Source organism: Sabethes cyaneus, chromosome 1, assembly GCF_943734655.1.
Source record: "Sabethes cyaneus chromosome 1, idSabCyanKW18_F2, whole genome shotgun sequence".
Lineage (NCBI taxonomy): Eukaryota > Metazoa > Arthropoda > Insecta > Diptera > Culicidae > Sabethes > Sabethes cyaneus.
In genome coordinates this window covers 93,136,080-93,202,409 of record NC_071353.1, presented here as the reverse complement: position 1 = coordinate 93,202,409, position 66,330 = coordinate 93,136,080, and the positions used below count along the sequence as shown (strand labels likewise).

The 66,330-nt window shown below is 37.7% G+C and overlaps 1 protein-coding gene across 1 annotated transcript; it reads left to right on the top strand.

Annotated features, from left to right (window-relative positions):
- Positions 1 to 25,728: 25,728 nt before the first annotated feature.
- Positions 25,729 to 31,064, top strand: LOC128745955 (uncharacterized). The gene is made up of 4 exons (XM_053843011.1): positions 25,729 to 25,852; positions 26,435 to 27,882; positions 27,984 to 28,085; positions 28,161 to 31,064. The coding sequence occupies exons 1-4, from the start codon at positions 25,729 to 25,731 to the stop codon at positions 31,062 to 31,064; spliced, it is 4,578 nt and encodes a 1,525-aa protein (XP_053698986.1).
- Positions 31,065 to 66,330: the final 35,266 nt, after the last annotated feature.

Sequence of the window (66,330 nt, the reverse complement as noted above, 5' to 3'; positions counted from 1 at the left end):
ACAAAATTCTGAACTATTTTCCATACCATATTGAAGGGGACAATCACTTGTATAAACTTCTCGAAGACCACTACCACAGAGAACAGATTAACAGGCTCGAAGGAAGTAAGATTTTTTGTGTGTAAAATCTGTCGGTAGCGCCCTCCAGAAATAGTTTGCCAAACGCATAAAAAAAATATTCATGTACCTTTATCAATATTTCTTTGTGCTGGAGTTACATAGCAGCGATGGCAGCGACATCAAGATTTAGTTTACCACTTACTGCTCGAGGGGTGCTCTATTGAAGGATTACTTGTAGATTACATAAAAAACTTTTACACTCTTTTTGTCAATTACCTGGTAGTCTGTTCTCTGTGCCACTACTTTCTTGGTAATCAGTAGCGTAAGTTACAGCGTATACTGTAATATTACATATACGGTAGCGCCACATAGTGAGGCAATTCTGCGCTATTTTCTATATCATCTGCAAGGCTGCTATTACTCAAACAACTTTCCCTAAGAAAGTAATACCTTAGGTTACATGGATTATAAGCTATAGCAAATAAAACGATGTTGCATATACACTAGCGCTGCACGTTGAGAATATTCTGGACTATTTTCAGTGTCATTTCCGAGATAACAGTCGTTTGAACAACCTTCCCGAAGACTGCAACTTTTTAAATAGTCAGTAGCGTAAGATACAGCCTATACAAGAATATTACATATGCACTACTGCTGCCTGCCCGCTAACCTACCTTTCAATGAAGACGATTGTAATATGATTCCAAGATATGCACTTACACCCTTTTCACTCCAAGTAGTAATTCCCTATAATCGCTTGGAATGAAAGGGGTACAAGTGCATAACTGAGAAGGAAAGGGGTGTAAGCGCAAATAACATTTTCAAAACTATCTTATAAATCCCGAAAATCAAACTGATTTTCCAAGATTTCAATGGAATTTGATAAAGTAAAGCTAACACAACCATAGTGCGTCATTAGTTTTGTATTATATAATCTGACGAATTTTCTTGACGATGTTAACTTTGGATCTGATTTTCTCGAAATTTACTTTTTGTCACTTACACCCCTTTCCTTCTGACCCAGTTAATTGTAATCGCTGCATATATGATTGTGGCTGTGACCTTATTGTGGTATTGTGACATTTATACTAGGGTGACGGATCCATATTTCGCCACTTTTATCCAAAAAATGTACATGAAACGAAACAGAACAAGGTTCTATAAGTTCAGATATTTGATAACATGAAAATGTTATACTTCGGACATGTTTTTTACTGATTCAATCATCATATTCATACTAAATTGTGTATTTTTCTCGTTATATTGATTATTTAAATGTGTATTCTGGGCCCAAATTTCGCCACCCAGTTGCCAAATTTCGCCAGCCTCTGGACCCAAATTTCGTCACTTTAGAAAAACCCGATTCAAATAGATTTTAATGTCAAATTTATAAATGAATTCTCTATATTCCTAATAAATCCAGTTGTTAAATAGATTTTGCTTCGTTTTCAAGTGATTGTTCATGAAACGTTTTTGAAAATCAATAAAATACCAATAAAACCACAAATAAATCAATGAAAAGCAACAAAATAGGAGAAATATTTTTACATATTGAATAAAATTCACTCATAAAACAACTTAATTTTCTCTGTCTTCAGTAAATATATGCGAATCGAAGGCCTTAGGAAATTCTAAGTGAAGCGACGGCATTTTATTCAAGCAATTGAAAAGAATTCAAAATATTTTCTTCTGTATTCACCTCTCTAAGGTCTACATCATTTACAGCATCGCAAAACCCACTAAAAAGGTCATAACTTTTATATCTTTCAATATTTTTTCACCAAATTTGGGGGATTTCCCGAATATCTATAGATAATGGCCATATAACTTATGACCCCGGCGTTAGTCCGGAGTTCCCTGGGGTGCCGTGACATGGGTTTTTTTAGATGCAGATGCCAAATATTTGAAATTTGTTTGAAATCTGTTTGAAAATATTTGAAATTTTTGTAGCCATATCATCGACTGTGGACATATCAGTTACTTTGCCGTAGCACTATGGGGCAGAACCCGAAAAAGCTCGGACAAAACCTCAAAATTTTTATTTGAGATATTCTATCAAACTTAATATTCTACGTATAGTAGACACATAATCTATAAGAAATATACATAAATTGTTTTAATAAGTAGTTTTTCAATAGGCATTAAAGAAGGTGAAACACAGTGTAAAAAAATTTTGGAAAATGCAAAAATAAATATCATTTAATCTTTTAGTATCTGGCTACCATGCTGCTTAAAATTCTATACTTTTAAAGGACAATTCACATTAAAGGGATTATAAACTAATAGTTTAGGTGATATTAAGACAGATTTTTTACTAGTAGGCTTTGTTCTGACGAAGTGTTTTAGAACAAAATATTTGTTATTTTTATCAATTTTCAATAGCGTGTAGAAAAAGATTTCCACAGATTTCCGCTCTGTCACTACCATAAAATCAACATTCAGGGTGTTAACTAGTAACAAGCAAAAAATTAGCTGCTACTAGTTGCGATGTTCGGAGATATTCAAGTTTTTCGAATGCATGTTTTCCGGCATTTTAGGCTACAAATTAGTAAATGCGCGCGCCAGTACGAAGTTCATTCCTGCTGTACGTTAAATAGTCATGCTTGTATATGTAAGACATAGCATTATTATCGTTATGAGATACATCGGAGTCGATAAGGGGAATTCAGGACATTGTAAAGGCGACTACTTAACAGCTTTTTCCCAATTAGCTCTGTTTCAAGTCAAGTTGGCAGTAGAATATGTTCGATTGGACTTTCAGCTCGATTCAACTAGCCTCCATTTTGTTTATTTAGAGTCGAACATGTTGATACGTGTTTGCAGGATAAACAGATTGCTATACTCTGTCAGTTACTCGTTATTTTTTGTGCCTTCTGCCAGGATTTGGCTGAGACCGATGACAGCCTATCTCGCCACTCATATCCTTTTGCTGCGTATGGCCAAACTAATGAATTAAAAAAATTACATGAATGCACTAAAGCAGATAGTAGGGTAAGTTAACCTATATAGTAAACCCTCTACCTGTAATGGACACTCGGATAAAATTTCGGTATTTATTAGCTTATACTTCTTATTTCTGAGGATATATAACATGAAACAGACCGTACTAAACATAACACACATTTGAGTTGATAAAATTTTAGCTGCATTTCATTATTAATGCTTTAAAATTGACGTTTTCAACAAGTGGGTCCATTATATACAATGCAAAAAATGTCGCCATTACCGGACTCTCTCCATGCAAAATACACTAAAATTCCTATAATGGACCCGGTCGTTATTCTATTGTAAACCGCAAGGGTCCATGAAAGGAAAATAGACATTCCAATCTGTTTTAAAAAATCTGTAAAATATAGATTTGCATCAGAAATTGATATATTTAGGCTTATTCGAAAGTTACTAATATTGTAAGTGCCATTGGTTGGGTGTTTAGCGTAACGAGTTCAAAATAATGTATAGAAAGGTCCACAAATGGTTGATTTACCCTATACCAGAATAATAATACTAAATTACTCTTGATATACAGATTGTGATAATTTGTATAGGAGGTCGTCAGACTACCAATTTCGACTACTTAAAAAATGTGTTTGAGTATTTAAAATATTTATAACTTGATTCCCGTAAGTCCTACAATTTTGGTATGTTCAGTAACTTTACGTAACTTTACAAGACAAACAACTTTTCTGAAGACACAATATTTCTAAAGTCATTATTTAATAAGTTAGATCTCAACGCCATCTATAGGAATAAAAATAGAACTACTTAAAATTTACAGAAAGATGCGCAATTTTATTACAAACAATGTTGCTGAAGACAATAAAGCTTTACGAAGCATATGAAAGAAGTTATGAGGTTTTGTCCGAGCGCGGGACCAATCTGCCCCACTGTGCGTAGTTACGAGTAAAAGAACATTTCAGCGTCAGTAATATATGTCGTGTCGCATATCAAAAAACGTCACAAAATTTGACAAAATAGCTGGCGACCATCTCATGTCTCAGAAGCCATGTGACCGGTTCCGGCCCCGGGAGGGTTTCTTTTCTGATTCAAGCACGGAACGGATTTCGAAGGAACTTGTCCAAGACCTGGCTTCTGAGAGACATGAGTTGATTGGCAATCGCTATTTTGTCAAGTGGTGATGTTTTTGACGTAGGACTACGTCTTTGTTTACTATACTGGGACTGGCCCAGTAAACCATTTGGTTTGTATATCTCGATTGCAACTGACAGTGTTGGGCACCGCTAATTCGCTAATTCGCTAACCGATAGAATTTGCTCGATAATCGTGGAAATTTCGCTAATCACTAATCGCAAACTGCAAATTAACAGTTACTGTTTATTTTTGAACATATCGCAATAACTTGCATTGCAATCTATCGCTGTACAAATTATTTGTAATTTACATTTATTACATGGCTTTTCTTAATTTACCTAAGATCAAAACCTATTATAATGGATAAAATGCTTTACAGTTTATTAATTTTAAAATAAACAGCGGCATTTTATTTGGAATCATGGCCCAGTAACAATTCGGCTAGTCTGAGTATAAATTATAAAGTATAACTAGCGTTTCTCGATTGGTCGGTTAGCGAATTAGCGGTGCCCAACACTGGCAACTGAGATGTACGAAATCATATCTGAACGAAAAAGTTATATTTCACGCCATATAAGAACATATATGTACCAAAGTGGAGGCGATATACGTGCGAAAATTTTGACAACTATTTGTAATTCTATTTTGCGTAGTTTTTATAACACGCAACTAAATACTCCTGAATATATGATTAAGATATAATCAAATATTGCAATTGTCTATACTGCTTTATAATTCACAGTCATGAATTGTATATGAGGACACGCACGACTGCAAAACAACTTAATGTTCACTTCGATTTGACATACTCTAATCATTATACAATTCCAATGTGAAATTGACATGAAAACGATTTAATGTAAACTTTCTATTACGATTTTGTGTTATCTGGGGGGTAGCACTTTGTCTAAACGAAAATAGAATTGTAATGTTTGAATGAAAGATTTCAAATGCTAATAACTACTAGACTACTGAACGAAACTGAACAATTTATGTGTCGTTGGATAGCTAAAATGACCACCAATTTTATAGGGGAGTGAGAGAGCAATTTTAAGGGGGGCGTAAGAGGAGGGGCTCCTATACAAATTAAACACAAATTTCCTCAATACTTGAAAACTAATCAAGCAAATGGAACCAAATTTGGCATGTGGGGGTTTCAGAAGACACGATTTTTTTTTCTACGGTGTATTGAGACCTCTTCTCCTTCTAAGAGGGGGAGGCTCCTGTACAACTGAAATACAAATTTCCTCAAAACTAGAACTAATCAAGCAAATGCAACCAAATTTGGAATGGGGTTTCAGAAGGCAAGATTTTTTTCTATACCGAATTGAGACCCCTCCCCTCTTTCGGAGGGGGGGGGCTCCCATACAAATGATATACAAATTTCCTCATAACACGAGAACTAACCAAGCAAAAGGAATCAAAATTTGCATGTGGGGGTTTTTGGAGGTAAGATGTACTGAGACCCCTTCTTCTTCTAAGAAGGAGGGCTCCCATACAAATGAAATTCAAATTTTTTCATAATTCGAGAACTAAACAAGCAATTGGCTCCAAATCTGGCGTGTGGGGATTTTTGGAGGCATGAATTTATTTTGAATTTGTTTATTTTATGATAGTTTGAGACTCCTTACCCCTGTGGTAGGAGGATAAGGACTCTCATACAAATAAAACAGAAATTGGTCATTCATTACCATTTCAACCTTTATGATGCACACAAGTGATTTTTAAAAGAAATTTCTATGTCTCGAAGGTCGCAGGCGTTGTATTTATGAACCCCTGTCCACGTATTTTCAAAGCCACTATTGCATTAAATCAGTGGTGGCCAGGCAAAGGCATGGTGCGTGGCAAACGAGATCGCCCCATGATGTCGCGGGCCGCAAATTCCTCTGGCCATTCCTTTGCATTACAAAATGCAAAATATTCGGCAATAAAAACCATTTGTTGGGAATTACCACAAGATTTAAAACGGAAAGCATTTGGACTATGAAATGCACGAGGCATTACTACTGATTTGAATGACTGTGTCATCAAAAAAGTTATTCATAAGTCCACCATCACTAAAGTCAGTCCGCACTGTCCGCAGTCCGCGGGCCGCACAAAATATTTTGCAGGGCCGCAGTTTGGCCATCACTGCATTAAATGAAGAATTGGATCTGAATATTTCGCTCTTCTCTTTTAAACATTCACTTAAACAATGGGATTCACAGATTCTTATAAACATACATATGCCAGAAATGTAGTTTACATTAGTCTTTGATCTGATGATCTGATATAGTCCTACGTCACCCTTTCGTACAACCCTTAGGGCTGCATACCTTGTAGTTTTTGATATGCGACACGACATATGTTACTGATGCTGAAGAAACTCCGGAATAATTCCGGGGCCATAAAACATATCAACATTATCTATAGATATTATGAAAATAGAAAAGATTTTCGGGACATCCCCCAAATTTGGCGAAAAAATATTGAAAGATATAAAAGTTTTTAAAAAAACCAATTTAGTGAATTTTGCGATGCTAAAAATGATGTAGACCTTAAGTGGAAATGTGTTTATTTTTCACATTCGCGGTAAATATTAGCGCTAGAGGCTCACTAGGTAAGAGAAAATTATAGAAAAGTGATATCAGTAAGTTGAAAGGTATCTGAAGCAGTATAGGCAAGGTTGCCAATCATTCTAATCTGTTCTAAAGCGTGATAAGAAAAAAAAGTAGAATCTTCCGTTATATTTTACTAGTTTAATATTCCGACAGATATTCATTTCTCCTGCGAGTTATTCTATTTTCAGATACCAAGACAAGATTTTGATGGAAACGAAGGAGGTAAAAGTAGGTAGGTAAAAACCCGTAAGTCTTGCGCTGAGTTTAGCTCCAAGCCAAGCGGAAAAAGAGGTAAATCTTGCGCTGAGTTTAGCTCCAAGCCAAGTGAAAACCCGTAAGCCTTGCGCTGAGTTTAGCTCCAAGCCAAGCGGAAAAAAGGTAAATCTTGCGCTGAGTTTAGCTCTAAGCCAAGTGAAAAAAAAACGTAAGTCTGCCCTGAGTTTAGCTCCAAGCCAAGTGAAAGAAAAGCCATAAGTCTTGCGCTGAGTTTAGCTCCAAGCCAAGCGGGAAAGACCTGTAAATCTTGCGCTGAGTTTAGCTCCAAGCCAAGTGAAAACCATAAGTCTTGCGCTGAGTTAAGCTGCAAGCCAAGCGGGAAAAGCTGTAAATCTTGCGCTGAGTTTAGTTCCAAGCCAAGTGAAAAAAAAGGAAAAAGAAAACGTAAATCTTGCGCTGAGTTTAGCTCCAGGTCAAGTAAAACAAGTAATGAGGATACTTGCGCTGAGTATGGGCCCAAGCCAGGAAAGGTGAGGCATATAAAGAAGAATTTATCATGTGTTGATTTGGGCTTTTAGCCGCTAAATAGATGAGACTGTTGGGAGATTTGTAACCATGTAACCATGAAAGAATATTTCATTTGGGGTTGTACGGTGGCATTCAGGAAAAGTCACAATGTATGGTGCAACAGAGTAAAAGGATTAGGCAACTAAGTTTGGGGAACTGGTTGGTCTAATTCAGGTATCAACGGAGGCGGGAGACCTGGTGAGTGCCGTGAGCGAAATGATAGCATGACCATCGTCTCGCTATATTGATGGATATTTGCAGGCCATCCACTAGTTTTTGAGTTGCCAGCTGTTCACGATTGTGATGTTTGGCATCCTTAAATGTAGTCTGAGTAAATAAAGTTTTGAAAAAGATTGAAGGGTGCAAAGGACGGAGGCAGTTTGCACAGGTTTTCATTTGCATTGACATGGTGAGTTCAAGAAATGTACAAAAGATGGTACCACTTTACAAACGCGAATCAGCAACAAATACTTAACATTCAGGGGTTCGTCGGTGTGCGCCGAGGGGGCCGAGGGAGAGGGCAACAGTCATGAATGGCCAAGGGGTTTCCAGTAAGGCGTAAAAGTGCGTAGTAATCAGAGATTACTTTTGGAATCATTTACGAATTAATTACGTTATCAATGATAATCAGTAGAATAATCAATGATAATCTTAAGTAATCATTGGTAATCATGATTAATTTATAGTAATCACAAGAGATTGATTACTGGTAATCAGAGGTAATCAGTAAAGTAATCAAAAGTAAGTTTTTTTCAAAGGTGCGTAGTAATCATTGTTGTTGGAAACCCCTTGTGAATGGCGTTCAAGGGGCCGAGGCATACGATGCAGGGTTGTGAGTGGGCCATGTTGGACGATTGACGGAAAATGTTGACAATAAATATCGATATTTATTATATCTGTTATCAATAAATAACAGTAGATTATTGATACACATACAAGCAAAAATAAATTGGAAAGTACAAAACTGAATAATATCATGTTAATGTTTTCCTGTAAGCTCAATTAATATCGGCAACTAATGTTTAGTCAAAGGGATATAATCGATGATAGGGACAAAGACGTGATATTTATTTTTCATACATTATCTGCGTATCATAAATTATCTTCGTATTACAATTCGAAACCGAATCTACCAAAATAAAAAAAAATAAAAGACGTTTGGCCACAGAGAACAGACATCCATTCAAGAACAAATTTTTCGGGAATTCTTGGATAAAATTTCAAATTAAAATCACCTAATATGCTAACGACACTACCACTATAGTTTCCCAACTAAATGATTCTTTTGATTTGCACACTGACAACCTTTGGCTCTTCTGGCGCTAGTATATATGGACTATATGCGTTATGCTAGCGCCAGAAGCTAGCTGTTGTGAGTTTAGTGTAGAATTTTATGCGCCTTTAGCGACACCATCACTATAGTTTTCCAACTAATTTGACATAAGTTTTATTCAAGTGGGGACCTTTCGCTTGGATGTCTGTTCTCTGTGGTTTGGCATCATTTCACTCACTCTTCGGAAATATTTCTGAGTGTGAGACCAGAGGTAACAATATCCATTTGTTTATATTTGTACAAACATTGCAAAATAAACAAACATTGCACATTGTTGTTTTGTTTTCAATGTCGTGGTGCGTATAAACTGGCATTTTTAACTTGTAGAAGCATCAAGCATCATTTCTAAAGCGCAGAAAGCAGTTAGATCGAAATTAAGAAAAAATGTTTCCAATACCTCCAATACCTCATCTAAACTATTGCATTGTTTGGAAACATGGGGTTCTAGAACGCAGTCCTTTTCGTCTTTGCGATTTGGTTTCGTAGAAGAAAATGATTTGCTATAGTGAATGATACCGGCACGGATAAAGTTGCGATCGGAACGCTGAAATGCTTTAGGTGGTTTGAGGCGACGTGTCCAACCGGAGTTTCGATATTCACCGCAGTTACCGATGTTGATCCCGGTAGTCTGTGTAGTTCGTAGTTAGCCGGAGTGGGACACGGAGTGGCGCCGCTGGCACGTTCGACTGTAGGTCATCTCGGGTAAAGGTATTGAAGGTTTACGCCTAACATCGTGCATACCCAAAGGGATTGAGTAATGGTAAACAGAGGAATTTGTGTCAGGGGGCTGGATAGTTATGCATTGAGCTATAAAACTGATTGTCAATTACTGTGGGATTTAGGGTTGCGAACTTGAATCATGAGGATCATCTTTTGTTTTGTTGAGTGATAGAACTCAACGAACCCTCAGATAGGGGGAACCAGAACAGTTATCGAAAACTTAGTGGTGTTCAAAATCGGGAATAGCAACGAGGCTCTATGAACGTTTGTTTTCGAAGCATGTAGGATCATGCCCATTCATTGCCGGGAGGTTCACACTAGAAATGATACGTGTACCCTATAAAAGATTTATCATGCAGCGTTTTCTATTTTGGAATGCCTCATGACAAAATGGAGAGCAGCCTGAGAATGAGCCAACTTCAATACGATTAACAAAAATGGTTGGAGCGCCGCATCAATACTTATATAATGTAGGCAATCTATGTTCGGTTTGGAACAATATCTCATATTGAACTATTTATTTTACGCAAGGGGAGGATGTGGTATTGTGACATTTATACTATATTGAGGGGTTTGCCCGAACTGTGTAATAAGATGTTTACACTAGATTGGTAGAGTCGTGAGTAGCGTGTATCGATGGACAGCGAGGGATGTCAAGGCAAGCGGCCCGTGTAGTCAGTCAGTGTAAGCACCCCAGGACCGGCAACATGGGATATCACACTTATTACAGCCTATAAGTACCTATAGATAGTAGAGTAAACAGGACCTTGTGGGATGTAGGAATGTTCCGGCGGGCGATCGTGATACGACCGGAAGGATTGTTACAATTGAATTTTGCTGACGAAAATTGAGTGAGTACTGTACCTTTCATGTGAATCAAACCATCAACGATATTACATAAGAATAGCCACCGTTAGCTCGCACGATTACTCACCACGCATACATGAGACGAACGATCGAATAATCGCAGTAGAATTGCCGAACTTTATCGCTCTATCGCATGCCGATCGCTCTCTCGCTCAGCCGAGGAGACACCAAACCAGCTAGATATGAGTAAAACTAGAAGTATCTCAACCGCTGGTCGAGACGGTCGCATCCGTCGATCAAAGAAGCGAATTTTTACAAGTGCCACCAGTTCGTTCTGCCGAGTGCAGACAGAAATTTTCACAGCTGCTATTGAAACGCCATTTGTTAAATTACCATCAGAAGTGTGACCGATTCGGATGCTTGTAGGCTATCCCTCTGTGTCCTGAGATTTTGACTGTGCATACCACGTGATCATTACTCGAGTCGAACAAAGCCCACTATTGCCGATACGCTGTGTGGGGACAAATCCATACGTGAGCAAGAAAAGGCCTTCGAAAGAGGGCCTTTTTTCTTTATTTCTTCATAGCGATCGGCAAGAGCGCACACCCGTAGGAAGGACATCAGTGCGTGCGGCTGTGAGATTCTTCTACGGCTGGGAAGGTCAGCGCACACATGCGTTCTTCGCGATTAAATTGATCCAGTGGTACTCAGCGGTGACGTAACGCAACTCGGACTGACGATATATCATCTTTAAAGACCCCTTCCACCAAATATATTATATTAACAATATAGTTTACTCTTCTACAATCCTGAAGACACGACTACTAGCGCCATAGCGGCATAAAAGGTTACCAATGTACACCGTAAATTCGACACGTCTATCGGAAACAACTCAACTTTCAGTACAGAGTTTAGCCAATTCTAGATAGAAATTACAAAAGGGCGAAAGCCGGAAATGTAAACAAAACGGGAGAGGGACCAGCTTAAAAAAACCAGCTCTCGCTCGGTTTGTTCGCGCTTGCGACATTCGCCGTTTTGTTGGTTCTATTTTCAATTCACGATTAAGAAGCTCTATCGCTTTTGCATTCATGAAATAGACCAAATCATGCCGTCAATTGACAGAAACCGACGTGACGCCTTTGTTTACATTTTGGACTATTTTCTTTTCCATTTATATCGAATGTAGCGTGTGTGTTGCACGTTTTACAGATATTACGGCTTTTCTAATTCAGTTATGCTGCTGTTTAAACAACAAACATGCCGTTTAAACACCTGAATCTTTGCTGGATTCTGTCATTCGTTATGTAAACAAAGGAACCAGCATGGTATGGATAGTAACACAATTAATTTTTATACCTAAGTACAATCTACAAGAATGACGTCATAGCGTTAGAAATAGCATATTCTGTCTACCGCAGCTTTTCTTATGTATTGGTTGCACGCTTAAAAATTTTTATTACAAAAAGCTTTTAGTCACCTTTTTGTCCACAAGAGGGTGTTACTTTTGCGTCTTTTCAGATATATATGGGATTTTGCGAAGTGAACCATATTGTTAATATAATATATTTGCTTCCACGGAGCTGGACGAAAGGATGCGCCAAAATTGGCATGGACAAGTTTCCGTTTTATAAGCGTCCGTGCCATCTCGAGATTGCATAGCGGCTATGAGGACGTCTCCCAGCTCGTGTACGAAACCTTGCGCCGCGGTCTACTGTTTTACCTGACTCACTGCGAATATGCGTGTTATTGAAATAAAACGTCACCATGCGTTTTATTCGTTTATAACGCATATGCAGCTAATATCGATAACAACCGATTTTTTATAAGTTGTGCTTTTGTTATTGCATTTAACTTGTAAAAAGTTGCATAAATAACAATTCAGTTTCACAATACAATTATTGCGTACTACTAGTACTTGCAATATAACGTTTAAATACGTTATTTTTAGTGATCAAAATCAACGATATTTTCGATACAAGGGCGATATTTTTCGAAACCTTTCGAACCAACACGATACCGCGAATACAACGCTATGCGCAGTGAGTCAGGTAACACAGTAGTAATGCCCGCTGGTAGTGATAGTTAATTAGGAACTAGTGGTGATGAAGTAAATTTGTACGCAAAAGCGCTTAAATAAACTTAAAATGTAACATGGCGCCCAACCTAAAGCCCACTACCGCGTGCAAAATAATTCGTGAAATTTTCGTGAATATCAAGTGAACTTTGAAGGAACAGTCGGTGATATAAATAAAACTTACTATGGATCTAGAACATCTTTTTCCCGACGAGTTAGACTTTTAGTTAGATTAACATAACATCAGCAACAATTAGAGCAATAACTCGAAGGTCAATCACAGCAGCTATGCGAATGTTGCACAATCGAACTATTCAAGGTGCGCAATTAGACCAGGAACAACAGACACAGCAAATGCAATATATTGTCCATGGAACAATGCGACGGTAGCAGTCAAAAAGAAAAACGGCTCCATGAGCCTATGTTTGGACGCAAGAAAATTAAATTCTGTGTTAGTGCAAGAGGCATACCCCATCCCACATATAGCTTCGATTATGAACGATTTGAGTGGATCGAAATTCCTATCTTCCATCGACTTGAAATCAGCATTCTGGTAAATACCACTTGAAAACGAGTCCAAGCAGAAAACCGCCTTCACGATCCCGCAGAGAGGCCACTTCAAGGGGTCGGGCACTCAGCACATAGTGCCCCGGCACTGCAGAGATATCAAACGGCACACCTCTAAAGCCTTATAAAAATAACATTTATAGGGCTTTACACACCTCCGGTTCAATTTTACATATGAAATGGGAGCACGGCCAGTTGTCAAAATCATCTCGCACGGTTGCCAGAACTATCAGATTTTAACGAGTTTAACAAATCTTGCAGTTCGGCACTTTCGGTACAGCATCGGCACAGTTCGCCTCGTTTCAAGTCGCCTAACATAAAAACGGCTATGCCGAGTGACCGACCCCTTGGGCCACTTTCAATTCACCGTAGTTCCCTTTGGTCTATCAACGGCCAGTCAGACACTTTCACGCATTATGAGTCAGTTCATCGATCTCGAACCGAGAGTTTTCATATACCTGGATGACTTGGTACTACTGTTTTACCTGACTCACTGCGAATATGCGTGTTATTGAAATAAAACGTCACCATGCGTTTTATTCGTTTATAACGCATATGCAGCTAATATCGATAACAACCGATTTTTTATAAGTTGTGCTTTTGTTATTGCATTTAACTTGTAAAAAGTTGCATAAATAACAATTCAGTTTCACAATACAATTATTGCGTACTACTAGTACTTGCAATATAACGTTTAAGTACGTTATTTTTAGTGATCAAAATCAACGATATTTTCGATACAAGGGCGATATTTTTCGAAACCTTTCGAACCAACACGATACCGCGAATACAACGCTATGCGCAGTGAGTCAGGTAACACAGTAGCAACCCCAAATTATGAAAAACCGTTTACAGTTGCTTGTGACGCAAGCGATGTCGCAATAGAAGGTGTGCTCACGCAGGATAACGAAGGCGATGAAAAACTACAAGATATACAGCCCTAAGGGTTGTACGAAAGGGTGACGTAGGACTATATCAGATTATTAAAGACTACTGTTTTACCTGACTCACTGCGAATATGCGTGTTATTGAAATAAAACGTCACCATGCGTTTTATTCGTTTATAACGCATATGCAGCTAATATCGATAACAACCGATTTTTTATAAGTTGTGCTTTTGTTATTGCATTTAACTTGTAAAAAGTTGCATAAATAACAATTCAGTTTCACAATACAATTATTGCATACTACTAGTACTTGCAATATAACGTTTAAGTACGTTATTTCTAGTGATCAAAATCAACGATATTTTCGATACAAGGGCGATATTTTTCGAAACCTTTCGAACCAACACGATACCGCGAATACAACGCTATGCGCAGTGAGTCAGGTAACACAGTAATGCAAAATGCATTTCTGGCATATGTATGTTTATAAGAATCTGTGAGGGCCATTGTTTAAGAATGTTGAAAAGAAAAGAGCGAAATATTTAGATTCAATTTTTCATTGAATGCAATGGTGGCTTTGAAAATACGAGGATGGGAGTTTCATAAGTACAACGCCTTCAACCATTGAGACATAGAGATTTCTTTTAAAAATTACTTGTGTGCATCATAATGGTTGAAATAGTAATGAATGACCTGCCCACAGATTATTGTTTTAAATAAGATTATGCGTAGCTTGACATGTTTCAATAATCTTACTTTAACTCGCTTGTGGCCTTTAAAAGGGCCATTGGTTGCAAATAACATTAAAGCCCAAGCACGTTCATCGCAAATCTGACGTGCCATTCGAATGTCCTTCTCTTTTGACATGAATGGCAATAGGCACGTAAGTAAGCGGTGTCGATTCACTGTCTCTTACTCCGAGAAGGTTTTACTAGTTTACTTTCACAGCTTACCGCTTGTTACATAGCAGAAAATATGACAGATACGCAAAAATCTCTGTTTTATTTGGATGAGAGTCCTTATCCACAGGGGTGAGGGGTTTCAAACCATTATAAAATAAATTTCAGACAAACAAATTTCGCAATTCATCTTCAATTATTTTTGTTTTTTGACCGAATAACAATAAAAGAAAACTGTAACCGTGCAAAGTTGTACGACACACGAATTAAACGATTAAAACTATGTTATTGTTAAAAACACTTGCACGACGGTAAACTGAAATTTATTTAGAGTGCGCGCAGCAGCGATTTGAAAACGCGACCGTCCGGTGTGACTTCAAGGCGAGATAATGATAATTATGAATTAAATGTATATGAATATATTTATTAAACTACCAATTACTGTCAACAAATTCAACACCGAATGTTTCTTTGTCTTGTTCAGGAAAAATGTAGGTAGGATGCTGAACACAGTTTATAAAATTGATTTCGTTATAGCATTTGATGAAGCTGTGGATTTTAACTTTTTTAGATGTTTTTTGAGTAATCTGCTGTAAGTGCTCGTCTTTCTCAATTTCTTTAGGCGTTCCTTCATAACCGAGTCCGCTAACATTATTTCCTTTAAAAATAATAACACAACTAAACGTAAACACACGACTCAATATGTACCGTCATCCGGGGACCAACACTTTTGAACTTTGACTTTGTATAACTTTCGAAGTATACCGTTTAGGTCCAAGTGTAAGTAGCCAAAACTTGTATAGTGGTGAGTACTTTTGATTTATGATTATGAGAAAAAATATAAACTAAATGAATCTGTAGAATGAACCGAAAATAGAGGTGTTGCAAGTTACCCAGTAAACGGGGTTACTTGCAACACTTTTCTGATTTTGCGTTTCTTATAATTTTATATCTGATTTCAAACCCCGAATGACTATTTTGAGATATTTCGAATGTATTTGTAGTAAAACAAGAGATACTGGAGGCGTTTTTTGTTTCCCAATTTTGGGAATCGCTTTTTTAAAGATATTCGGTGAAAATGCAGCATGTCGGCGAACTCCAAATTGCCGTTTCAAGGCACGTGGAATTTTTCACAATTTTAATTTTTCTGGAGATGGTGGTAGACAAAACAACATCGTACAGATTCAAACTTACTTTGTACATACTGTCTATTACGATAATTTTGGTTTTTACAAGTGCTGCAAGCCGCGCCATATTGGAAGTAACAACACGAATTCATCGTTTCTTCTCCAAGTATTCACGCAGAAAAATGGTGATAGTTTGAAACAACAATCCCCTGTTGTTGAATTCAACTTGTATCATATTTTTGAATCAAAAAAACATTGTTTAAACTGAATTCGTACTTCTTTTACTTCTACTAGATTGTTTATAAACCCAAAAGTACTTATTTTTGATTCTACAATTTTTTTTGATAGAAACTAGCAATTATTTGAAATAACAAACCTTATTGTTGAACTAAAAAGTCAAACAGTTAGAATCAAAAAAATATCTGGGTTAGCCTTCAGTCAACAATATTTTTTGTTAAATTTATACAGATTTTTTTTGCATTTACAATTTTTTTTTCTGCGTGTTGCATACCTATGTTGTTCACTTCGCTCGCGGATTTTGCGTGCGTAACGAGGCGGACTATTCGCGACAGATTAGCGCAGCCCTTAGGTCGGGAAGGCCAAGGGGGCGCAATAAAAACTTTCTAACTTAAAGATGGATAGGAATCAATTCAATTCGATTATTCAAAGACTGTTCTATTTATACTCGAATTGTGGCGATGGTGACATCGTCACAAATCGATATTTTGGAATCGATACTAGTTGTTTTACAATGTTTCTTAATGTTAAAACGAGATAGACTACCGAGACAGCGGGTATCAAAAAAAGGTTCTATATATTTAATTGTTCAATTGCACTATGTACGTAATGCTCAATAAACTGACGTCAATAAACTGACGCTACTTTGCACATCCATTTTTCCTACTCTGAAAGTGAAATTACTTTCGAATCGTATAACAACAAGCAAAACAATGATGTAATGGATTAAACTTAACTAAACAATAGGTAAACATCCCTTTTTTAAAATGGCATTGGGTACAAATGGTTATGTTAACAAACAAATGCGTTAGAGCTGTCAGACTCAGAAGCGCGATGCGCCAAAGTGTAGCAAGTACCCCGGATGACGGTACCTGTAAAAGATTCGATTTTTATTTTTTCTTTTGGAAACATCTAGCCCTTTTAACGAGTACCAATCGAATATTATACAATTGTTTTCATGTTCTTATCCGACCAAAAATGACATCTATACCTATAAAAAAGGATTTCTGTCTGTCTGTCCGTATGTTCCTTATAGAATCAAAAACTACTGAACCAATCGGCGTGAAAATTTGCATGTAGAGGTTTTTGGGGCCAGGAAAGGTTTTAGAGATGGTTAGAGACCCCTCCCCCCACTAAGAGGGGGGCCTCCCATACAAATGAAACACATTTCTGCATAACTCGAGAACTAATCAAGCAAATAGAACAAAATTTGGGATGTGGGTGTTTTTGGTGAAAAGAATTTATTCTATGGTAAATTGAGACCCCTCCCCACTTTAGAAGGGGACTTATGACTCCTCTCCCCTTCAAGAGGGGGGGCTTCCATACAAATGAAATACAAATTTCCTCATAACTCGAGAACTAATCAAGCAAATGGAACCCAATTTGGCACGTGGGTGTTTTTGGAAACAAAAAATTTTTCTATGATGAATTAGGATCCCTCCCCACTTTAGGAGGGGGGGGGCTTCTATACAAATGAAATACAAATTTCCTCATAACTCGAGAACTAATCAAGCAAATAGAACCAAATTTGGCATGTGGATGTTTTTGGAGCAATTTTTCCTATGATGAATTAGGACCCCTTACCTTGGGGCTCACATGCAAGCGAAATACAAATTTCCTCATAACTCTAGAAATAATCAAGCAAATGGAAATAAATTTGACATGTAAGTGGTTTTGGAGGCAAGATTTTTTTTCTATTTTTACCTTTGTTATACTATAACAAAGGTTTAAAAATTGGTCGAAAAACATGAAATTGATCCGAGGCCCAAGTCCCAAGGGAGGGCCAAGTCACATACCAATCGATAGGGTTCGACGATTTGAGCAATGTCTGTGTGTGTGTGTGTGTGTGTGTGTGTGTGTGTGTGTGTGTGTGTGTGTGTGTGTGTGTGTGTGTGTGTGTGTGTGTGTGTGTGTGTGTGTGTGTGTGTGTGTGTGTGTGTGTGTGTGTGTGTGTGTGTGTGTGTGTGTGTGTGTGTGTGTGTGTGTGTGTGTGTGTGTGTGTGTGTGTGTGTGTGTGTGTGTGTGTGTGTGTGTGTGTGTGTGTGTGTGTGTGTGTGTGTGTATGTATGTAATGATTTTTTCTATCGCCTGTTTCTCAGAGATGGCTGAACCGAATGGTTCGCTATTACTTTTGTTTGAAAGGTGTTATTATTGTGCATTTACTTGACCGATGGATTCCGAGGGGAGTTCAGGTACTGTTTCAAACGTTCCAAAGGTAAAAAAATGACTAAATTGGCAACACAGTTCGTAATGTTTTATCGCCATAACTGGCAACACAGGCTCATTGCGTTTCTGTCGCAACCTTCATCGTGACTTCGTGTTAATCATACAAAAGCATTAAACAAATTGTTTTCGAATACGAACGTTATTGCTTGTTTGGATAATGAAGGATAAACTACGCTTTATTCACTATGAAATTTCGGCAAACCGGCGTTGAAAATACAAATTCATTTCATGCTGAATTTCATTCCGTTTCTTTTGATAGAACGGTAATTCCTAGGTTTATTTACTTTGCTCGATTGGTTCCAATAATGAAACAGCGATGATGACACAATTTGACATTTTATCTGTCAAAAGCTAAAAACGACCCTTTCTACGACCGTTCAGAAACACGACTGTTTCAACCGTCGTGTCCAGTAAGGGAATGCGCGCACAATATCTAGTAGATCACTATTGAGTTGCTTCGTGATACGACGTTTCGTTTAAAAGTTATAAGCAAAAATGTGAAAAATACGTGACACGGGTTTCTTCGAAACTACATGACCGATTTCATCGATCTTAGTATCGAATGAAAGCCCTTATTAAAGGTAAATTGTTCAGGAATTTTTAATTGAAAACAAATAAGTAGTTTAAAAGTTAGCGTTAAAAAACTTGTTTTGACAAGGTAATAATTATCGCCTGTTTCTTAGAGATGGCCAAACCGATTTATGCCCTATTACTCTCATTCGAAAGATAATATATCCTAATAGATCACTATTAAATGGTTTTTTGATTGGACGTTTAATTTGAAAGTTATGAGCAGCCGTATAATCCACACCAAAATTAACAATAATTTATAATGATTTTAACCAAGATAATTTACCTAATTTCAATTATTTTAATATCAAACGAGAGGTTTTGACACTACGAATATATATGCAAAATTTCATAAGAATTGGTTTTACCGGTTAAAATATATTAACCGTCGAACACTCGCGCCAACTTTTGTAACACAGTTACTCGCGCGCACAATAGCCCCAAACCAAAGAAAACGTGTGCACTAGAGTTTTGACTGGGAAAACTTGGTTTTAGGTTTATCGAACCTTTGGAAGAGTTTCTTGAAATTGAAAGCTCTATCGTCTGGTGGAATTTAAATTTTTATTAATCCCCCTAAAAGTAAAATAAAAAAAATATTTTTCTTCAGTGTCAATATAACACATTGATGTGTTCTGCAAAGTTATAGAGCATATTATTATAAGATATTTTGCTAAAGACAGTAACCTTCTATCTCTGCAGCGAAGATAGAAAAATCTTATTTATTGTAAAGGAATTTGTAAAATCAGTTTTTCTATTTTTGCTCTTTTTGTAATTGTTGTATGACTTTTTCATGTACTACAAAATTGTACAAATAGTAAAAATACACAACTTTGCTGAAAACAGTATACCTGTATGTTAGCTTGTTTAGGAACTGTAGAACTTTGATTATAAAGAATACCCTAATTTTGACTCCGAATTACTCGACTACCAGCAGACCAGTTTGAAACAACAATCCCCTGTTGTTTAATTCAACTTGTATCATATTTTTGAATCAAAAAAACATTGTTTAAACTGAATTCGTACTTCTTTTACTTCTACTAGATTGTTTATAAACCCAAAAGTACTTATTTTTGATTCTACAATTTTTTTTGATAGAAACTAGCAATTATTTGAAATAACAAACCTTATTGTTGAACTAAAAAGTCAAACAGTTAGAATCAAAAAAATATCTGGGTTAGCCTTCAGTCAACAATATTTTTTGTTAAATTTATACAGAATTTTTTTGCATTTACAATTTTTTTTTCTGCGTGTTGCATACCTATGTTGTTCACTTCGCTCGCGGATTTTGCGTGCGTAACGAGGCGGACTATTCGCGACAGATTAGCGCAGCCCTTAGGTCGGGAAGGCCAAGGGGGCGCAATAAAAACTTTCTAACTTAAAGATGGATAGGAATCAATTCAATTCGATTATTCAAAGACTGTTCTATTTATACTCGAATTGTGGCGATGGTGACATCGTCACAAATCGATATTTTGGAATCGATACTAGTTGTTTTACAATGTTTCTTAATGTTAAAACGAGATAGACTACCGAGACAGCGGGTATCAAAAAAAGGTTCTATATATTTAATTGTTCAATTGCACTATGTACGTAATGCTCAATAAACTGACGTCAATAAACTGACGCTACTTTGCACATCCATTTTTCCTACTCTGAAAGTGAAATTACTTTCGAATCGTATAACAACAAGCAAAACAATGATGTAATGGATTAAACTTAACTAAACAATAGGTAAACATCCCTTTTTTAAAATGGCATTGGGTACAAATGGTTATGTTAACAAACAAATGCGTTAGAGCTGTCAGACTCAGAAGCGCGATGCGCCAAAGTGTAGCAAGTACCCCGGATGACGGTACCTGTAAAAGATTCGATTTTTATTTTTTCTTTTGGAAACATCTAGCTCTTTTAACGAGTACCAATCGAATATTATACAATTGTTTTCATGTTCTTATCCGACCAAAAATGACATCTATACCTATAAAAAAGGATTTCTGTCTGTCTGTCCGTATGTTCCTTATAGAATCAAAAACTACTGAACCAATCGGCGTGAAAATTTGCATGTAGAGGTTTTTGGGGCCAGGAAAGGTTTTAGAGATGGTTAGAGACCCCTCCCCCCACTAAGAGGGGGGCCTCCCATACAAATGAAACACATTTCTGCATAACTCGAGAACTAATCAAGCAAATAGAACAAAATTTGGGATGTGGGTGTTTTTGGTGAAAAGAATTTATTCTATGGTAAATTGAGACCCCTCCCCACTTTAGAAGAGGACTTATGACTCCTCTCCCCTTCAAGAGGGGGGGCTTCCATACAAATGAAATACAAATTTCCTCATAACTCGAGAACTAATCAAGCAAATGGAACCCAATTTGGCACGTGGGTGTTTTTGGAAACAAAAAATTTTTCTATGATGAATTAGGATCCCTCCCCACTTTAGGAGGGGGGGGGGCTTCTATACAAATGAAATACAAATTTCCTCATAACTCGAGAACTAATCAAGCAAATAGAACCAAATTTGGCATGTGGATGTTTTTGGAGCAATTTTTCCTATGATGAATTAGGACCCCTTACCTTTTTAGGAGGGGGGCTCACATGCAAGCGAAATACAAATTTCCTCATAACTCTAGAAATAATCAAGCAAATGGAAATAAATTTGACATGTAAGTGGTTTTGGAGGCAAGATTTTTTTTTCTATTTTTACCTTTGTTATACTATAACAAAGGTTTAAAAATTGGTCGAAAAACATGAAATTGATCCGAGGCCCAAGTCCCAAGGGAGGGCCAAGTCACATACCAATCGATAGGGTTCGACGATTTGAGCAATGTCTGTGTGTGTGTGTGTGTGTGTGTGTGTGTGTGTGTGTGTGTGTGTGTGTGTGTGTGTGTGTGTGTGTGTGTGTGTGTGTGTGTGTGTGTGTGTGTGTGTGTGTGTGTGTGTGTGTGTGTGTGTGTGTGTGTGTGTGTGTGTGTGTGTGTGTGTGTGTGTGTGTGTGTGTGTGTGTGTGTGTGTGTGTGTGTGTGTGTGTGTGTGTGTGTGTGTGTGTGTGTGTGTGTATGTATGTAATGATTTTTTCTATCGCCTGTTTCTCAGAGATGGCTGAACCGAATGGTTCGCTATTACTTTTGTTTGAAAGGTGTTATTATTGTGCATTTACTTGACCGATGGATTCCGAGGGGAGTTCAGGTACTGTTTCAAACGTTCCAAAGGTAAAAAAATGACTAAATTGGCAACACAGTTCGTAATGTTTTATCGCCATAACTGGCAACACAGGCTCATTGCGTTTCTGTCGCAACCTTCATCGTGACTTCGTGTTAATCATACAAAAGCATTAAACAAATTGTTTTCGAATACGAACGTTATTGCTTGTTTGGATAATGAAGGATAAACTACGCTTTATTCACTATGAAATTTCGGCAAACCGGCGTTGAAAATACAAATTCATTTCATGCTGAATTTCATTCCGTTTCTTTTGATAGAACGGTAATTCCTAGGTTTATTTACTTTGCTCGATTGGTTCCAATAATGAAACAGCGATGATGACACAATTTGACATTTTATCTGTCAAAAGCTAAAAACGACCCTTTCTACGACCGTTCAGAAACACGACTGTTTCAACCGTCGTGTCCAGTAAGGGAATGCGCGCACAATATCTAGTAGATCACTATTGAGTTGCTTCGTGATACGACGTTTCGTTTAAAAGTTATAAGCAAAAATGTGAAAAATACGTGACACGGGTTTCTTCGAAACTACATGACCGATTTCATCGATCTTAGTATCGAATGAAAGCCCTTATTAAAGGTAAATTGTTCAGGAATTTTTAATTGAAAACAAATAAGTAGTTTAAAAGTTAGCCTTAAAAAACTTGTTTTGACAAGGTAATAATTATCGCCTGTTTCTTAGAGATGGCCAAACCGATTTATGCGCTATTACTCTCATTCGAAAGATAATATATCCTAATAGATCACTATTAAATGGTTTTTTGATTGGACGTTTAATTTGAAAGTTATGAGCAGCCGTATAATCCACACCAAAATTAACAATAATTTATAATGATTTTAACCAAGATAATTTACCTAATTTCAATTATTTTAATATCAAACGAGAGGTTTTGACACTACGAATATATATGCAAAATTTCATAAGAATTGGTTTTACCGGTTAAAATATATTAACCGTCGAACACTCGCGCCAACTTTTGTAACACAGTTACTCGCGCGCACAATAGCCCCAAACCAAAGAAAACGTGTGCACTAGAGTTTTGACTGGGAAAACTTGGTTTTAGGTTTATCGAACCTTTGGAAGAGTTTCTTGAAATTGAAAGCTCTATCGTCTGGTGGAATTTAAATTTTTATTAATCCCCCTAAAAGTAAAATAAAAAAAATATTTTTCTTCAGTGTCAATATAACACATTGATGTGTTCTGCAAAGTTATAGAGCATATTATTATAAGATATTTTGCTAAAGACAGTAACCTTCTATCTCTGCAGCGAAGATAGAAAAATCTTATTTATTGTATATGAATTTGTAAAATCAGTTTTTCTATTTTTGCTCTTTTTGTAATTGTTGTATGACTTTTTCATGTACTACAAAATTGTACAAATAGTAAAAATACACAACTTTGCTGAAAACAGTATACCTGTATGTTAGCTTGTTTAGGAACTGTAGAACTTTGATTATAAAGAATACCCTAATTTTGACTCCGAATTACTCGACTACCAGCAGACGGATACATTTTAAACATTTTACATTTGCTGATAGTTTTTTTGCATAAATTTTCCCAACAATTTAAATTATTAATGCATTGAATAATTATGATATTTTGCTCACAATAAGTTTGTTGAAGAATATACGTTAGTTAAACAACGATTTGTAACTTTATAACAATATGGCGTTGAAAAACCTACACGTGTTGTATAAAATACAGTAGCGTGAGTTAATAAAAATTGATGAAAATTATTCAAGAAAACTATTGATGTGATTCAAATAGAATGGCATTACAGGAAACTATGCATAGTTCAAAAACCTATAAACTAGACCTTTACTAGACTATGTATATGCTAAAGGATAAGATTTTCTCTTACAACTTACTTTTATTTGCACTTACTCAGATTAATAATAACTTACTTATCCTTACACAGCAATTTCATGAAAAAAGGATCTATCAAAATTTAAAAGAGTTCCTATTTTGTTCAAATTTTGTGAACTTTTTCAATTTTCAAAAATTTTATGTTAACCAACGCACAACGATAACCAAGAGATGAATTATGTTCCGAAGACGTGTCGATTTCTATCTCAAATAGCAAGTAAGACCGTATAACAAAGGTTTCTTTCACCACTAGGTGGATTAAATCGGGTTTTTTTATTGATGGATCCCAAATTTATGTATGCACAAATATCTGTATTTGTGGCAAATGAGGCTGGCAAATGAGTGAACATGTGCAAATATATCACCTCTGTTTTCTAACTCCTATCTCTACCTCCACGAGGTGCCGGCTGGGGTACGGAAAAAAAATCCTTCTTCATTACTTTCCCTTACCGTCCCTTCATCAATTGTAGAATCATCGTTTTACAAAAAAAATATTAATATATGCCTGACCGCATTTCAAGGTCATGACTAAAGTCACGAGTTTGGTCAATTGTCATAGGAACGGAGCCTTTCTCCGAAGAACCGCGCTGAGAAACGCGGAATAACACGCTTTCGGACGAACAGCGTCACACGCAGTACCTTGTAGGGTTGTTGATATTATATCGATATTTGATATTATCGATTTTCTGCCCTTAAAATATTGATATATCAGGCCGATATTGAGCTGACCGATATTCAATATTTTGATATTTGCGGCCGATATCGGCCACGATATTGTCCTTACCGTTTGTAATAAAACGCGCTGCATAACTTTTTGGCAGCCTAAAATCGTCGCAGGCAAAAGCGACTGTGAGTGAGTTGAATTTTTTATCCCGTTGTCTTGTCACAAACAGCAATTAAATTTTGTGTAGAAACCAACGTTTTAATTTTTTTAGCAAAGCGAAATTTTTTTTGTGGATATCACAGTTTGCAGATATTTTTCACCCGGTTTTACCTTTGTTATACTATATATCAAAGGTTTAGAAATTGGTCGAAAAACACGAAATTGATCCGAGGCCCATAGGGCCGAATCACATATACCAATCGATAGAGCTCGACGAACTGAGCAATGTCTGTGTTTTTTTTTTAACGAGTAGGGAAATCTGCTATCAGACACCTGAGAAGACAACTCAGGGAGTGGGGTTAAGTATCCCGACCCCCCTACTGAGGCGTGAGGATCCAGACCCACTAAAACCCTACTCGAGTCTCCAGCCTCAATCCCCCCTGGAACCACCTTATCGGTATTACTTCAGGGAGGGGCTATTGTGCTTAACGCACACTCTTAGATAACTACTGGACTATGGTAGTTAGGCTGTTTATTCGCCGTTGATCGGCTTTCCAGTGGTTTTGTAGCTCAAGTACGATCTGAGTAGCAGCCGCATTGACCGCACCCCAGACGTCCGAGCTAGAACACATCCTTTGGACTAAGTTATCCGGAGTAGTGTCCTGTCCGCTAACTGCCATCATGTTGCTTCTCACGCCCGCGAAACGAGGGCACATGAAGAAAGCACGTTCTGCAGTTTCCTCGACGTCCGCGCATTCCGGACACTCGGGGGACTCCGCATGCCCAAACTTGTGCAGATACTGTCTAAAACAACTGTGTGGCATGTGGTGTGAACAGAGCTTAATGTTGAGCATAACGCGTTACCCTAGTAACGCTTCGCCCGACCTACCACCACCTCCACCACTCATAAGCGCGACCGGGCAGAGCTGCTCCTACCATCCCGGCTTTTGGACCAACACTCGCCGAGGTAAGTCGCACATCTGGCGATCCTGCCAAATCTTCGGAGTACCACCGGAATTTGTTCTTGCATAAGATTGTTCAGCAGCGAACAAAAAAATAATCATTGCAATAGCAAGCGGATTGGGACAACCGCGTCACGCAAGTACAGTGAAAAAAACTGCTCAACTCGTTTCAAAACGACGCCATTGCAAAAAAAAACCTGCTTTCGCTATTCTGAAATGACGCCATAATAAAAATTGCAGCAAAGTAGCGCCATGCAAAATAAAGCACCGCTTAAAACGCTTCATAGCGATTTAATTGCAGCAGAGTAGCGCCATGCAAATACAGCACCGCTTAAATCGCTTCATAGCGACGCCATTGCAAAAAAAAAAAAAAAAACGCAAAAATGTTCGATTGCATCATTCCAAACGTCGCCATTTTGAAATCGCAGCTAAGCAGCGAGCAAATTATAGTGGATTGGGACAACCACTCTATGAAGCGCATGCCAATCAAAGATTCAAAAAGAATGAATACCAGCATTTTATTGTCTTCTTTTGCACAACCTAAATTCCCGCTAAAATATCAAATAACGCATTATCGAAAATTACAGGATACAAATCTCTAAACTGCACTCCCAACCAAAATCGAGCAATGGCAAACCAGGGAAAATACGTTCGAGCCCAGGAAGACCGCGAGCATCCCCCAAGCACCCATGAGCCGGAAGAAGCAAACCGCAGTGATATAGACGACGAAAGTATGACTCACGATAGCAGCAGCGAATATTCAGTGAGCGGAAATGAGACCAGTGCCAGTGACAGTAGCAGCTCTTGCAGTACAGACGACGACTCTACTCGAAGTGACGACGACGAAGTACCCCCGGAGAAAATGGAAGTTGGTGCAAGTGTTGAGGCTAACACCAAAGACCAAGCGAACTCCGTAAAAGAAAGCAGCGACACAAGTGAGCGTATGAAACAAATAGAAAAAGTTCTCGCGGACCTGTCGAGGACTATCAGTCTACTCCAGCCATCCACCACTGGTAACAGCACCTTACGCCCGGTTAGCCCCAAAGCTGATCATACCTGGAACTTCGCCCATGAGCCGTTAAATGCCCAGAGCTCGTATACAACCGTACGTCCGGAACATATCAAACCTTTCCCCAGTGGTGTCCGTCCGAATAAAATGTGGGCTGAATGGTTCGATTTCATAGAAAACTTCGAGATTGCGGTGTCGTTGCATAACACGAACGACCCCGTTTATAAGGTAAAATTGCTATACTTGTCGCTCGGAAAAGAGCTACAGGCGATTGTCAAAGCCACTAACCTGCGACCCAGCTTGACTGATCCGAATTGCTACACGAAGTTCGTTAAAAGCATTGAAGTTCACTTGCGCTCTATGACAGACACGGTCGCCGAACACCAATCATTTACGAAGTTGAAGCAAGGAGATAATGAATCAGCAGTCGCATTTCATGCCCGCCTCATAAGAAATGTTAAGCTTTGCGGTTACAGTGCTAGTGACCAAGGACAATTCGTGCGAACACAATTGCTGAATGGCCTAAGAAATGATGATTTAGTGAAAGCAGCGCGCGTCTACGGGTACGATACTAATTTTATTGTACAATCAGCTACTCGTGATGAAACGTTCGCTGCAGAAACGCTCGAACGAGCGCCTGACACCAATGTATTACGGATTGACCAGCGCTTCGAATCCAGTAGGAAAAGAATCAACACTCGCCAAGAGCCCAGCTTCACATCTGCCAAATTTCGTCGTACGAACCTCAATTATGAGCAAATGCCGCAACGCAGGGCGTTCCCGCCGAAATGGGAAGGCGAGACCAATTTCTCAATTCCACGAACACAGGGACGTCGGACACGCTGCCCGAGATGTAATAATGTTTACCATAGGAACCCACAGTGCCCTGCGTTATCCAGGACATGCGATAAATGCGGAAAAAGAGGTCATTTTGCCATCACATGTCGGACAGGAAGACTCGTGCAACAGGTAGCAGTGCCCTCCGATATCGCATCCTTTGGTGAAGAGCTCAGTGATGACAAGCAGGTAAAGCAAAATTAACTTTTAAGTAATAATGTAAACAGTTCAATTCATGTTTAGTAATAAATGCCTTTCTTCTCTACTCGACCAATAATCTTTCCAATTAGAATGTAAACGCCCTCACCTTGGCAGATGCAACAGTCAACTGCAGTATCGGTTCTGCAAATCTCATCGGGTTTCTAGTTGATTCTGGAGCCGACGTTAACGTTGTGGGCGGCAGGGATTGGTTACAATTAAAACGCGATCATAATGCGGGACTTGCCAAACTTGAAATTATTTAACAGCCTTACAATAGTTTGCATAGTTATGCTTCCGATAAACCAATGCCTGTAGAATGCACATTTAGAGCAATTATCGGAGTTCCAGGAACAACCAAACCATCAGTAGTTGCTACATTTTACGTCGTTCCCAACGGAGCAAGATCATTGCTAGGCCGGTCCACCGCCCACGACTTAAAACTCCTCCAGATAGGAAATGCTGTGAATAATTTTGAGAGCGTTGATGCTATTTTCCCCAAGATGCCGGGAGTGCAAGTAAAATTTAGCGTTAACAAGTCGATACCCCCAACTAAAAACGCCTATTATAATGTTCCAGCAGCTTTCAGGGAAGCTGCTCGGGCTAGACTACATGAGATGGAAAAGTGCGGGATAATCGAAAGAGTGACGAAAGCACCTCTCTGGATAAGCGGCATGTCTGCCGTGTCTAAAGGCAAATCGGACTTCAGGCTCGTGGTGAACATGAGAGCACCTAATAAGGCGATAAATAGGGAATATTTTAGATTGCCTTTGTTGGACGAAATGAGAGTCAAACTGCACGGTGCAAAATATTTCTCGAAATTGGATTTAAAAAACGCGTTTCATCATCTGGAGCTTAGCGAAGATTCACGTGACCTTACTACCTTTCTCGCAGAAGACGGCATGTACCGGTTTTCACGACTAATGTTCGGGGTCAATTGCGCTCCCGAAATCTTCCAACGAGAGATGGTTCGTCTATTTGCTAATATAAAGAACGTGATAATTTATATAGATGACATTTTGATCTTTGCGGAAAATCTGAAGAAATTGCAACAAACCGTTAGTCAAGTGCTACAAATACTACAAGACAATAATTTAACGCTTAATGTGGCGAAGTGCGAATACAACAAGACCAGTATAAAGTTTTTAGGACACCAGTTGGACGGTGATGGGTTCCACGTTGTTGAAGAGAAAATAAAAAGTGTGCGTAATTTCCGAGAACCTACCACAATTTCGGAGCTGAGAAGCTTCTTAGGCCTTGCGTCCTACGTCAGCTCGTATGTGGGAAATTTCGCTGAAATATCTCGCCCGTTGTGGGAAATCGTAACGAAGAAAACGTGGACATGGGACACACAGCAGAAAAAGTCATTCGAGCTTATTAAACAGCGCATACTACACTGCACAACGGCTCTGGGGTTTTTCTCGGAGATCGACAAAACTATTTTATATACTGATGCTTCCCCTAACGCATTAGGTGCCGTACTGGTTCAAGAGAGCAAAACTTGTACCCCTAGAATAATCAGTTTTGCGTCCAAAGCACTTACGGAAACCGAAAGGAAATATGCCCAGAACCAACGCGAGGCACTCAGTGCCGTTTGGGGAGTTGAGCACTTTTCTTATTTTCTTTTGGGAAGGCATTTCACACTCCGCACGGACGCGCAAGGTGTAGCGTTTATCCTCAACAGAGCACGGGAGGAATCCAAAAGGGCTTTAACTCGAGCAGATGGCTGGGCGCTCAGATTAAGCCCGTATAGTTACGATGTGGAGTACGTTCGTGGACAGGACAACATTGCAGATCCGTCATCTAGACTATACAATGGCAAAGACGAGGCTTTCGACGACGAAACCAGCCCTTGGGAAACTGGAATGTTAGAAGCGAACTCAGTTGAAATTCTTACCGATGATGAAATTGTACACGCCACGTCACATGACGAGACGCTTCAATTGGTTGTAACAGCATTACAAAGCGGGGATTGGTCAAATGTGCATACCAGTTACCGGAAAGTTCGAGACGACTTGTCCGTTCGCGACGGCATAATCGTAAAAACTGGATGTGCTGTTATACCACCATCGCTGCGAGACAAAGCCTTAAGAGTTGCACACGAAGGTCATCCCTCTATAGCGAAAATGAAATGCATAATTAGGCAACGAGTTTGGTGGCCGGGAATGGCGACCAATGTGCAAAACTGGGTGGAATCTTGCGAAACTTGTGCAACAAATGGCAAACCGGAAAAAGCGACTCCCATGCAAAGAGTGTTCATTCCGAAAGCCGTATGGGAGACAATCGCAATCGACTTCAATGGTCCGTATGTCCTACTCGGAGGAATTTCGATTCTTGTCATAATCGATTACAGATCAAGATTCCTTTTCGCGAAACCCGTAAAATCGACTAGCTTCGAGAACACAAGGAAGGTGCTTGATGAAATATTTGAAAAGGAAGGATACCCGAAAAACATCAAGTCGGATAACGGACCCCCGTTCAATGGCGCAGAATACAGAGAGTATTGCGTACAACGGGGAATAAAACCGATATTCTCCACGCCTCTTTTTCCACAGCAGAATGGGATGGTCGAAAGCAGTATGAAAGTTGTAAATAAGGCGATTTCTGCTGCTATTTCGAATAAAACCAATTATGTTATTGAGTTACGCGAGGCATTAAATGCTCACAATTCTGCAGCCCATAGTGTAACACAGCTTCCACCTGAGGAAATCATGGTAGGGCGAAAAATTAGACGTGGTTTGCCACTTATAATCCGGGGAAAATCGCTTATAGATGATGCACTCTTGGACCAGAGAGATCGGAAAGCGAAGCTTGAAGGAAAGCGTAGGGAGGATATACGCCGTGGGGCGCGTGAATGCCGGGTTAAGGTCGGTGATACCGTTATCATCCAGCGTCAACTTCGCACTAAAGGGCAGTCCCGATTTTCGCCAACAAGATACAGGGTCACGGGAGAAAACAACGGAAGCTTGGTACTCCTCAGTGAAGATGGTCAAATCATTAAACGACATATAACGCAGACGAAGAGGGTGTTTCCCTGGAAAAACCATCGCCAAACTATCGACGAGAAAGGCGTGAATCCAGGCAACGCTACTGCAGCAGGTGATCGTAAATCCAGTCGAATAAAGAAGGCCCCAGCGTACTTAGATAAGTACGTCCGACCAATAGAACAATAAATTTGTTGTAGCTTAGAATTAAAACCTAAAAAGAGGAAAATAATAGGCATTAAAGCATTGCATACATACCTGCTGACATCGTTTTTTTTTTACTTTTCTGGAAGAAATTCTTTTCTGTTTATACCTTTATACATTTGCCCGGTTGCTTTGTGAGCTGAGATGCCAGATTCTCCGAAAATATTTTGTTTCAGTTTGGAAATCTACTATATCGATAATGTGACAAGTGAGAAGTGACAAAAAGAAGGGCTGCGTCTTCGGCTGCGTGACTTAGTCTACCCAAGCATACACTGGGAGAAAACCAAACGCCAATCCACAAGGGATGTTCTGTTATTTAACGCTTACTTCTCTCTCGGCTTGGTTAAAGGTAATTAGCAAAACAATATTTTGTTTTTTGTAGAGGGAGAGGGAGATGTGTGGCATGTGGTGTGAACAGAGCTTAATGTTGAGCATAACGCGTTACCCTAGTAACGCTTCGCCCGACCTACCACCACCTCCACCACTCATAAGCGCGACCGGGCAGAGCTGCTCCTACCATCCCGACTTTTGAACCAACACTCGCCGAGGTAAGTCGCACAACAACCAAGCCCTGACAGAATCTGTGTCAGGTGGAAGTTAACTTCGCCATGGCGCCTGTTGACCCATCCGGATAGTTCCGGGATAAGTCGATGTGTCCACCGGCCTTTTGTGGAATCAGACCATGCCCGCTGCCATGTGATCATCGAGGCCGATCTTGTGGTACTCCGTATGCCTCTAGTTCCACGTTGGTTGAAGCACTCTACGTCCTCGCTGATGATGATACCAATAGGCATCATACCCGCTAAGACGCAGAGCAAGGCAATGCTGTGTGTGTGTGTATGTGTGTGTGCAGCTCATTTTCTATCGCCTGTTTCTCGAAGATGGCTGAACCGATTTGATCGCTTTTACTTTTGTTTGAAAGGTATTATTGTCTAGTATATCACTATTGAATTGCTTTGCGGTCCGACGTTTCGTTTAAAAGTTATAAGCAAAAATGTGAAAACTACGTGACACGCGTTTCTCCTGAACTACACAACCAATTTTAACGATCTTAGTACCAAACGAAAGCTCTTGCTGTTACTAAACTTTTTACCAAGTTTTATTGAAAACGGACAAGCAGTTTAAAAGTTAGCCTTAAAAAACCATTTTTGTTAAGGTTCAAATGATCGCCTGCTTCTCAGAGATGGCTAAACCGATTTATGCGCTATTAGTTTTATTTGGCAGGTAATATAGCCGGATAGATCACTATTTAATGGTTTTTGGATTGGACGTTTAATTTGAAAGTTATGAGCAATCGTATACACCACACCAAAATTAACAATAATTTATAATGATTTTAACCAAGATAATTTACCTAATTTCAATTATTTTAATATCAAACGAGAGGTTTTGACACTACGAATATATATGCAAAATTTCATAAGAATTGGTTTTACCGGTCAAAAGATATTAATCCTCGAACACTCGCGCCAACTTTTATAACACAGTTACTCGCGCGCACAATAGCCCCAAACCAAAGAAAACGTGCGCACTAGAGTTTTGACTAGGAAAACTTGGTTTTAAGTTTATCGAACCTTTGGAAGAGTTTCTTGAAATTGAATGCTCTATCATCTGGTGCAATTTAAATTTGGATTAATCCCCCTAAAAGTGAAAAAAAATTTTGTTTTTCAGTTTCAATATAACACATTGATATGTTCTGCAAAGTTTTAGAGCCTATTATTACAAGAAATTTTGCTGAAGACTGTAACCTGAAATAGAAGCGAAGACAGAGAAATCTTATTTATTGTTTCTGTATTTGTAAAATCAGTTTTTATATTTTAGCTCTTTTTGTAATTGTTGTATGACTTTTTCATGTGTTACAAAGTTATACAAATAGTAAAAATACACAACTTTGCTGAAAATAGTATACCTCTATGTTTGCTTGTTTAGGAACTGTAGAACTTTGATTATAAAAATACCTTGATTTTAACCCCGAATTACTCGACTACCAACAGACGGATACATTTTAAACATTTTACATTTGCTGATAGTTTTGCTACATACAGACATCATTTTTCCATATGAAGTAACGTGAAAAAATTCCAGTTTGGGGCCAATAGCCAACACCCACGGTTGCCAGTATGCCAGATAAATCTGGATTTTGCCAGATTTTTGATTGCGCGCCAGACCAACAGACAAAGCTTAAAACCTTCCAGATATTTGGCAATGTGCCAGATTTTCGATCCTCCGTCTTGCAAAAAGGTCATCACTTCTAATTTTGGACAAAATTTTGCATCTACGGTGAGCAAACGAGCAAGATTTTTTCAGGAAAACACCTCCCCATCGGACTAATTTACCACCAGATTTTTGCCAGACACTTTTATTCGTGTTCGCCAGATTTTTGGGAAAACCTATTGGCAACCTTGGCGTACACCTCACATGCTGCTTGCTTCGTTTCTGTGCTGTCGGTTTATGCTGATCTATTTTCCTAACCAGGGCTGGTAACGGTCAGTTTTGTCACTGACGCTAAACGAAAACCAAAAACAAAAAGTCACCCTGCAAAATAGTCAGTCCCAAGCATTTTTTGTCAGTGACAAAAAATCACTGACTATAACCTGTTAGAATAAAATCAGGACGCATCCAGGGTAGGTGACGGTCAGTTTAGTAAGCGACGTTTGACTATAACCAAAAATAAATAGTCGCGCAGCAAAAATAGTCGTTTTCATGCGTCTTTGTCAGTGACAAAATAAAGCCCGATTATTTATTTGGAAGAAGTAAAAAGGTTCCTAATTTGATGTTTTGGAACCGGGGATACTATTAGATGGACGGATGGATGGATTGTTTAATGCCATTTTACCATTTGTTCGAAATTGGAAGTTTGACGCCGTTTTGATATGCAAGATGGTGGTTTACAATTTAAGTTATTTTGGTAATTTTGCATGAAATCCTATACAGTAATGACATTTTTGGAATGGGAAAATTGTCAGAGTTAAAAAATCAACATTAGACGCCATTTTGAAATCCAAGATGGCGGATTATTGATTAGCATTTTGCATGGAAACTCTTGCAATATATGCTTTTTTAGAATGGGAGTGACGGCTAGAAGTCGAAAATCAATGTTTGACGCCATTTTGAAATCCAAAATGGCGGACTATTGATTAGCATTTTGCATGAAAACCCTTGCAATATATACTTTTTTGGAATGCGGTTGACGGCTAGGAGTCGAAAATCGATGTTTGACGCCATTTTGAAATCCAAGATGGCGGACTATTGATTAGCATTTTGCATGAAAACCCTTGCAATATATATTTTTTTGGAATGCCGTTGACGACTATAAGTCGAAAATCGATGTTTGACGCCATTTTGAAATCCAAGATTGCGGACTATTGATTAGCATTTTGCATGAAAACCCTTGCAATATATACTTTTTTGGAATGCCGTTGACGACTAGAAGTCGAAAATCGATGTTTGACGCCATTTTGAAATCCAAGATGGCGGACTATTGATTAGCATTTTGCATGAAAAGCTTGGCAATATTTACTTTTTTAGAATCCGCGTCACGGGTAGAAGTCGAAAATCGATGTTTGACGCCATTTTGAAATTTAAGATGGCGGACTATTATTTAGCATTTTGCATGAAACCCTTGCAATGTATACTTTGTTGAAAAACGAGTGACGGTTAGAAGTGAAAAACTATGTTTGACTCGACTTGAATGCTCGATTGGAATTTTCGATTGGACTGCTCGATGACTACTCGACTGGACTGTGTGACTCGACTGCTCGACTTGACTGCTCGAGTCGAGTGTTCGACTGGACTGCTCGACTTCATTACTGGACTTTACTGCTTATCTGGACTGCTCGAGCTCAGCAGTTTAAATTCTGCTTACCTCGAACAATATCAAGTTTTTGTCTTGAAAATATGTATCTATACATACAGTCGGATTTAGAATTTAGCAACAAATGCGTGTCACCCATGTTGCCAAAATCGAATATAGGGCAACAACGTCATCAAAAATATTGTTCGAAATGTACCATACCCACACATTTTTTGACGTAGGGCTACGTCTTTCAGAAAGGTAGCTGTGATAAGGGTCGTTCCAAAAAATCTATTTCTTAAAGTCGTCAGGTTTCGAACGTTTATAACTTGGTGATTTCCTAATTAAATCGTATGGTCAAGCCGAGTAGTTAAATAGAGCAGTTTAGTCTAGCAGTCGTGTCGAGTAGTTGAATCGAACAGTCCAGTCGAGTCGAATAATCGAGTCGAGCAGCCCAGTCGAGCAGTCGAGTCGAGTCAAACATCGATTTTCCACTTCTAGCTATCACTCGGATTCTAAAAAAGTATATACAGTGGGATTTCGAATTTGGCATGATTCGATTTTGGCAACAAAAAATTTCCGTTGTTGGCAATATAAAATATTTTACTTCCAAAAATACCCAGGTAACCAATAAGCATTAAAATAAGCAGTAGATCAGTCGTTTATTAGCATCCCTGGCGTTTTATACTGCAGGTTGTTGTTTTTCAACTTTTTGACTGCATAACTGTTGTAAATTGGCATGCATAATTCTATTTAAATTCTACTTGTTGGTAACTAGCTGCAAAAAAGCATTGTCAGCACTATAAGAGGGCTAGCAGTAAAGTAGCCGCATATTTTGCCAAAATAGCATTTAAGTAGCATTTAAAGTAACTTAAATGCTTATCGGGTTGCTTTCAAATTGCATTGGAAATGCTTATTGGTTACCTGGGTGTGCTTAAATATCAGTAAATTTCCGCATACATACTTTGAATGACGAAAAAGTTTTCGTATAAAGTTCGAAAACAGACACTGAGGAAGCCTGAAAGTCGTAGGCGAAATACGTATCTGTCGTGAATAAAATATACATAGTAGAATTAAATTGGATGTTTTATTCTTTTTTAATTTTAGAAAAAGTTTTGCCCAAAGTGTGTTCATGATCAAAAGTTTGCGGTTATAGAATGTTTCAAACAATGATATTTTTATTGCCGTAAGATTACGTTTTACCGCAGGTCGCCAAAAACTTACTTGCGCCGCATGGATAAAAAGTTGCAATCGTTGATTAATAACATATAGTCAATTTCTAACTTTTTACCTTTGTTATACTATAACAAAGGTTTAAAAATTGTTCGAAAAACACGAAATTGATCTGAGGCCCAGAGGGCCAAGTCACATATACCAATCGATAGGGTTCGACGATTTGAGCAATGTCTGTGTGTGTGTGTGTGTGTGTATGTATGTAATGATTTTTTCTATCGCCTGTTTCTCAGAGATGGCTGAACCAAATCGTTCGCTATTTCTTTTGTTTGAAAGGTATTATTGTCTAGTAGATCACTATTGAGTTGTTTCGTGATACGACGTTTCGTTTAAAAGTTATAAGCAAAAATGTGAAAAATACGTGACACGGGTTTCTCCAGAACTACATGACCGATTTCAACGATCTTAGTATCAAATGAAAGCCCTTATTAAAGCTAAATTGTTCAGGAATTTTTAATTGAAAACAAACAAGTAGTTTAAAAGTTATGCTTAAAAAACCTGTTTTGACAAGGTAATAATTATCGCCTGTTTCTTAGAGATGGCCGAACCGATTTATGCGCTATTAGTCTCATTTGAAAGATAATATATGCTAATAGATCATTATTAATTTGTTTTTTGATTGGACGTTTAATTTGAAAGTTATGAGCAACCGTATACACCACACCAAAATTAACAATAATTTATAATGATTTAAAAAAAGATAATTTACCTAATTTCAATTATTTTAATATCAAACGAGAGGTTTTGACACTACGAATATATATGCAAAATTTCATAAGAATTGGTTTTACCGGTCAAAAGATATTAACCCTCGAACACTCGTGCCAACTTTTATAACACGGTTACTCGCGCGCAAAATAGCCCCAAACCAAAGAAAACGTGTGCACTAGAGTTTTGACTGGGAAAACTTGGTTTTAGGTTTATTGAACCTTTGGAAGAGTTTCTTGAAATTGAAAGCTCTATCGTCCGGTAGAATTTAAATTTTGATTAATCCTCCTAAAAGTGAAATAAAAAAATATTTTTCTTCAGTGTCAATATAATACATTGATGTGTTCTGCAAAGTTAAAGAGCATATTATTACAAGAAATTTTGCTAAAGACAGTAACCTTCTATCTCTGCAGCGAAGATAGAAAAATCTTATTTATTGTATATGAATTTGTAAAATCAGTTTTTTTATTTTTGCTCTTTTTGTAATTGTTGCAATAAAGAATTCCCCAATTTTGACTCCGAATTATTCGACCTGCAGACGGATACATTTTAAACATTTTAGATTGGCTGATAGTTTTGCTGCATACATTTTCCCAACAATTTAAATTATTAATGCATTGAATAATTTTGACATTTTGCTCACAATAAGATAGTCGAAGAATATACGTTAGTTAAACAATGATTTGTAACTTTATAACAATATGGCGTTGGAAAACCTACACGTGTTGTACAAAATACAACAGCGTGAGTAACCGAAAGTTAATAAAAATTGTTGAAAATTATTCAAGAAAACTCTATTGATGTGATTCAAATAGAATGGCATTACAGGAAACTATGCATAGTTCAAAAACCTATAAACTAGACCTTTAACAGACAATGTATATGTTAAAGAATAAGATTTCCTCTTACAACTTACTTTTATTTGCAGTTACTCAGATTAATAGCTTATTTATCCTTACTCAGCAATTTCATGAAAAAAGGATCTATCAAAATTTAAAAGTGTTATAGATGAATTATGTTCCGAAGACGTGTCGATTTCTATCTCAAATAGCAAGTAAGACCACATAACAAAGGTTCCTTTCACCACTAGGTGGATTAAATCGGGTTTTTCTTTTTCATTTTGATTTTTCAAAATGCTAAACAATAGTTCGTCATCTTTCGACACATCGATTTTTGACTTCTAGCCGTCAACCGCATTCCAAAAAACTATATTGCAAGGGTTTTCATGCAAAACGCTAATCAATAGTCCACCATCTTGGATTTCAAAATGGCGTCAAACATCGATTTTCGATTCCTAGCCGTCAACCGCATTCCAAAAAAGTGTATATTGCAGGGGTTTTCATGCAAAATGCTAATCAATAGTCCGCCATCTTGGATTTCAAAATGGCGTCAAACATCGATTTTCGACTCCTAGCCGTCAACCGCATTCCAAAAAAGTATATATTGCAAGGGTTTTCATGCAAAATGCTAATCAATAGTCCCCCATCTTGGATTTCAAAATGACGTCAAACATCGATTCTCGACTCCTAGCTGTCAATCGCATTCCAGAAAAGTATATATTGCAAGGGTTTTCATGCAAAATGCTAATCAATAGTCCGCAATCTTGGATTTCAAAATGGCGTCAAACATCGATTTTCGACTTCTAGTCGTCACCCGCATTCTAAAAAAGTATATATATGCAAGGGTTATCACCCCATTCTAAAAATATACATATTTACTAAATTTAATCGCAGGCAAAAAATTGTCCGACTATAAATAATTTTTCTTAGTCATTAACCATATTACGCGCGACGTTGACTAAATTATGCAGGTTTTGATCATTGACGGCCGACTAACCGACTTATCAAGAGAAAATACGGTCAAAATATTTTTCGTCACTGCTTTGATAGAACGTGACTATTTTTCTCCAGAAATAGTCAGTCGGTTTTTTGTCGTTGATGGAGACGGCAGTACTTTGGTTTTCGTCGCTGACTATAGTGTTTTGACGGTGATGCTAGACAGCCCTGTTCCTAACAATTTAAAGTATTATTGCATTGAATAATTCAGACATTTTGCTGAACATTTTTTTGAAGAATATACGTTAGTTAAACACCGATTGGTAAATATGGCATTCAAAAACCTACGCATGTTATTCAGAATACAACAGCGTGAGTAACCGAAGGTTAATAAAAATTGATGAAATTTTTACAAGAAAACCTTATTGATGCATAGTTATGCATAGTTCAAAAACCTATAAACTAGACCTTTACTACGCAATGTATATGTTAAAGAATAATATTTCTTCTTACAACCTACTTTTACTTGCACTTACCCACGTTAGTAACAACTTACTCAGCAATTTCATGAGAAAAAGAACTATCAAAACTTGTAAGTGCTACTATTTTGTACAAATTTTGTAAGCTTATTCAATTTCCAAATTTTTTATGTAAACCAACGCACAATGCAACGTTAACTAATAGATGAATTATGTTCCGAAGACGTGTCGATTTCTATCTCAAATAGCAAGTAAGACCGTATAACAAAGGTTCCTTTCACCAATAGGTGGATTAAATCAGGTTTTTTACTTACCCGTCAGTCTGTTCGAGGGGATCAATGTGGTGCATACCGAGTTTAATGTAATAAAAGATTAGGTGCTGCATGCAAAGTTAAATGTTACTAGGTAAACGTGCGATTTCACTTTAACGCATTTTGATGCCTTTGGCACACTTATTCCTTGAATTACAACGAAAACATGCGTAGAATGCATCAAGATCATAAAAGTAAGACCACACTGTTTCGTGCGATTACGTAGTTTTGAAGATTCGGGATTTTTGCAATATCGATATAACTATCGATATCCGACCTAAATATCGATTACAATATCGCGGAGGATCAAAATATCGATATTGCCGATATCGATATTTTTTTCAAAATATCAACAACCCTAGTTTGCGTTTCTTGTTAGTTTTTTACCTTTGTTATACTATAACAAAGGTTTAGGAATTGGTCGAAAAACACGAAATTGATCCGAGGCCCGGAGGGCCGAGCCACATATACCAATCGACAGGGTTCGACGAACTGAGCAATGTCTGTGTGTGTGTGTGTGTGTGTGTATGTGTGTATGTATGTGCGGGACGCAACTTTTCTATCGCCTGTTTCTCGAAGATGGCTGAACGGATTTGTTCGCTATTACTTTTGTTTGAAAGGTATTATTGCCTAGTACATCACTATTGAATTGTTTCATGGTCCGACTTTTCGTTTGAAAGTTATAAGCAAAAATGTGAAAATTACGTGACACGATTTTCTCCGGAACCAAATGACCGATTTCAACGATCTTAATATCGAATTAAAGCTCTTGTTAAGGCTAAATTTTTCGGATAAATTTTATTGAAAACAAATGAGTAGTTTAAAAGTTATGCTTAAAAAACCTGTTTTGACAAGGTAATAATTATCGCCTGTTTCTTAGAGATGGCTAAACCGATTCAGGCGCTTTTAGTCTCATTTGAAAGGTAACATAGCCTAATAGATCACTATTGATTTGTTTTTTGATTGGACGTTTAATTTGAAAGTTATGAGCAATTGAAAACAACACATTAAAATTTACAATAATTTATAACGATTTCAGCTAAGATAGTTTATCTAGTTTGAATTATTTTGGCATCAAATTAGAGATTTTAATGCTGCAAATATATCTGCAAAATTTTAGAAGAATCGGTTTTGCCGATTAAAAGATATTAACCCTCCAACACTCGCGCCAACTTTGTAATACGGTTACTCGCGCGCACAATGGCCCAAAGCCAAAAAGACATGCGCACTAGAGTTTTGACTGAAAAAACTTGGTTTTAGGTTTATGAAACCTTCGGAAGAATTTCTTGAAATTGAAAGTTCTATCATCTGGTGCAATTTAAATTTTGATTAACCCCCCTAAAAGTAAAATAAAAAAAAATATTTTTCTTCAGTTTCAATATAACACATTGATATGTTCTGCAAAGTTTTAGAACATATTATTACAAGAAATTTTGTTGAACACAGTAACCTTCTATCTATTCAGCGAAGATAGAAAAATCTTATTTATTGTTTATGAATTTGTAAAATCAGTATTTTATATTTTAGCTCTTTTTGTAATTGTTGTATGACTTTTTCATGTATTATAAAATTGTACAAATAGTAAAAATACACAACTTTGCTGAATATAGTGTACCTCTATGTTTGTTTGTTTAGGTACTGTAGAACTTTTATTATAAAAAATACCTTAATTTTGACTCCAAATTACTCGACTACCAACAGATAAATTTTAAACATTTTACATTTGCTGATAGTTTTGCTGCATACAGACACCATTTTTCCATAAGAAGAAACGAGAGAAAATTCCAGTTGGGATCAATTGCGGTACACTTCACATGCTGATTGCTTCGTTTCTGTGATGTCAGTTTATGCTGATCTATTTTTCCAAAAATTTAAAGCATTAATGCATTGAATAATTATGACATTTTCCTCATAACAAGTTAATTGAAGAATATACGTACGTTAGTTAAACAGCGATTTGTAACTTTATAACATTATGGCATTCAAAAACCTACACGTGTTGTACAAAATGCAACAGCGTGAAGGTTAATAAAAATTGATGAAGTTTTTTTAAGAAAACTTTATTAATGTCAATCAAAAAGAATGGCATTACAGGAATTTATGCATAGTTCAAAAACCTACAAACTAGACCTATACTAGGCAATGTATATGTTAAATAATAATATTTCCTCTTACAACTTACTTTTACTTGCACTTATTCAAATTAGTAACAACCAACTTACCCTTACTCAGTAATTTCATGAAAAAAGGATCTATAAAATTTTATAAGTGCTCCTATTTTGTTCAAATTGTGAACACTTATTCAATTTCCAACAATTTTATGAAAACCAACGAACTACGTAACGTTAACCAATAGATGAATTATGTTTCGAAGACGTGTCGATTTCTATCTCAAATAGCAAGTAAGACCGTATAACAAAGGTTCCTTTCACCACTAGGTGGATTAAATCGGGTTTTTGAGTATCTTTCTACTGGGGCGGCTGACTCCGAAATCAGCCAAGGACTCTCTTCAATCATTTTGCGGTTATTTCTAGGTGGAAACTGGACTCGGCCAGTGATGATAAACCCCGTCCCTTTTGCTGTCTTGCGTAAATTCAAAAACTGTTGGTTTTAAGTGCCAGGTTGTACTGTAGGTAAAGTTTTCTGACGTGTAGCGATACGGAGTATAGCGTCACGTGTTTAAGTCTGCCAACCCGCTTCCCTTCCCGAACTCGGGATAAAAGTGAACCTCTCCCTGCGAGGGTCTCAGGCTGGGCAACCGTTAATCTCGGTGGGTGGTATCTCCTTTGGAGAGTGGCGCTTAAGCCACCCGCTTATTAATCGGGTAGCGAGCAGGCGGACCTGTTGCATTTGGCGCCCAACAAAACAAGGCTTTTGCAGATTTGGCCTGGTGATATATAAAAGGGCTTAGTTTAATTTATTTTCTCTTCATTCTTTTGGCGTTATTTTTTTTTCTCTACATTTTTTTATTTTTGTAAATACTAATGACTTTATTTGCAAAATCGCCAGCCGTTAGTTCTTTTTTCTTATATAATTAGATTAAGACTAGTGGTAATTGTATATAATAATTTTCTTCAAGTAATTTTTCTCTGTAAGCGACGTTAATTCTTCTTTCATAATTTTTTTCCCTTGGGAACTCATTTTTTTTGCTTTTTTAGTATATTTTTCTCTAGACTAAGTACATTATCTTCTTATTTTGTATATTTGCATGAACCAATATATAATATTTACTTATAATATATAGTATTTGATTTACATATTATCTTGCATAATCATTATTGCGAAAACATTTCGTTTTCGATAAATATTCTGTGCCGGTTGCATTCAAATATTGTGTTGAGCTATATCATTGATTCGGACTAAAGGTAACGTTACAATTTACAACATGAATCGTTTATTTCCGAGGGCGGAGGAGCTGAATCAAGCGGAGGTTGATTATGAATTGATGATTCGAAATCAACCTCAGGAAACATTCTTGTTGGACTTGGTCGGAAAGCAAAGAGTTCTAAGAAGTTTGTTCAGAGAAGACGATGCAGGGAAAAGATTAGGGGTCTACTTCGCGAACAAACTGAAAAAGATGCAGTCTCATCTAAGCCAACAATAAGCGTTTGTTGTTTTTTTCAGCTATGAACCTCCGTAAGGAGTGACCACAGATTACGATGAGAAAATACCGAAAGGGTTCAAGCATCTAGCCACTTTGACGGACTCGTGTCGGTGGTGAAAACTACTGGCACTGAGGGTACCAAAGTTGGTCGAATAGCTACGTATAGCTCAAGTGACTAGGAAGAAACTTCACTAAAGTGGCCAGTTCCGGAAATTCGGAAGGAAAACAGCAAAGAATAAGTAAAACCACCAGTCGCGATTCAGTAAATGCGATATTTTAATCCACTCGCAATGGATTTTGTACATAATTGTAAATAGTAGTGTTAGTTGTTAAGGGCCTACGTCCCTAACCCTTAATTTAGTATTAGTAGCTATACTATATTAGTCTTAAATCTAGATAATAGTTTCTCACGCTTTTTCCCTCGGTGGTTGAGACCATTCGGCATACCTTCTCCCTTCAGGAGGAATATTTGCCGCATTGTCCATGTTCAGATGGTTATTTTGTAAATATTATAGATGTTAGTCCATTTCCTTTTTTTCCCAGATTTGTTTCTAGAATTGTAAATATTTAATAATTAGTTTGTAGGCTTTATCTTACAAATACAATTTTTGCTTACCTTTTTAGAAGTGTAAGTTCGTTTCGTAGTCCCAGCAGATCCAGTAGATTTTTTTTCGTATGGTTCCTGGTTCGCAGGGATCCATAATTCCTATGGTAATCAAAAATTAAAAAATTAGTTTATAAATATTCTGCATAAATTATGTTGCTTACCTCTAATAGTGAAGAGTTTTTGTAGTCACCTCCTTTTATGCTCCCCACATCGTCGAAATATAGTTACTATATATATAGTTCGGCGGATAGAAAACCAGGCGAATTGGCATCCCTGATTTATGAAATTAAATTTGAAATTATGGTGAAATGTGCAGGTTTTTACGAAAAATAATCACTGGCGGGTATTGAAAATGACTAGTTCTATGAAAATAAAGTGTGTTTTTTTAACATTACTCCTGCATTTTGGATTTTGAAAAGCTTTTGGCTCCGCTTTTGACGTTTATTTGGCTCCCGATTTTCTATCCGCCGAACTATATATATAGTAACTATACGTCGAAATAGTTGGCTTTCCAAGCCACGGTACCACAGAGCAGCCGACCGTTGCACTCGATGCACCTAGGGAAAAAAAAGCAAGAACAAACCAACTTACATCCAATAGATAACGATAAACACAGTTTTACTCTCCTCGGTTCACTTTACGTACAGCCAAGCACACACAATAAACTATATTCAACTTATTTTTGGAAAACAAACGGTGTTTTCCAATTAAAAACACTACAAACGCGAACACGGTTCTAAATTTTACTTTCGTTTTCGTTGCACACGCGGTCAAGTTCAAGGTTGTTTACATTTGGTTGACAGTTGATTGAACGGGCTGAAGAGCAATTGTGAAAAAGACTATAGCAGTGGTATTCTGGAGTGGGATTTTGATACTCACGGAAGGGTGTTTGAATGTGTCGTTTTTTTACGTAAATATTTTCTAAGAGAATTTTGTTATCAGTGTTTCTGGTGTTTAAAAATTCTCTTTAGAAGCATTTTCGTTCCGAGTTCGTAATAAGCCTAAATCGTAGGAATTTTTCTCTGCGGTAGCGAATTACGAATAGCAACAGTGGCTTTTGGTGGGGAGAGCTGCATTCTGCAATCTCGCTTCGTGCTGGGGAAGGATTGCATGCTGGACCTGCTAGTATGTTTTCGCGAAGGCGATTATTTAGTGAGACTGTCTTCATTTATCGGTTCGTCCAGGTGTAGAAGATAGTCTTCAGTCTAATGTTTTTTTTGAGCTTGCTCGAAGCTTGTCGACAGCTTTGAGTGGAAGCTCAGTTATTGTACATGCTGAATGTTAGAATGAATGGAATGAATGTCTGGATGAATGAAAGAGGTTCTTCAGTCGTTAACAGTCAACTGTTTTGAACGCTTTTCTAAGATTATTTGTTTTCCGGGCCATTTAAATAGAAACGTTGGGTTCACAGTCAATTCTTGAAATAATCTCGAGTAAATTTTCGCTGGAGACCGGAGACTTTGGTCGTTGATGGTCAGTGGCAGGCTCTGTTTGTAATGAACAGAGTACTGTAAATAGAGACTGAGCCAATTAATTTTTGGCAATGACAATATATGACCCCGAAATTGAAAGGATTTTTCTGGGAATAAGACGGTGGCCTAAGAAAATTTGATTGGTCATTGTCAGTTCCCTGGCAATTCCAATCAAATTTTCGTACTTTTTAGTAGGGAATGATGTAACGAACTGACATATATATATATATATATAGTAATTAGAATTAATTTAATATTTGCTAAAATTCAATAATTAGTATTGTTAGTATTATTTGTAAATTTAAATATTAGTTCATTTTTCATATCGCTACTTCTCCAAGTAAATTTTCAATAAAAATCTGTGGTCGGCGATACCGCGCGCCGACGCACAAAATCAAATCAAATTTGCATACGTGCTGCTATCAGAATGATATCCCAGACGCTCGCTTACGTTGCCTAATTTGCCTATCATCGCTAACTCGATCGAGGAGGTTGACCTGTCGATAAAGGCTGATGACCCGCCCGCAGTCGGGAGAGTGTTTCACTTTGCTCTCTAACCTTGGGGGTTGGTCGGGTTGACAAGATGCAAGCCGTGCGCTGGAAGAAGATTGCTTTAACCGAAAATGCAACTTCGTACTTTCGAACACAGCGATAAAGAATTGCGTTAGGCAGGTTTTGATCAAGGACGGTTATCTGAGGATCACCTTGCCCTGATCTTTCACTTTAATCTGACCCGTGGAAGAGGCAGGAGTTGTCCGTAATTTCGACTCGCGACGTGATTGAAAGTAAAGGTAGTGAAACACATGGAGATTCTTTTTCTAGCCAGGTAAGCAGTTTTTCCCTTTCCCATAGATAGGCAGTGATAGAACATTTCGTTTTTTAAAAGTGCTACCCGTGTGCGACCGCAGTTCGTGCCTGCAAGTGTGCTGCGAGAGGTAGGGCACCTATTTTTGCCATAAGGCGGTGTGCGTAAAATTGCGTGTGGTTTTTCTTTAAATTTGTGATGTTAGATTCACCACGGAACACATCATCGACACCACGTTACATTGTCAGCGACTTCTTCAAGTTTTCCCGGCCCGCTACAACGCCGGACGAGGGTAGCGTCATCAACTTTGCGCCCTGTACGGGATAGGCTGGCCGAACAGCAATCGGCAGCATCCAACACACAGCAAGCAACTAGCATCGAGTGAGACTACTAGCGTCGTGTAAAAAGCAGCCAGTTTCGCACGCCGTGCGTCGTCAGCAGCAGGAGCGTCATTTTCGGGATCCGCGTGGCGCGGATCAGATAGATCGCGTATTGCCCAGGATAGCGATGGCGGCCCCGCCATTTTGTTAAAACACATGGACCACCAAGCAGCGACGGTAAACCTCAAGTAAACCCCGGGTATTGAGTGAGTACTCTTTTTTTGAATTGTTGTCCTTGCGCATGTGACTTGAATAGGGCCGAGACCCTAACCAAACCAACAGCAGCCGGTTGGTAGCAACCCACCGCACCGCACAGCGACCGTACGTTCTTTGTTTGCACACACCGCTAGCTAGAACAGAAGAAAGATGGGAAAGGATAGATTGAAATGATTAGCCTAGGGAAAACGTATTGTAAATCTCGAGTGAATAAACGGCACAGTTGTAAATGCGAATTGTTGAAAAATGCTATTTTGCAGTAGGAAGATAGAAGTGTTTAAGTCAATGAAACGAACCTCCATGCGGTCGGTATAGAAGGGATTTTTCATGTGTTCGGTTTGCGTTTCTTGTTAGTTTTTTTGAGTATCTTTCTACTGGGGCGGCTGACTCCGAAATCAGCCAAGGACTCTCTTCAATCATTTTGCGGTCATTTCTAGGTGGAAACTGGACTCGGCCAGTGATGATAAACCCCGTCCCTTTTGCTGTCTTGCGTAAATTCAAAAACTGTTGGTTTTAAGTGCCAGGTTGTACTGTAGGTAAAGTTTTCTGACGTGTAGCGATACGGAGTATAGCGTCACGTGTTTAAGTCTGCCAACCCGCTTCCCTTCCCGAACTCGGGATAAAAGTGAACCTCTCCCTGCGAGGGTCACAGGCTGGGCAACCGTTAATCTCGGTGGGTGGTTTCTCCTTTGGAGAGTGGCGCTTAAGCCACCCGCTTATTAATCGGGTAGCGAGCAGGCGGACCTGTTGCAAAGTCACAATATACATCTTTTCTTAGCGACTTTGACCACTATCTCGTCGTAAAATCCACGCAAGGTTATCGAAATCGGCGAAGGCTCGCACTGAGAGGATGTTGCATTTCAACATCTAGCGGTTTACGGCATATGACGTTGCAGTGGAGTACACCAGAAAGCTTGATCAACGAATCGCAGAACAGCAGGACGAAAGGGAATAAGACGTAAGTAGGCCGTGGAGGATCCGCCATGGCGCCAACAACTACGAGGGAAGTGATAGGCACGACGTGGGGAAGACAATCACCCTTATTCTGCGAGTCACGTGACTCAATACGACAATTGTCACTCGCCGTGACTCGCCATGGCGAGTCGAATTGAGTGCTGTCACCTAGGTGACAACCGTGTCACCTAGGTAACACCCCGTGTCACCTAAGTGACAAACCGTGTCACCTAGGCGACAATTCTAGATAGAATTAACAAAAGGGCGAATGTCGCAAACGTTAACAAAACGAGTGAGAGTTATTTTTTGCTGGACCAACCAGAAAATCAACCCTCACTCGGTTTGTTTACGCTTGCGACATTCGCCCTTTTGTTAATTCTATCTTCAATTGTCACCTCATTCGCGATGACTCCAAATTAGTTACGTCACTCGCCTCGCAGAATAAGGGTGAGTGTAACAGCTTGTTTGATGTCGAATGCCAGAAAATGACAGATGAGAAGAACCAGGCCAAGAGTCGCATGCCCACTGCGGATCACGTCAGAACAGAGAAACATGTAAGCTTTCTGCGTATTACGTAACCAGCTGAACCAGTCCCGAAGGTTGCCAACTCTCCTAAGCGCAAATTCTACAGAACGTTAATGCTCCCGGTAACCCTTAACGGACATGATTCATGGACACTGAAGGAAGATGATCAATGCTTGGGGCTTCTGAGTGTAAAATTCTGCAATTGGTGAAAACGCTGTAGATCGCGTGTAAATAACAGTATGTATCCCGCTTTGTGTTCTCGATGTCTGCAGCGTGAAGTGCGTGAGGTCTGCCATTGCCGATTACGAGCACTACAGCGAGTGAAATCTGACAATTGTACGGCGCAAAACAAATAAAAAATTTACGGCAAACTGAAAGATAATCGAATCGCCACTAGACATGTAACAAGTTTTAATTCAACCGATCAATCTGCGTATATTTTACACGAAAATTGATTTGATTCCAAAGTTGATCAACAATATTGCCGGGTAAACAAAATTTCCCTGATTGAATTTCGAAATTCCCTGATATTCCCTGATCCAAAAATGAATTCCCTGATATTCCCTGATTTTCCAGGTTTTTCCAGGAAATCGACACCCTGTATTCGTTGGGTAGTTACTGCACCGTTTTTCAAGCTGAAATCTTTGCAATTATGTGCGGAGCTCAGTTTGCACTTCAGAAAGAACTGATAGGCAAGATTATCTACTTCTGTTCTGACAGTCAAGCCGCTATAAAAGCCCTTTGTGCGGCTAATTCTAAATCTAAAAGAGTAATTGCCTGCCACACCCAATTAGAAGAACTAAGCATTCTAAATGCCGTTCATCTGGTTTGGGTTCCTGGCCATTCTGGTATAACCGGAAATGAATGGGCTGATGAACTAGCAAGATCTGGAGCAGAAAAGTCGGTTTTCGGACCGGTACCTGCTTTACCAATTGCGGCATGTTGGATAAAACAAAAGATTCGATCTTGGTTTTCATCTGAACATGTACGTTATTGGGAAAATCTTGAAACTTGTCGTCAAACGAAAAGTTTCATTGTTAAGCCTTGTGAGAAGGTTGCGAAATTTCTTTTGCAACACTCAAAGGCAAATTGGAGTATTCTTGTCAGATCACTGACTGGTCACTGCAGACTAAATTATCATATGGCTACGATTCAGCGAGCTGAATCGTTTCATTGTAATTTATGTGAATCCGACTACGGTACACCATATCACGTAATTTGCAACTGTCCTGCAGTAGCACAATTGCGTCATTCATAGGATCTTTGGATCCTACGTCTTAAATGAATCGGATTTTAGGAAACTAAAATTACGAGACATTTTGATGTTTCTTACCGAAAGCGGTATTGAGCTATAAGCTCTTATTTATCATGAGTATACCCCCCAGGGGGTGTACTTTTGATAAGTTAACTACCAAGGATTGCAGTATCCCCTCGGGGGTACAAAAATCTCTCGGTATATATATGTTTGTGTTTGTCCAAATTCCTCATCCACCCCTTCCTATTCCTCCTGTTTTCCAGGTAAATGATGACACAGGCAAGATGGGCAAGGTATAAATCTTCCACATGATTGTGAGGAACGTGCTGCTCGAACCAAAGATGCTGATACCTGATACCTGAACCATTTTTCCTATGATGAATTAGGACCCCTTACCTTTTAGGAGGGGGGGCTCACATGCAAGCGAAATACAAATTTCCTCATAACTCTAGAAATAATCAAGCAAATGGAACTAAATTTGACATGTAAGTGGTTTTGGAGGCAAGATTTTTTTCTATTTTTTTTATTGATGGGTTCCAAATTTATGTATGCACAAATATCTGTATTTGTGGCAGCTCTGTTTTGCTTTCCCGTGGGGCATCTGCGGATTGTCAAAGTACCAGCACAGCACAGGGAAAGCGCAACATCAATATCAGCAAGTCAGCATGTCGCTTTGTCACGTAAAATGCTCTTTACATAAAGGCATTGCACAGACTACCCAGGTAACCAATAAGCATTAAAATAAGCAGTAAATCAGTCGTTTATTAGCATCCCTGGCGTTTTATACTGCAGGTTGATGTTTATCAGCCTTTTGACTGCATAACTGTTGTAAATTGGCATCCACAATTCTATTTAAATTCTTCTTGTCGGTAACTAGCTGCAAATAAGCATTGTCAGCACTATAAGAGGGCTAGCAGTAAAGTAGCCGCATATTTTGCCAAAATAGCATTTAAGGCAACTTAAATGCTTATTGGCTTGCATTTAAATTGCATTGGAAATGCTTATTGGTTACCTGGGTAACAGACGTAACACTTCTAATAAATTTTCTAACAAAACATCGTTTCAATGACACCCCTAAAGCTGGGAAAAAACACTAGCATCACCTGGTGCAGTCGTAGCGCTATGCAGAGCAGAGCATATCTGTCAAATTTGATGTCTCATCGGTCAAAAGTTATTTGATAAAAATTTGATGAAATTGCTTAAGAAAACTTTACTGATATGAATCAAAAAGAATGCACAGCGGGGCCAAACCTCAAAAACACGAGCGTAAAAAATCATGATTTTTCAGGGGGTGTGTCTTTAGAGAAGTTTATTAAGCGCACCTTTTTACATTATTAGGGTGACCGAGAATTCACCTATTAGGGTGCAAATTTTTCATTTGTTTAGTGCATCCAAAACATAAAGTTGTAGAACATAGTAAAATAAGCAACTTTGCTGGATATAGAAACTGTTTATCTCTTAGTAGTTGCGAAATATATTGATTGGTTTAAAAAACTACAAGGTATACAGCCCTAGGGGTTGTACGAATGGGTGACGTAGGACTATATCAGATCATTAGATCAAAGACTATTGTAAACTGCATTTCTGGCATATGTATGTTTATAAGAATCTGTGAGTGCCATTGTTTAAGTAAATGTTTAAAAGAGAAGACCGAAATATTCAGATTCAATTCTTCATTAGCGGGAAACTATCAGTCATTAACTTTACGTCGGAAAGCCCAATTTCGTAAGCAGTTTTTCGGCCCAAAAGCGGGATTCTGTTTATAAAAATGTAAATACTGTATTCTTCTTGCCAATCTGAACACAGCGAATATATTTTCATAAAAAGAATTTTTGTTTCAAACAAAAAAACTGCTTTTGAAATTGGCAGAATCAATGACGACTAGCTTCACCTTAAATGCATAAAATGGTGGCTTTGAAAATACGTGGACGGGGGTTCATAAGTACAACGCTTGCAACCATTGAGCCATAAAAGATTTCTTTTAAAAATCACTTGTGTGCACCATAATGGTTGAAATAGTAATGTATGATCTTCAGATTATTGTATTAAATAAGCCATTGGTTACAAATAACATTAAAGCCAAAGCACGTTCATCGCAAATATGACGCCATACGAATGTCCTTCTCTTTTGACATGAAGGGCAACAGGCACATAAGTTAGCAGCGTCGATTCACTGTCTTTTGCTTCGAGAAGGTTTTACTAGTTTACTTTCACAGCTTACCGCTTGTTACATAGCAGAAAATATGGCACATACGCAAAAATTTCTGTTTTATTTGTATGAGAGTTCTTATCCTCCTACCACAGGGGTGAACCATCATAAAATAAATTCATGCCTCCATAAACCCCCACATGCCAAATTTGGTTCCATTTGCTTAATTAGTTCTCGAGATATGAGAAAATTTGTTTTTCATTTGTATAGGAGCCCCCCTCTTAAAAGGCGAAGAGGTCTCATTACACCAGAGAAAAAATTCTTACCTCTAACCCCCTCCCCCCGTGCCAAATTTGGTTCCTTTTGATTGATTAGTTCTCGAGTTATGAGAAAATTTGTATATTATTGGTATGGAAGCCCCCCTCCTAAAAAGGGGAAAGATCTCAATTCACCATAGAAAAAATTCTTGCTTGCTGAAACTCCCACATGCCAATTTTGGTTCCATTTGGTTGATTAGTTCTAGATTTATGAGGAAATTTGTATTTTATTTGTATGGGAGCCCCTCCCCCCTCTTAGAAGGGGAAGGGGTCTTAGTAAACCAAGGGATGGGAATCGAGAGCCAAAGTATCGATATCTGGTATCGCAATATATCGGACCGATCCGATACTGAGTAATGAGTATATCGTAACCAAAATATTGATACTTCGATATTCACCGATATCGAAACTCGAAATATTCAGAAAGTTTTCAGATACGATCCGTCACGGGCTTGCGATGCGACCATCTGCCTCGTTTATGTCGCCGGCATCTCCGCACCTCCAAGATACCGTATACATTCCAGTCGACAATCTTCGCAGCAGGTTATTGGTTAGGCGGGCGCTTTTTAACTAGAAGCACCAGGATTAGAACTGATCAGTTTCAAACAATTTTTCAATAGGTTGTTTTAAAATGCAACAAAAGATCCTGGCAAAATTTTGTTTTAAAAACTCAACAACCCTTCTGTTTCAACAGAAGCAGCATAAATGCTTACATTAACTCATAAAATAAAAAAAGTGTTAGATGCATTTTAGATTCGCATAAGTTTACCTTCTCACACGATTCTCACATTATTTATTCACATTGTGTTATTCTAGGGAGGAAAATATTAAAGATAATTCACATCTCAAGAAATAATATTCATAATTAGAATCAGACATTGGCAAAACACCGAACGTAGCTTATACGGTCGTTACCATTTCCTAAAACGACGCAACCAAGCTCATCCCTTTTTCATACATGCAAACAAACACGAAGTGTGGCTAGCAATTTATCGGTGGTGTTGAATTTGTTATACTTTTAGCACCAGTTTTCAATGCACCCGGTTAACACATTTCCGAGTTAACTGATGTCGGCCAACGCGCTGGCAAGACTGTCATCAGCATACAATTTGAGTGAAGCCGAAATGTTTGGTCCTGGGGTCCAAGTTGACAGCTCTCCTTTCAGCTAATTTTGCTAAAGCCCTAAACATCTAATAAACTGATGTTGTTATAAAAAAGTTTTTCGATTTTCTGGAATATTTTGAGTGGCACAAGGCATGCCTGGATTATGAAATACGCATTTTTAGGCAGAGAATAAATAATTGATCAGGAGCAGGATCGGTTTAAAGTAAGCTATCATACGTAGCTTGCATCACAGTTCACAGTATAAATAGTTCTTGCAAATCAATCTGCGCTTGCAGCGATACGATGTTCGGTGGTGACTTCAAAAAACAATTAACCTAACAGTCCGTTAATATCGGCATCAACCGTAGAAGAGTATTCTCAAGTTTGTAAAAACACACATGGAGGTGCGTCATATTTATTTCAAGTGGCCGTGTGAGTAAATGAAATAGATAAGAGAATACGAAAACCTAACGCTAGCAAAGAGACACACATCCAGCATATATCTTTTATATCTTTTACGCTTTTAGCTAGCACACGCAATCCTAAGTGTTACCGAAGTGTTGAAAACTGGCGTCTGAAAGACAACACCTAAACGGATTGCGGTTGCTTTTTTGAGCGTGCAGTTCATTTCATCAGGCACGGCAGCAGAGTAGCGACTCAAATAAACTTTGTAGCATTTTTCAAATACGGCATGCAGTGCGGATCAGCTTTTAGACATGCCTGTTTGGAAGCTTGAGAACTGAAAAACGCGAGACCGATAATTTGACAAAAAGTTATGCGTGAAGAGCTGGCCTTTTTGTAGCTTTCGATACCTATAATATCGGATGAAAAGGTATCGATATCCGATAATATCGCATGGTAAAATATCGATGCCGGATACTCGATATATCGAATTAAAATATCGATACCTCCGGTATCGGTAAAATATCACGGTTTAAAACCATAGAAATAATCCTGTGGGTTTTAACCCCCACATGCTAAATTTGGTTCCTTTTAATTGATTAGTTCACGAGTTATGAGGAAATTTGTATATTATTTGATTCGGAGCCCCTCCTCCTAAAGAGGGGAAGGATCTCAATTCACCATTGAAAATATTCTTGCCTTCTGAGACCCCCGCATGCCAAATTTGGTTCCATTTGCTTGATTAGTTCTCGATTTATGAAGAAATTTGTATTTAATTTATATGGGAGCCCCCTCTTTTAGAAGGGGAAGGGGTCTAAGTACGCCATCGGAAACAATCCTACCTTCTAAAACCTCCACTTCCCAAATTTAGTCCCATTTGCTTGATCGAGTTTTCAGGAAATTTGTGTTTCATTTGTATAGGAACCCCCCCTCTTACGCCGTCCATAAAATTGCTCTCTCGCCCCTCCATAAAATTGCTGGCCATTTTATCTTTCCAACGACATATAAATTGTTCAGTTTTGTTTAGTAGTTTAGCAGTTATTAGCATTTGAAATCTTTCATTCCAACGCACAGTGGTTTAAAAAGCGAAAAACGCGAACCTAACGTTTTTAAAAGGAAAAACGTAAATAAAATGCTATACTATCTATAGAAAAGTTGTTGTATGTCATCAAACACAACTTTTGGCATGAATGAATTTTTGATTAATCCACCTAAAAAGGAGATAAAAAATTTATTTTTTCAACGATTTCATAAAACAATATGGTTTCTTCGGGAAACTTGTAGAAAATAAAATTTGAAAAATCTTTGCCGAAGACACTTTGGTTCTATCTCTTCAAATACACGATCTACAACATTTTCTATAAGAACAACATCTAAAGACTAAAAAAACCCAATAAACTATTTTTGGTGGGATTTTGAAGGCCCACTATGTTCTAGAGACTTGTCTATATTTTCAAAACACATCGTTTTGTCATAATATCATAACAATATCTTGATGCTTCATGTTAGTCATGTTTTTTGCCGGAAAATAGTACTTTTTCGTGCCACAATATCTCCGAAAGTGGCCAATAGTTGTAGAAAACATAATAATCATCTGAAAGATGAACATTTTGGCTTCCACTCTCAGGTATATTCATTAGTATCCCTTGGTTAGTTTGGGACTAAAGCGTCTCTCATCAATTGTTATTTACAACCTTCCATCGATATTCTTTAATTCTGCCAATCCAAAACTGCTCGACATAATTATATACTATTTTGAATTACTCTTTTTTGAGTGTCCGCGAGTGAGGCAGATGAAAAAGCGATCTATCCATAGTGCTAGCTCTCTTTTTCATCGTGATGTTAAAGTGTTTCGCAAAAGTGTGTACGCAAAAGAGTGAATAAAAGTATCATGTTTCTCGTTCTTGCATAAAACTAATGAAATACAAAATTTGGCATTTTGATTACTTCTTTACGTTAACTTTTTTGCGGTACGCCTTGTTCTCCTTCTTGTATTACTCCAGTTCAATTATATAGTAAAGTAAAAAATTATACGATTGGAATATTCGTATGGCAAACGTAAGTTTTACGTTAATAAGCAATCAAAATACCAAATTTTGTATTTAATTAGTTTTATCCAAGAACGAGAAACATAATACTTTTATTCACTCTTTTGCGAAACACTTAAACATGACGATTAAAAAGAGAGCCAGCACTATGGATAGATCGCTTTTTCATCTGCCTCACTCGCGGACACTCAAAAAAGAGTAATTCAAAATAGTATGTAATTATGTCGAGCAGTTTTGGGTTGGCAGGCAGAATTAAAGAATATCGATGGAAGGTTGTAAATAACAATTTTTGAGAGACGCTTTAGTCCCAAACTAACCAAGGGATACTAATGAATATACCTGAGAGTGGAAGCCAAAATATTCATCTTTCAGATGATTATTATGTTTTATACAACTATTGGCCACTTTCGGAGATATTGTGGCACGAAAAAGTACTATTTTCCGGTAAAAAAGTCATAAACTAACATGAAGCATCAAGATATTGTTAGGATATTATGACAAAACAATGTGTTTTGAAAATATAGACAAGTCTCTAGAACATAGTGGGCCTTCAAAATCTCACCAAAAATAGTTAAATGGATTTTTTTAGTTTTTAGATGTTGCTCATCTAGAAAATGTTGTAGATCGTGTATTTGAAGAGATAGAACCAAAGTGTCTTCGGCAAAGATTTTTCAAATTTTATTTTCTACAAGTTTGCCGAAGAAACAATATTGTTCTATCAAATCGTTGAAAAAATAAAATTTTTATCTCCTTTTTAGGTGGATTAATCAAAAATTCATTCATGCCAAAAGTTGTGTTTGCTGACATACAAAAACTTTTCTATAGATAGTATAGCATTTTATTTACGTTTTTCCGCTTAAAAACGTTAGGTTCGCGTTTTTAGCTTTTTAAACCACTGTGCAACGTTACACTTCTATTTTCGTTTTCACAAAGTGCTACCCAGTCCCAGATAGTAAACAAAAACGTAGTCCTACGTCAAAAGCACTTAGGGACTCTACTCTGTAAAGTCGTCAAATAATGGAATTTCGTAATTTTGTCAGATTTTGGAATTAAAGTTAGAGTTTATTTATAACTCCCGTCGTAGTAAGGAAAGCCACTCTCATTTTCATCATTTCTTAGGTGGATTTAATGAATACTCCAAAAGCTCTGCTGCTGCCTTGACTCAAACACACTTACCTTCCGATCCGTGCCTTTTAAATTTACTAAAAATCGGTTAATAAAGCATTTGATTGAAATTACCCAACTGACTTTATATCTTAAATTCGTCGTACCGTTTTAAAATCCGTCCATCAAAATTTGTCATCGTCCGAACTAAAAATCACAATAATGTTTACGAAGCTAGTGCGCATGTATTTGTGTAGAACAGCATGACAAATGTTATTCTGCATAATTTCTGTAGGTTATGCAAGTTTTCCGGCTGCAGAATAACAACAATGCATTGCGTGAGTTATTTTCATTTTATGAATGACGGAAATTGAAACGATTAGTCGACATTTTCTTCTTCGTCGCACGAAAAAATGTTGGAAAACTTTTTTTTAAAATCGATTTTTTTTTCAACTTTTCAGAGTAGCGTTGGCTCCACAAATCTCAACAACTGACCATTTACTTTGGATACGATTTTTTATTGCTTTCGTTAGAAAGACACATTTTCCACTGAGCTATTCAGTATGTTAAATGTAAAATAGTATATTAAATACGTATTGATAGTATCTGACACAACGTTAACAAGAGTTGAATTATGTTCCGAAAACTTATCGATTTCTTACTCAAATGACAAATAAGATGATATAACGAAGGTTCCTTTCACCAATAGGTGGAATCGGGTTTTTTATTCCAGTTTTTGATTTTGCAGTCTTTTCCACTTATTTTAATACAGTGGAATTTCGAATTTGGTATGGTTAGATTTTGGCATGCCTCGATTTTGCAACAAAAGTATCCGTTTTTGGCAATACAATATATTTTACATCCAAAAATATGCCTAAATATCGAACAGTTTCCGCATACAAGCTTTAAATGACAAAAAAAATGATGCCCTCAGTGTACTCATGAAAAAAAGTTTGCTGTTATAGAATGCTTTGAACAATGTTATTTTTATTGCCGTAGGACGTCTTACTGTACGTTGCCAATGACTTATTTGCACCGGACGGATGGCTCTTGGCGCACTTTTAGAACATAAAATGGTTGCAATCGTTTATTAAAAGTATGTAGTCAATTTCTAACGCATTTACATTCAATTTTTTCGAAAGGGTTTCGATTTTGGCAACATAGGCGGCGCGCATTTGTTGCCAAATTCGAAATCCTACTGTACTAATTTTGTAATGATCGGACCACGAGAAGTGGCCGAAAAACGATCATACACATGAGCATTTCAGTGGGGCGTAAAACGACCTCGACCGAATAAAACGCCACTCCTGTAAAAATACGATTTTCAAACTTTATGTACCTTTTTCTCAGAAACTACACAACGTATGCAATTAACTTGTCTTGTGATAAACACCTTATGTTTGATAAATTAATATCCCACAAGCATTAGTTGAAGCATATACCTCAATGAACAAGAAAAAAGATATTACATGGTGCTTAGCTGCGCGACTAATCGAGTGTCTACCCTACTGTGACAAATACGGCTTTTACTTACACTTAAGAATTTATTTACAGTTAATCCCTATGGATTAATGCAAGAGAACACAAAAAAAATTCAAAAAAATATGCATGGTGAAAGCTATGTCTAAGTGTCCCCGCGTCTCTGTGTGTCACCGTTGCTAATAGGAATGTTTTATGAAAAATAGTGAACTAGTGGACAATGTTTTTTTTTAATATTAACTCTTATTACTATGTGATGCCATGCAGTAATTTTAGTTTTAATTTATGTATTTGTTGTTGAACATCACTTAAAAATGATTGCGTAAAAAATTAAAAAAATTTAAATTGACCCCCTAAAACTGATTTTTGTTGAAAAATATATTAAAAAATTAACAAATTTTTCTCAAACTACATTATGTGATGTAGGTTCACAAACTTCACTTTCCATGTAAATATCATGGATCTTGTTTTATGACTCAGCTATTCCCGTTGACTCACTGTTGACTACTCTCGCCTACAATGTTGCCTGACAATGTTAATTAAGGTGCGACTTGTTCATTTTTGATCAATGTTACTTCTGTCGCCATCCTAATATTTGTGGGGTGTGGCCAAAGTTTCTTGGAAACATCGGCAACATTAAATGTTGGAAAAATTACAAAAACAACTTACATGGCTACATGTTGTCAGTTTTTAGATAGTACCTACTTGCAAATACCGCGAAAATAGCTGTACGAAATCACGCCGGACTCGATTATCAACTAAATGTGTCGATTATTTGTAGTCGATTATACTACAACATGCAACATTGGTGTATTTTATCCATAATTAAATGTTTAGCCGTTAAAAATCAAATCAAAAATTGTTTCGCATATGCCATAAACACCTATATCGAGACAATTAAATAAATTACAATTACAATAAATTTTCATAGTGACTAAAGTTCTTAGCGATAATGAAATAAAGAAAAACTGCTAGCCTGATTTTTAGTTAAGTCTTGTAAACAAAAATAAAGAAGCGAGAGTTTCCTTATATGGTAGTTTGGAATAACTCACGCGGTTTTTACGTTTATGGCAACAATAAAACCTATTCAAAAATCGAGCCAGAATGGTATTCTAAGAGCGTGGACAACCAGGTGTGATTTGTAATACAGTCGGATTTCGAATTAGGCAACAACGCCGTATCACCTATGTTGCCAAAATCCAAACCGTGCCAAAATCGTGTCCCTTTTTTGAAATGAAAAAATTGAATGTAAATGCGTTGGAAATAGACTAAATATTATTAATCAACGATTGCAACTATTTTATCTTTAAAAAGTCCGCCTAGAGCTATCTGGCAAATAAGTTTTTGGCAATCAGCGGTAAGACGTAGTCCTACGGCAATAAAAATTTGATTGTTCGAATATCATATAACCGCCAACTCCACGCGAAAAAGTCAACCATTGACATGCATTATAGAAGCATTTCAATTTCTGTGGCGCTCATCGAAATGGAACAACACAAAGCGAACTCCCCAATAAACTGCTTCCAAGTGACTTCTCAGTATCTTTGTCGCTGCAGCGCGCTGGTGAACTATACAGTTCTGTGAAGTGTGAATTCACAGTAAGGATCGCACAGCGAAGTCACACTTGTATCGCACAGTGAAGTCACACTTGGTCTTCATAGTGAAGTCAAACTTGGCCTTCACAGTGGCAGTGTAATTGTTTTCATGTCCGCTTTGTGCGGTGTTTCGGAGAAGAAAAGACGCTGTCGTCAGTTCCATTGCCACTTACACTGCGTCTAGGAGCCAGTGAACTAATGATTATACCTCTGCATCCTTGCTATTCGCTGAGAGAACTGTGTGAATCACTCTTCGCACCCGCTGCAGGTGCCCGTTGAGGTGCCGGCCATCCCTGGTTGAAAGTCATCAAAAAATCATAAAAGGAAGCCAGAACAGAAGAAAAATTTAAAAATATTTGCACGGTAGACCTGACTTTTTAGCAAAGCCCAAAAGGTTGAGTGTCATTCATTGTTTAACTTAGGTCGATGAGATCGACAAATGTCTGATTGTATATATATATATATACTAGCTGACCCGACAAACTTCGTATTGCCACAAATTAACCTGTGTTGTACATAAATCATGAATCTCGGATGATCTTTGTCACTATCTCGAGTTTTGCAAGCCCCCCAGTGGGCGGCGCTTCCGACGGCGGGTCACCGGCAACACTCGCGACCGGCTCGTCCTGAATGATCTAGTGTTACTATAGATAGTTTTTGTGGTCTTGTTATTGATTAATTTTTTATGGAAGAGTCTCGAATTTCTCGAGTTGGATTAGTTTTTGAGCTTCGCAAAAATTTCTGTTTTATTTGTATGAGAGTCCATATCCCCCTACCACAGGGGTGAGAGGTCTCTAACTATCATAAAATAAATTCAAGACTCAAAAATCTCCTACATGCTAAATTTGGTTCCATTTGCTTGATTAGTACTCAAATTATAAGGAAATTTGTATTTCATTTGTATGGGAGCCCACCCTCTTAAAGGGGAAAGGGGTCGTAATACACCACAGAAAAAAAATTCTGCCATCTAAAACTCTCACATGCCAAATTTGGTTCCATTTGCTTGATTAGTTCTAAAGTTATGAGCAAATTTGTATTTCGTTTGAATGGGAGCCCCCCCCCCCTCCTAAAAAGGTAAGAAGTCCTAATTCATAATGGGAAAAATGGTTGCCTCCAAAAACACCCACATGCCAAATATGGTTCCATTTGCTTGATTAGTTCTCGAATTATGAGGAAATTTGTATTTCATTTGTGTAGAAGCCCCCCCTCTTGAAGTGTGGAAGGATCCTAATTCACCGTAGAAAATATTTTTGCCTCCAAAAACCTCCACATGCCGAATTTGGTTCTATTTGCTTGATTAGTTCTCGAGTTATGGGGAAATTTGTATTTCATTTGTATTGGAGCCCCCCCTCCTAATGTGGGAAGAGGTCCTAATTCATCACAGAAAAAATTCTTGCCTCCAAAAACACCTACACGCCAAATTTGGTTCCATTTGCTGGATTAGTTCTCGAGTTATGAGGAAATTTGTATTTCGTTTGTATAGGACCCCCCCTCCTAAAGTGGGAAGGGGTCCCAATTCATCATTGAAAAAAAAATTGTCTCCAAAAACACACATATGCCAAATTTGGTTCAATTCGCTTGATTAGTTCTCGAGTTATGAGGAAATTTGATTTCATTTGTACAGGAGCCCCCCCTCTTAAAGTGGGGAGGGGTCCTAATTCACCATAGAAAATTTTCTTGCTCTCGAAAACCTTCACATGCCAAATTTGGTTGCATTTGCTTGATTAGTTCTCGAGTTATGAGGAAATTTGTATGAAAGCCCCCCCTCTTAAAGGGGAGAGGAGTTATAATTCCTCTTATAAAGAGGGGAGGGGTCTCAATTCACCATAGAATAAATTCTTGTCACCAAAAAAACACCCACATGCCAAATGTTGTTCTATTTGCTTGATTGGTTCTCGAGTTAGGAGGAAATTTGTATTTCATTTGTACAGGAGCCCCCCCTCTTAGAGTGGGGAGGGGTCCTAATTCACCGTAGAAAATTTTCTTGCCCTCGAAAACCTTCACATGCCAAATTTGGTTCCATTTGCTTGATTAGTTCTCGAGTTATGAGGAAATTTGTATGGAAGCCCCCCCTCTTAAAGGGGAGAGGAGTTACAATTCCCCTTATAAAGAGGGAGGGGTCTCAATTTACCATAGAATAAATTCTTGTCACCGAAAACACCCACATGCCAAATTTGGTTCTATTTGCTTGATTAGTTCTCGAGTTATGAGGAAATTTGTATTTCATTTGTATAGGAGCCCCCCCCCCCTAAAGTGGGGAGAGGTTCTTATTCATCATAGAAAAAATTCTTGCCTCCAAAAACACCTACATGCCAAATTTGGTTCCATTTGCTGGATTAGCTCTCGAGTTATAAGGAAATTTGTATTTCGTTTGTATAGGAGCCCCCCCCCACTTAAAGTGGGGAGGGGTCCCAATTCATCACAGAAAAAAAATTTGTCTCCAAAAACAAACACCTGCCAAATTTGGTTCCATTTGCTTGATTAGTTCTCGAGTTATGAGGAAATTGGTATTTCATTTGTACAGGAGCCCCCCCTCCTAAAGTGAGGAGGGGTCCTAATTCAACATAGAAAATTTTCTTGCCCTCGAAAACTTTCACATGCCAAATTTGGTTCCATTTGCTTGATTAGTTCTCGAGTTATGAGGAAATTTGTATGGAAACCCCCCCTCTTAAAGGGGAGAGGAGTTATAATTCCCCTTATAAAGAGGGGAGGGGTCTCAAATTACCCTAGAATAAATTCTTGTCACCGAAAACACCCACATGCCAAATTTGGTTCTATTTGCTTGATTAGTTCTCGAGTTATGCAGAAATTTGTGTTTCATTTGTATGGGAGCCCCACCTCTTAGTGGGGGGAGGGGTCTCTAACCATCACTAAAACCTTTCCTGGCCCCAAAAACCTCTACATGCAAATTTTCACGCCGATTGGTTCAGTAGTTTTTGATTCTATAAGGAACAGAGGACAGACAGACAGACAGACAGAAATCCTTCTTTATAGGTATAGATATATATATATATATATATATATATATATACATATATATATATATATATATATATATATATATATATATGTATGTATGTATGTATGTATGTATGTATGTATGTATGTATGTATGTATGTATGTATGTATGTATGTATGTATGTATGTATGTATGTATGTATGTATGTATGTATGTATGTATGTATGTATGTATGTATGTATGTATGTATGTATGTATGTATGTATGTATGTATGTATGTATGTATGTATGTATGTATGTATGTATGCATGCATGTATGTATGTATGAATTTATATATACACGTATGAGTTTCTCAATTTTTTACCAACGTTTTCTCGGAGATGGCGCAAACAAATTTCACATAATATGTTTCATTTGCAAGATACTATCGTCCCATATAAGCTTTGTAAGGTTTACCGAAATTGGTCCATAAATTCAGCAGATCTAGAAGATAGATCTTGAAATAGGCCATAGGTCTAAGAATTCAGCCCACTCATTATGGATTGCAATGTTAAATTTTCGATGACGTTTCTTCGATGAACTTAGTAGGAGGGGCCTATGTTTTCTTCAGAGCTCCAATAACGTCGTTAGGAGGAAATCTCGATGGTGACTCTCTATGAATTATCGAAATCTGCTTAACTCAGTTTCTAAATATGATTACACTAAACGCTGCTTCTGTTGACATCATTTCACGTTGATCATGTTAGCTGAGCGCGCGCGCCTTTGTGTGTGTGTGTGTGTGTGTATGTGTGTGTGTGTGTGTGTGTGTGTGTGTGTGTGTGTGTGTGTGTGTGTGTATGTGTGTGTGTGTGTGTGTGTGTGTGTGTGTGTGTGTGTGTGTGTGTGTGTGTGTGTGTGTGTGTGTGTGTGTGTGTGTGTGTGTGTGTGTGTGTGTGTGAGCGTGTGTGCGTGTGTGCTATTCGCTGGAAATACATTTAGTTTTAAAATCTTCCATAGTGACTAGAAATTTTCAAAACATTATATTTCGCAGAGTGGCGCATGGTGGCACGTAATTCTTTCATAATTTGGTAGTATATACCTGAGATTGAACCCAGAATGCGGAATTAACCTGGAGATATCTGGAGAAAAAAAGTTCTCGACTAAGAAAGCAGAAAATGCTACTATTTTTCCATGTTTTTCTTCTTCTTATTCTTTTAATTATTATTTTTCTTCCTCTAGCTATCTAAACAATCTGTTTTTCCGAAAGCTCCTTCAATTACCTTTTTAATGATATATAATACATAAGATTTAATTTTGATAATAGTGTTCAAAAATTGACTTCAAACTGAGCGTGTTTTAATGGCAAAAACCTGATTTAATCCACCTAGTGGTGAAAGGAACCTTTGTTATACCGTCTTAGAATGCAATTTGAGATAGAAATCGACACGTTTGGTTTACATGAAATTTTTGGAAATTGAATAAGTTTACAAAATTTGAAACAAATAGAAGCACTTATAAATTTTGATAGTTTCTTTTCTCATGAAATTGCTGAGTAAGTTGTTACTAATGAGGGTAAGTGCAAGTAAAAGTAAGTTGTAAGATGAAATATTATTCTTTAACATATACATTGCGTAGTAAAGGTCTAGTTAATAGGTTTTCGAACTATGCATAATTTCCTTTAACGCCATTCTATTTGATTCACAACAATAAAGTTTTCTTGAATAAATTTCATCAATTTTTATGAACCTTCGGTTACTCACGTTGTTGTATTCTGTACACCATATGTAGGTTTTGCCTTTCTACTATATAAATATATAGTATAAAGGTATAGAAATCACTCGAAAAACCGGAAATGGAAAGAAGGTCCTGCGGGCCGAATGTCATATACCATTCGACTTCGTTTCGAAAACTGAGCATTTTCTGTGTGTGTGTATGTATGTGTGTGTGTGTGTGTGTGTGTGTGTGTGTGTGTGTGTGTGTGTGTGTGTGTGTATGTGTGTGTGTGTGTATGTGACGCTTTTCAATCTCACTCACTTTTCTCGGAGATGGCTGTACCGATTTTTATGATCTTAGTGTCAAATGAAAGGTCTAGGTGTCCCATAGGTCGCTATTGAATTTCATACTGATCGGGCTTTTAGTTCAAAAGTTATGTATAAAAATACGAAAAATATGGGGCTTCATTATCTCATAAGTCCTTCAACCGATTTGAACCAAATTGATTGCATATGAAAGAGGAGCCTTGCAAACCCTTAACTTCAGAATTTCATGACGATTGGACTTGTAGTTTGAAAGTTACATAAAGAAATGTGAAAAAATTGTATTTAAAACATATTTTTGTAACATATAAGCATTAATTCAATGTAAAGCATCACCAGATTTATTATCATTTGAAAATTACTGTTGAGATCTATCAAACGAAACCGAGTTATTGAAAATCGGACGGTTCATTCAAAAGTTAGGCTTATACAAATTTGGAAAAAAGTTTATGTCCTGGTCTCGAAATATTATTCAAGGGGGGGGGGGGGGGGGGGCAAGAAAAAAATAATAACATCAAACCTTCAATAACTAAACAAAGGACAAGAAACCAGGAAAATTAACCAGATTAATAAAAATTTAATACAAAAAAGTTGTACAGTACTTAAATTTTAGTTCAAACCAAAACAACTTTAAAAAATTTTGATCCAAGCACATAAAGTAGGTATTCTGACAGAGATGAATCAACTTGAAAATAGTGGAGTGCTACAGGATCACCTTAGAGAGCCAAAAACGTGTAACTTAACCTTCATTTGAATTTTGCTTTTTACTTGCATGTCACTCGGATTTGGATAATAATCCAAATCTGTGTCACTTACTAGTTCAGAATTCGGTAACCACGAAATAGTATCGGAATCCTTCTCGTAAAAATGGCAATTTAGGTCTCTACAACTTTTTTACTTGGAACGTATGTGCTATGCTACCGACATTTTTTAAGAAAAAAAAATCTATCACACCATTCACGTTTGAAACCGCTTGTTTCTTGGACAACCTTTTAGTCATATGAATATTAGGCCATTCCTCAGCTGATGCTGGTTCTCAACCATAACGTGTTTATCTTTGATATATTAAGGATGCAAACGCACCACTATTGCGATGTTGCGAAGCGATTGTCATTGTTTAACTAATAGCATTTGTCCATCCGGTGCTGCACTTCGGATGAAGTGCAGTACTGCGCTGGGACTTGCTTTCCAAATATCAGGGCTTCTAACAGCCCTCTGTCGCAGAACCTTGATCTTTAATTGAAAAATGCCGGACAACGGCATAACAGATATTCCGAGTTTTTTTTTCTGTGCCACAGAATCGACATATATCACCGTGCAGTTTCCCCATAAGCTTCAAATGATAGCGGTTTGGACAATGTCCTGTTATAAGATCAGTATAAATGTTTAGATCTTTCTTCGAAAGCTCTAGGATTTTGCGATTCATTGAAATGTTTGAAAAGATAAAATGTTTCGACTGCCTAGCAATAAAAGTGTTATTCCACTTTCATACATTTCCAAACTAAAACTCCATTTTTAAAGCAAAAGCAGATACTACTACCTGTGACAGCAAAATATAATCCCACAGCAATTATCTCCGTCAAAAGTGGTAGCAAATTTCACTAATACATTGTTTAGTTGATTGATGCCTCAATCTAATGCGGTTCTTTTGAAGCAAGTTGAATTAAAATGGAACAAAATTTAAAGTAAACGGAGCCAAAAGTCTTATTCTAAGAACCCTAATTTTCGGTGTCGGAACTTAAAGGTTAAGCACAATAGTCACCTGTGACCTGTAGCAAGAATCAGAAAGCTTAGATGGTGTAGGTTAGTTGATCGAGACTAACGGGATAATTACTTTAACTTTGCACGAATTGGGTAATTTAGAGATGTAAACTCGTTGAATTGTAAAAATCTGCTTAACATTAAAGAATGCAACATTATTGCACTTTATTTTTTTGCCCCTTCAAATTTCGAAAATTTT

Bases quoted from the DNA above. Each gene is read 5' to 3' on its own strand.
- LOC128745955 (XM_053843011.1), top strand. From the start codon at position 25,729: ATGTTGAGCATAACGCGTTACCCTAGTAACGCTTCGCCCGACCTACCA. The intron at 25,853-26,434 runs GTAAGTCGCACA...CGAAAATTACAG, and splicing joins TTGGACCAACACTCGCCGAG to GATACAAATCTCTAAACTGC. The intron at 27,883-27,983 runs GTAAAGCAAAAT...CTTTCCAATTAG, and splicing joins AGCTCAGTGATGACAAGCAG to AATGTAAACGCCCTCACCTT.